The sequence below is a fragment of the Chiloscyllium punctatum genome, chromosome 33, assembly GCF_047496795.1.
Source record: "Chiloscyllium punctatum isolate Juve2018m chromosome 33, sChiPun1.3, whole genome shotgun sequence".
Classification (NCBI taxonomy): domain Eukaryota; kingdom Metazoa; phylum Chordata; class Chondrichthyes; order Orectolobiformes; family Hemiscylliidae; genus Chiloscyllium; species Chiloscyllium punctatum.
The window spans coordinates 24,594,164-24,666,252 of record NC_092771.1 but is presented as its reverse complement, the minus strand read 5'-3'; the positions used below and the strand labels follow the sequence as shown (position 1 = coordinate 24,666,252).

Genomic DNA, 72,089 nt, shown 5'->3' with positions numbered 1-72,089 from the left:
TAAGAGGTATAGTTAGTAAGTTTGCAGATGACACAAAATTGAAGGTGTAGTGGACAGCGAAGAGGGTTACCTCAGATTACAACAGGGTCTGGACCAGATGGACCAATGGGCTGAGAAGTGGCAGATGGAGTTTAATTCAGATAAGTGCAAGGTGCTGCATTTTGGGAAAGCAAATCTTAGCAGGACTTATACACTTAATGGTAAGGTCCTAGGGAGTGTTGCTGGGCGGCACGGTGGCGCAGTGGTTAGCACTGCTGCCTCACAGCGCCAGAGACCCGGGTTCAATTCCCGCCTCAGGCGACTGACTGTGTGGAGTTTGCACATTCTCCCCATGTCTGCGTGGGTTTCCTCCGGGTGCTCCGGTTTCCTCCCACATTCCAAAGATGTGCAGGGCAGGTGAATTGGCTATGCTAAATTGTCCGTAGTGTTAGGTAAGGGGCAGATGTAGGGGTATGGGTGGGTTGCGCTTCGGCGGGGCGGTGTGGACTTGTTGGGCCGAAGGGCCTGTTTTCCACACTGTAAGTAATCTAATCTAATCTAATCTAAAGAGACCTTGGAGTGCAGGGTCATAGCTCCTTGAAAGTGGAGTCGTAGGTAGATAGGATAGTGAAGAAGACGTTTGGTATGCCTTACTGCATTGGTCAGAGTATCGAGTACAGGAGTTGGGAGGTCATGTTGCCACTGTTCAGGACATTGGTTAGGCCACTGTTGTAATATTGCATGCAATTCTGGTCTCCTTCCTATCGGAAAGATATTGTGAAACTTGAAGGAGTTCAGAAAAGATTTACAAGGATGTTGCCAGGATTGGAGGATTTGAGCTGTAGGGAGAGGCTGAACAGGCTGGGGCTGTTTTCCCTGGAGCGTCGGAGGCTGAGGGGTGATCTTATAGACGTTTACAAAATTATGAGGGGCATGGATAGCATAAATAGGCAAAGTCTTTTCCCTGGGGCCGGAGAGTCCAGAACTAGAGGGCAGAGGTTTAGGGTGAGAGGGGAAAGATATAAAAGAGACCTAAGAGGTAACTTTTTCAAGCAGAGGGTGGTACGTGTATGGAATGAGCTGCCAGAGGAAGTGGTGGAGGCTGGTACAATTGCAAAATTTAAAAGGCATCTGGATGGGTATACGAATAGGAAGGGTTTGGAGGGATATGGGCCAGGTGCTGGCCGGTGGGACTAGATTGGGTTGGGATATCTGGTCGGCATGGACAGGTTGGACTGAAGGGTCTGTTTCCATGCTGTACATCTCTCTGACTCTATGACTCTATGAGAGCGTTCTGCCTTCCCTGCTGCAGTCTTGATTGTGGCCAACTACTAACGGTGGCGCTGCCGAGTTTGCTGGCTGTCTGGGAGGTCTGGGAGGTGGGATGTTATTTCAGTTGGATGGTGGTCTCTTTTGTTTATTTGCTGCTGCCTGTAAAATTCCGCTGCCAAGGTCTTGCCACCCATCAACATCTGAATGGTTCTAACTTTCAGTCCATGTGGTGCAACTTCACAACTTCTGAAGGTAGTTGGCTCATGGTCTATACTGAGTCTCCAGATTACATCATCCTGAAAAAAAAGTACCTTTCAAAGAAAACTACAGAAAATAGCGTCAGTTAGAAGGAAATAAAAGCTCTTCTTCAAATTCACACTAAAATTAACCATTCCTGTATCCTGGGCCCAATCACTGCCTGTCATTCTCTCATTTACCCCTCCTCCCAACCAGATCATGCCTTCCTTAATCCCTAAAATTTGTTCATAAAATTGTCATCTTCTAATATATTCCTTCGATCAACTCTGCTGTCAATGTTTTCTCAATGGCTTTTCTCTCTCTCTGTACTCTCATCATATCCTTGTCTTTGCATGATAACATTGTGATAAAATTCCAGGGGGAATGAATCTCCTCCATGTACGATTCCAAGAATTCATTCTTTGTAACTTCGGTTTCAAAGCTGGTTTCTTGTCAGTTAACTATTTTATTTCCCACTTACAAAATATGAAACAATTTTGCTTCTGTATATCTCTAATACTTGTAATAAATTTGAATTGCACACTTAATCTGAACCATTGGTGTGGATTAATTAACTCAGGCTTTGCACTACTTTGATGCTGAAGTTTGACACAAGATACTGGGGTAGTAACTAGGAGACAGTGGGGACTATAGATGCTGGCAAAATCCAAGCTGATAAAGCATGGCGCTGGAAAAGGCACAGCAGGCCAGGCAGCTTCCGAGGAGCAAGAGAGTCAACGTTTCGGACAGGACTCTTCTTCAGGACTGAGGTGGCACTGCCAGCCCATGATGAGATCTCCCACCACACTGACACTCCCCAAGATATTTCATAGAATCCCTACAGTGTGGAAGCAGGCCGGTTAACCCAATGAGTCCACACTGACTCTCCGAAGGTCAGACCAACAAGACCCACACCTAGCCCTCCATTTCCCACGGCTGATCTACATCGCCTATACATCCCTGGCCACTATGAGCTGTTTCGCACGGCCAATTTACCTATACTACACACTATTGGACAGTGGGAGGAAAACAGAGCACCTGGAGGAAACCCACACAGATACAGGGAGCATGCAACAACACCGTACAGACAGTTGCCCAAGGCAGGAATCGAACCTGGCTCTGTGAGGCACCATACCACTGTGGCCATTGGAGAGCTCTGGAAAATCTGCTGGCCATTTTGTTTGCCTTCCTGTACATCATGATGCCCATTTGATATACAATTTTGTCAGAGTGACTAGTAATCAAGAATATTGGGGAGACACCTGAGCCATAATATTACTCTAGTTTTTTTTTACCTGTCTCACATTGGCAAGTGCCATATTCTATTGGTCATATCTATTGTAAGGGCAGTGCTGCTGGTTTTACTGATGCTTCGTTAAAGTTGTGAGGTGGTAGCATAGAGAAGCAATGATCCGGAGACTCAGGGTAATACTTTGGCGACAGCAAATTCAATGAAAACAATCCAGACTCAGAAAGCTCGAAGCAGGAGAGGTGACCACCAATCCATTGTCAAGCGTCATTGCAAACATCATACTGTTCTCTGAGGTTATTGAGAGTGTTGCGAATATTTACTTCATGCTGAGTTTGTATTTGAGTTAAGATGTGACTTTTAACTTCAGGAGTTAGCGTTCAACTGGAGGATCAATGGAGCTGAGGCAAACCTAAGTCAATTACACTTCAAAGGTTGGGGTCATAGGGTCAAAGAATTGTACAGCACGGAACCAGACCATCTGTTCAACTCATCCATGCTGACGAGATATCCTAAATTAATCTGGCCCCATTTTCCATATCCCTCTAAACCCTTCCTCCTCATCCAGGTGTCAGTTCCTAATTTTTAGTATCTGAAAGCAAGGGAATGAGCTGTCAGAGGAAGTGGTGGAGGTGGCTACAATTACAACATTTAAAAACTAGAAACTGGAAGATCAGAAACTGGAAATGGCCTTGCTGAGCTGGAGATAAGGGACTGGATATTATGTGCACCCACCGGGTATGTTTTTGACAGGAACCAGGGCATTGTGGGTCTATACCGGCCCAATAATCAGGGCCCAGAGCTCTAGTTACACCTGAACTCAGCTCAGATGGGTGTGGGCTTCAGGGAGTCAGGGGTCGTGACCCTGGCTTGAAGCAGAACTCATCATTTCTGTCCTGGTCCCCGGCTTTTGGTGAAATAGGGGAGTGCCCTGGTCACTACCGTCCTACTGATTTCTGTGAGACCCAGGCAGAGCTAACCATGAGAAAGGGCAGCCCAGCCACCCTCTGTGAACAGGTAGTCATGGGTCAGCTGAGCTTGTTAACTGAGCCCACTTGTCACATCCTGCCAACTCTGGAACAAAAATATTGACAAATACTCTCTGTTTTCTGCTAGCTGGCCTATCTTTTATCTCTGCTAATACGGTACCTTCTATACCATGAACATCATGCAAGAACGTTTTACATAGCTCCTTGTCAAGTGCCTTCTGGAAATCCAAGTACAATACATCAACAAGCTCCTCTTTATCCACCATGAGTGTTACTCCCTCTCAGAGAAGGCTAATAAATTGATTAAACACAATTTCCCTTCAAGTTTTGCTTTGTACCTTGAATTGTTTCTGATTGCCGAGTTATAAAGCCCCTAACGACCAATTCTAACTCTGGCCAGTATCTTTCAGCCTCCCCCTCATCTTGAATTGGCATTTTTCAGTCTAATGGAACCATACAAGTATCTGATGAATTTTGGAAAATTAACATCAATGTATCTGCTACCTTATTTGTCACCTCTTTAAAGAGCATCAAACAAAGTCCATTAGAATGCAGAGAATTATGAATGCACATTCCATTCTCACTGTCCAGAGAATCAACAATCTTTTTTACCTAGTCTTTTCTTTGTAGAAATCCTTGCTATTTGTTTTCACTCTCCTGGACAACAAACTTGTAGCTTTTCTCCAGATTTATGTTTTAGCTATTTTCTATCATTCTTTATATTTTAACCAATCAACTAACCTGTTAGTCACCTTTGCATGACTAAATGCTTTTTTCCCCTAACCTCTTAGTTAACCACAGACATGGAGCTCAATGAACAACTCGCTTTTTCAAATCCTTAATCTGATTGATGGGAAATGGCAGTATTTGGGCACAGGAAGTTACAGTACTTTACAAAGAGGTCAAGAGCAGCAATTATATTGATCATTAATAGGGTCCCTAAATCTTCCATTTCAAAGCTTTCCAAATTCTATTGCTGCTTTCCATTCATTGTCTCTTCCAGATCCGTGTCCAGTCGATTTTGAGGGGCTATGGTAGAATTGACCCCTCCTTTAGAACATTACCAATTAGTGATAAGGAAATTAATCAGCTATTAATAATGATTGGAGAAATGGAGTCCATTAGTAATTTCACTGGAAATTATAAACATCAGGTATTGAAGATCTTGCCCCAACTGACCTTAGCTCAGAAGTTCAACAGCTCGAGAACATTTATGGGATTGGTAACTGACTTATCATCCATGGCAGTCAATTAACCTTTGCTCCTGATTGGTGTGGCTGTTTCTAGAGTGTTATCTCACCCAAAATAGATCATGCTGCGTTGACTTCAATCCATCTGAACAGTGTTATTGTCAAATATGTTCTGAAGGAATGACTGAACCCGAATGAGGGAATGGATGATGGACACATGAATTGGGTTTGGATTGGTTGTATAAATATGGGGAGCCAGTAATCAGCGGGGGGTGAATGTGATAGAGTTTGGCTAACTGAAATGATGCTCTCACATAAAAGAGTGGACTTGGACTCTGTGGAAATACTTTCTTGTGCATAACAGGCCCCCTCGCATCCTGAACTGCTTTTCTTGGGTTTGCCCAATTGGTGATACTGCTCTCTATCCCATGTTCCATATAAAATGCCAGTGTGTCCAACCTGGGTCAGGTTAAAGAAGGGTTGATGTTGTCCTTGAACCGAGTGAATATAGATCATAGAATCCCTACACTGTGCAAACAGGCCCTTCGGCCCAACAAGTCCACACTGACCCTCTGAAGAGTAACCCGCCCAAACCCATTCCCCGATATTTACCCCAGACTAATGCACCTAACCTACACATCCCTGAACACTATGAGCAATTTAGCACGGCCAGTTGACTTAACCTGCACATCCTTAGACTATAGGAGGGAACCAGAGCAAACCCACACAGACACGGGGAGAATGTACAAACCCCACATGGACAGTCACCCGAGGCTGGAATCAAACCCAGGTCCCTAGCAGGTTCCTAGCACTGTGAGTGTTAACCACTGAGCCACCGTACTGTATAACTGGAGCATGATACTAGATAGAATTACAACACTTAAAAACTAGAAACTGGAAGATCAGAAACTGGAAATGGCCTTGCTGAGCTGGAGATAAGGGACTGGATATTATGTGCACCCACCGGGTATGTTTTTGACAGGAACCAGGGCATTGTGGGTCTATACCGGCCCAATAATCAGGGCCCTGGGCTCTAGTTACACCTGAACTCAGCTCAGATGGGTGTGGGCTTCAGGGAGTCAGGGGTCGTGACCCTGGCTTGAAGCAGAACTCATCATTTCTGTCCTGGTCCCCGGCTTTTGGTGAAATAGGGGAGTGCCCTGGTCACTACCGTCCTACTGATTTCTGTGAGACCCAGGCAGAGCTAACCATGAGAAAGGGCAGCCCAGCCACCCTCTGTGAACAGGTAGTCATGGGTCAGCTGAGCTTGTTAACTGAGCCCACTTGTCACATCCTGCCAACTCTGGAACAAAAATATTGACAAATACTCTCTGTTTTCTGCTAGCTGGCCTATCTTCTATCTCTGCCTGAACTGCTGTGCTCTTCCAGCACCACTAATCCAGTATTGGATAATGTTAAACAGAGTTAGACAGTGTTAGGCAGAATTGGGCAGAATTAGGCAGTGATAGTGTTAGATAGAGTTAGGTAGAGCTAGATAGAGTTAGACAGAGTTAGATAGTGTGAGACAAGTTAGGGTTAGTGCCAATGTTTATGAAGGAGGAAGATGTATAAGGTCATCTGTATGATCAAGCTAACTCTACTCAACCTAAAGGTGAATGTCAATTTATACAGGTGTATATTACATATTCACTGACTTTGGATAATTCAATATCTTGCGTCTGCGAGGTCTCTTTGCTGCAACATTACGTTAGCTGCCAAGGCATCTTGGAGGGGGGGGGGCAGCATTGAAGTACAGAAGCTGGACTGTAAGTGGATCAGAGAAACATTGTGCGTTCTTTCGAGGTTTGCACATGCCAATCGACTATATCCGTGGATGTTGAGTGTTGGTGAGCATGGTGCATGCCCTGAGATGCCTATGAATGGCAACCAGCATTGAGGTCCTTCCTAGCTAGCAGTCAGCTGAAGATTCCAGCTACCCTTTCTGAGTTTCACGTCGATAATTCTCAGCATTTAGTTTGTCAGGGTTGAGTGGAGTGACAGAAAGCTGCATAATAATAAGATATACAATCAGTAAGGTTGTTAACAGGGAATAAACCCCCTTAATGGGCAATTCACTATTCCCTAGGAAGAATGTCGCTTTGATGCCTGATCTTAGTTAAAATATAGGGTAAGTTTTTCCTGATGTTGAGGTAAGCCTCTGTCACATTGCTCACCATAGCCCATGCTGTTCACATTGCTCTGAAATCCTGCCCATTGATGTTGATGCTCCAGGACCTTATAGTACGATGGAAAAGGCTTGAGGGGCTGAATTAGATTAGATTACATTGCAGCGTGGAAACAGGCCCTTCGGCCCAACAAGTCCACACCGACCCTCCGAAGCGCAACCCACCCATACCCCTACATTTACCCCTTACCTAACACTACGGGCAACTTAGCGTGGCCAATTCACCTGACCTGCACATCTGTGGGACTGTGGGAGGAAACCGGAGCACCCGGAGGAAGCCCACGCACGGGCCCACGAATGGACTCTCCCTGCTTCCATTTCTTATAACCGTTAGCCTGTCTCCATGTTATTGACACTGACTTTTGGGCTCTATATGACAGGAACAATGATCAATTATCAAAACATACAGTCTAAAAAGATCACTTCATTTTTCAAATTTTATCCTGACAGAGCAGACAGAGAAAGATTTTTCCCTTTTGGGGGAAGGATCGGGAACTGGAAAGCAGAGAGTGAAGGTGATCACTGAAAGAAGCATTGGCGAGGGAAGGGTGAGGGTGCAGAGTGTGTACTGAATGTAAGGTCGACCAAAGCTTTCAAAAGGCAATCAGATAGTTATCTGACAAGGAGGAATGTGTGTGGTTATAGGGAGAAACCAGTGGAATTTCGCAAGGTAAATCATTCCTTCAGAAATCCAGCACTAAGACAAGAGCTGAATTGTCTCCACAAATGCAATAACCATTGTCTGTAAAGATATTAAAACATCATTTGTTCTAGTTATTGAAAATCCGTGTAGTTATTCAAAGTCAAGTTACATTAACTGTGTTATCAGAATCTAAATGGTTACTTATTGCCCCATGTTTCACTGTTCGACAGCCATTAAATTAATAGAATCCCTACAGTGTGGAAATAGGCCATTTGGCTCAACAAATACACACTGACCCTCTGAAGAATCACCCACCCAGTCCCACTCCCCTATTACATGACATTTACCCCTGACTAATGCATCCAACCTCACACATCCCTGAACATTTTGGACAATTTAGCATGGCTAGTTCACCTGACCTGCACATCTTTGGACTGTGGGAGGAAACCAGCAGAGACCCACGCAGACACGGGGAGAATGTGCAAACTCCACACAGACAGTCGCCCGAGGAGGGAATTGAACCCTCCTGACGCTGTGAGGCAGCAGTGCTAACCACTGAGCCACCCGTGCTCTACTATATGTAAATATTCCCTCTGTTCCAGAAATAGTTTGATTTTAAGGGCTGTGAATGCCTCTAGGTGGTGCAGAAGGTACCAATGAGTAGAGCGGGGATCAGCAACGTTTGGAAGTGACGGACAAAAGCAGCCATATTGAAGGTGTATTGATTTTGTTTTTTTTAATTAAATTTGTGGGTCATAGGTCAGCATTTAATGCCAGTCCCTTGTTGCGTTTGGAGAAGGTGGTGGTGAACCGTCTTCCATGGACTGCTGCAATGTGGACTGTAGCCGGTGAGTGGCTTGAAGGGGAACTTCCCTAAGTATGAGCTGCCTCCTTTTTGCAGTTTGTGATCACAGTTATCTAATACAGGCAGTCGACCAATTGTAAGTAATTTTCAGATCATTTATTGAGTTTGTTAAGAAGCATCAGTTTAGATCCTAGAATCCCCACAGTGTGGAGGCAGGCCATTCGGCCCATCGGATCCACGCCGACTCTCTGAAGAACATCCCACTCAGAAATATAACCTACTCTTTTCCTGTAACGCTGCATTGACCAAGGTTAATCCACCAAGCCTGTACAAGCCTGGACACTGTGGGCAATCTAGCACAGTCGATCTACCCAGACTGCACATAGAGTCATCGAATCATAGAGATCTACAGCACGGAAACAGTCCCTTCGGTCCAGTTCCCTCTCTGATGAAGACAGTTCCCTCTCCGGTGAAGACAGTTCCCTCTCTGGTGAAGACAGTTCCCTCTCTGGTGAAGACAGCTCTCTCTCTGGCGAAGACAGTTCCCTCTTTGGTGAAGACAGTGCCCTCTCTGGTGAAGACAGTTCCCTCTCTGGTGAAGACAGCTCTCTCTCTGGCGAAGACAGCTCTCTCTCTGGCGAAGACAGCGCCCTCTCTGGCGAAGACAGCGCCCTCTCTGGCGAAGACAGCGCCCTCTTTGGTGAAGACAGTGCCCTCTCTGGCGAAGACAGCGCCCTCTCTGGCGAAGACAGCACCCTCTCTGGTGAAGACAGCTCTCTCTGGTGAAGACAGCTCTCTCTCTGGTGAAGACAGTTCCCTCTCTGGCGAAGACAGCTCTCTCTCTGGCGAAGACAGCGCCCTCTTTGGTGAAGACAGTGCCCTCTCTGGCGAAGACAGCGCCCTCTCTGGCGAAGACAGCGCCCTCTCTGGTGAAGACAGTTCCCTCTCTGGTGAAGACAGTTCCCTCTTTGGTGAAGTCAGCTGCCTGAAAGGACCAGCTGAAGAGAACTGCCCTATGCCCTGAGCTCATTGCTGCTTTTTCACCGATATTCACCCCGACTTACATCTCCACATACACACCCACACTTACACACCCTCACATACACACCCACACATACACACCCACACATACATACCCACTTACACACCCTCACATACACACCCACACATACGCACACGTACACACCCTCACATACACATACCCACATACACACCCTCACAAACACACCCACACATACTTCCCTCACATACCACCCATATACGCACCCACACATACACCCCCCACATACACACACATACACCCACACATACACCCCCCACATACACACACATACACCCACACATACACCCCCCCACATACACACCTACATACACACCCTCACATACACACCCACACGTACACACCCACACGTACACACCCACATGTACATAACCCCACATACATACCCACAAACACACCCACACATACACAACCCCACATACACCCCCACACATACATACCCACACATACATACCCACACATACATACCCACACATACACACCGCCCACCCACACCCTCACATACACACCCTCACATACACACCCACACATACACAACCCCACATACACACCCACACATACACACCCACACATACACACCCACACATACACACCCACAAACAAACCCACACATACGCACCCACACATACACACCCTCACATACACACCACCCACATACACACCCTCACATACACACCCTCACATACACACCCTCACACATTCACACCCACACCATACACACCACCCACATACGCACCCTCACATACACCCCCACACATACACACCCACACATACACACCCACAAACACATACCCACACACACACCCACACATACACACCCATAAGCACACATACGCACACCCCCACATACACACCCCACATACATACCTACACACCGTCACATACACACCCCCACATACAGATCTACACATACACACCCTCACATACACACCTACACGTTCACATCATCACATTCACGCCCTAACATACACACACCCACATTCACAACCCCGCATACACACCCTCACAAACACACCCCCACATACAGACCCACACATACTCACCCTCACATACACATCCACACATACACATTGTCACATTCACACCCTCACATACACACCCCCACATACACAACCCCACATACACACCACCCACATACACACCACCCACATACACACCCTCACATACACACCCTCACATACACACCCAAATATGCACCCTCACATACACACCCACACATACACGCCCACACATACACGCACCCACATACACGCACCCACATACACGCACCCACATACACATCCTGACTTACACCCCCCACATACACACCCTCACATACATACCCACACATACACACCCACACATGCACACCCTCACATACAGTCTCTCACATACACAACCTGACTTACACAACCTGACTTACACACCCCCACATACACAACCCCACATATACACTATCACATACACTCCCTCACAAACACATGCACACACACCCACCCACACATACACTCCCCCATATACACACCCACACATACACACCCTCACATACACAGCCACACATACACACCCACACATACACAACCCCACATACATACCCACAAACAAACACACCCACACATATGCACCCTCACATGCACACCCTCACATGCACACCCTCACATGCACACCCACACATACGCACCCACACATACGCACCCACACATGCACACCCTCACATGCACACCCTCACATGCACACCCTCACATACACACCCTCACATGCACACCCTCACATGCACACCCTCACATGCACACCCTCACATACACACCCTCACATACACACCCTGACTTCCCCCCCACATACACACCCACACATACACACCATCACATACACACCCACACATACACACCCTTACATACACACCCTCACTCACATGCACACACACATACCCACACACACAGACCCTCACATACACACTCCCACATACATACCCACATACACACCCACACATAAACACCCTCACATACATACCCACATGCACACCCGCACATACATACCCACAAACACATCCACACATATATACCCACATATACACCCACACATACACACCCACACATACACACCCACATACATGCCCACGTACACACCCACACATACACTCCCACACATAAATACCCACATACACACCCTCACATACACACCCCCACATACATACCCACATAAACGCCCACACATACACACCTACACATACATACCCACATATACACCCACACATGCATGCCCACTCATACATACCCACAGACTCACCCACACATACACACCTACAAATACAGACCCACACATACACACATCCAGACATACACACCCACACATACATACCCCCACATACATACCCACATACAAACACATACACACCCACCCATGCATACCCAAACATACACACCCACAAATACAGACCCACACATGCACACATCCAGACATACACACCCACACATACATACCCACAGATACACATCACCAACATATACATCCACCCATACATACCTCCACATACACATCACCCACATATACACCCACACATATACACCACCCATATACACCCACCATCACATACACACCATCCACATATACACACCCTCACATACACACCCTCACCTACATACCCACATGCACAGCCACACGTACACAGCCACACATACACACCCCACACTTACACTCCCACACTTACACTCCCACACTTACACTCCGTCACATACACTCCGTCACATACACACCCCCTCATACATACCCACATACACACCCACACATACACACCCACATACACACCCTCACATGCACACCCTCACATGCACACTCCCACATACATACCCACATAAACACCCACACATACACACCCTCACATACATACCCACATACAACCCCCCCACACGCACCCACACATACCCCCATCGACACGCCCATACAAACCCCCACAGACACACACACCCACATACACACCCATACACAACACACAAACACCCACACCCACATACACCTCACATTCAACCCTCCCACACACACCCCACACACACACCCACATATACCCCACATACAACCCCCCATACATCCTACACACACCCATACAGGCCCCCATAGACATACCCATACAAATCCCCACAGACACACGCACACATACACACCCACACACATCACACAAACACAAACACCCACATACAAATACCCACACATACCCCACATTCAACCCCCCCCACACACACCCCACACACAGACCCACACATACCCCCATAGACACACCCACACAAACCCCCACATAAACACCCACACAACCAACCACACACACACACCCATACACACCTTCACAGATACCACACCCCCCCACATAAACACCCACACATACCCCACATTCAACCCCCCACACACACACACCACACACAGACTCACACATACCCCCATAGACACACCCACACAAACCCCCACAGACACATACACACCCACATACACATCGCCACATACATACCCACATGCACCACCACATACACACACCCACATACAACCCCCACACTCCCCCAGACATGCCCACACACTGCACCACACATACACACCCACACACCTTCACATACATACTCATACATACCGCCCACATCAGCCCATACCCCCCCACACACCCACATGCTCCCACACACATACCCCTCAACACCCCTCACACATCCACGCACACCGCATACACAACCACACAACCCCCTCATACAACCCCACATACACACCCACACACCTCACACACACCCACACACAGACTCACAACCACCACACATGCACACCAATATACACACTCCCCTCACACACACACATTCACACACACACACAACCCCCATACAGACCCCACACACATCCGCACACCCCCCACACACACCCAAACACAACCAACACACCACTGTCACGTACCCCACATACACACCCATACAGACCCCACACACCCCACAGACACCCCCACATAAACACCCACGTACACACTCCCACGCCTCCCACATACACACCCACACCCACACTCTACACAGACCCACACACATACCCCATGCACATTCCCCCCCCACACACATGCATACCCCACAGACACACCCACAAAGACACTGACACACACCACCACATATACACTCCCACACATATCAGCGCATACACACATTCTCACACACCCAGACATACACACCCACAAACACCCCACACACACCATCACTTACACACCTGACACACACCCCATACACCCACATAATCATAAACATGCTACCACATACACACCCCCACATACACACCCACACAACCAGCCACACACACACACTGATACATACCACTCCCCCCACACACCCCTACATAAACACCCACACAACCAACCACACACACACACACACCACTCCCCCCACATACCCCCACATAAACACCCACACAACAAACCACACACACACCCATACACACCACTCCCCCCACACACCCCTACATAAACACCCACACAACCAACCACACACACACACACACCCATACGCACCACTCCCCCCACATACCCCCACATAAACACCCACACAACAAACCACACACACACACCCATACACACCACTCCCCCCACACACCCCTACATAAACACCCATACAACAAACCACACACACACACACCCATACACACCACTCCCCCCACACACCCCTACATAAACACCCACACAACCAACCACACACACACACACCCATACACACCACTCCCCCACATACCCCCACATAAACACCCATACAACAAACCACACACACACACACACCCATACACACCACTCCCCCCACATACCCCCACTTACATACTCACAGACACCCTACACATGCCACCACACACCTATCGGGTGGCTATAGCAATGAAGCTAGGCAACAAAGTCCCAGTTTTGTCCATGATCCTGGATGGGGAGGTACTTTGAGACCAATAGCGAGGGGGGTAGCAGCTGATGGAGTAAGTGGAGCAGGACGCACTCCCTCCACTTTCATTAACCCTTCGCTGTGGACAGGGTCGCACCCTGAGCTGTGTGGGGCTTGAGGCAACTGGATCCACATACTTTCGGAGGGGGTAAGTTCCTCTTCTGCAGCCCATAGCCCCCTGCCCATTAGTGTCACATACACACACATCCTAGGGCCTGTTCGGGAAATGGGCCACATTTGAGCAGGTGCGGAATTCATTCCAAAATGTAAATCGCAGGGCGATGGGCAGTTTACTTAAACATCTGTTTTTGTTGCTGCTTTTAGTAAGATGGACTAGTCTTGCTGTGGATGGAGAATCACTGTGATCAGGGGCAGTACACTTATGTCAAACCCAAAGATGAGTGAAATCTGAGTTAATTGAAATTTGTTTGTGGTGCTTGTGATACTGACTACAACCAGCAGAGAGCAGGATGGCTGTAAAACAGCAGCAACGTCTCCTGTCTCCATCGGATCCAGCTCCAATATTTGTTACCAGCAGAGGGCACAGCTGCACCATTGTGAAATGGATTTGCATTTACGTAGCACCTTTCTCTGCTTCAGCACACCCTGAAGCACCTTTATAGCCAACAAAATACTTTTTTGAGTGTTGTATTTTGGGACACATGACAGCATAATGGTGGGCCCTTCTTCAGGAATGAATCCTGAAGAAGGGCTCACGCCCGAAACGTCGATTCTCCTGTTCCTTGGATGCTGCCTTGACCTGCTGCGCTTTTCCAGCAACACATTTTTCAGCTCTGATCTCCAGTATCTGCAGTCCTCACTTTCTCCTCGCATAATGGTCGGGTGGAGTGGGTGGAGAAGATGTTCCTGATGGCAGAGAATGCAACCAGTGAAACTGAAGGGAGTGGATACACAACTTGAAGGCGCTGAACTCAATATGCAGTCCAGAAGGTTGTAAGCTACTTAATCTGACGATGAGGTGTTGTTCTTCCAGTTTGCTCTGTGACCCACTGCAGCACGCCAAGGACAGACAAGTGGGCATGTGACCAGGATGCTGTGTTAAAATGACCAGATGTGGGAAGGTCAGGGTCCATAGACCAGAGGTGTTGTGCAAAGCAGTCAACCAATCTGCATTTGGTTTCTCCAATGTAGAGTAGACCACATTGGGTGCAGTGAATGCAATGGATCATATTGGAGGAGATACAGGGGGAATGCCGCTTCACCTGGAAAGACAGTTCAGGGCCCTTGGATGGTGAGCAGGGAGGAGGGGAAGGGACAGGTGTTGCATTTTCTGTGGTGCAATGGGAAGGTGCAATGGGAAGGTGGGTGGGGAGGTGGGTGGGGAGGGGGGCGTGGAGTTGGTGGTTGTGGAATGGTCTATGGTGCCCCAGATAGAACAATCCCTATGATAGGGGAGTGAGGCGAAGGTGTGTTTGGTGATGGTATTCCACTGGAGTTGTCTGAAATGGTGGAGAATGATCCCTTGAATGCGGAGGCTGGTGGGAGGGAAAACTGAGGACACAAGGGGACCTGATCACACTGTTGTGAGCAATGGGAAGGGGCAAGGGTCAAAGCGTGGACCAAATGATGCTGGGGGGCCTATCATCCACAGTGGGCAGGAGGCCAGCATGTGCTCCTGGTCTCTGAATCTGCTGCTGATTGCAAGTTGAGTCCAACTTGTCCATATTGACCAGATATCCCAACCCAATCTAGTCCCACCTGCCAGCACCCAGCCCATATCCCTCCAAACCCTTCCTATTCATATACCCATCCAAATGCCTCTTAAATGTTGCAATTGTACCAGCCTCCACCACATCCTCTGGCAGCTCATTCCATACACGTACCACCCTCTGCATGAAAAAGTTGCCCCTTAGGTTTCTTTTATATCTTTCCCCTCTCACCCTAAACCTATGCCCTCTAGTTTTGGACTCCCCCACCCTTGGGAAAAGACCTTGTGTATTTACCTTATCCATGCCCCTCATAATTTTATAAACCTCTATAAGGTCACCCCTCAGCCTCCTACGCTCCAGGGAAAACAGCCCCAGCCTGTTCACCCTCTCCCTATAGCTCAAATCCTCCAACCCTGGCAACATTCTTGTAAATCATTTCTGAACCCTTTCAAGTTTCACAATATCTTTCCGATAGGAAGGAGACCAGAATTGCACGCAATATTCCAACAGTGGGCTAACCAATGTCCTGTACAGCCGCAACATGACCTCCCAACTCCTGTACTCAATACTCTGACCAATAAAGGAAAGCATACCAAACGCCTTCTTCACTATCCTATCTACCTACAACTCCACTTTCAAGGAACTAAAAGCCTGTACTCCAAGGTCTCTTTGTTCAGCAACACTCCCTTGGACCTTACCATTAAGTGTATGAGTCCTGCTAAGGTTTGCTTTCCCAAAATGCAGCACCTCGCATTTACCTGAATAACTCCATCTGTCACTTCTCAGCCCATTGGCCCAGATCCTGTGGTAATCTGAGGTAACCCTCTTCGCTGTCCACCACACCTCTAATTTTGGTGTCATCTGCAAACTTACTAACTGTACCTCTTATGATCACATCCGAATCATTTATGTATGTGACAAAATGTAGAGGACCCAGCACCGATCCTTGTGGCACTCCACTGGTCACAGGCCTCCAGTCTGAAAAACAACCCTCCATCACCACCCTCTGTCTTCTACCTTTGAGCCAGTTCTGTATCCAAATGGTTAGTTCTCCCTGTATTCCATGAGATCTAACCTTGCTAATCAGTCTCCCATGGGGAACCTTGTCGAACGCCTTGCTGAAGTCCATATAGATCACATTAACTGCTCTGCCCTCATCAATCCTCTTTGTTACTTCTTCAAAAAACTCAATCAAGTTTGTGAGACATGATTTCCCACGCACAAAGCCATGTTGACGATCCCTAATCAGTCCTTGCCTTTCAAATACATGTACATCCTGTCCCTCAGGATTCCCTCCAACAACTTGCCCACCACTGACCTCAGGCTCACTGGTCTATAGTTCCCTGGCTTTTCCTTACCACCTTTTTTTTAAACAGTGGCACCACGTTTGCTAACCTCCAGTCTTCTGGCACCTCACCTGTAACTGTAGAAGATACAAATATCTCAGCAAGAGGCCCAGCAATCACTTCCCTAGCTTCCCACAGAGTTCTAGTGTACACCTGATCAGGTCCTGGGGAATTATCCACCTTTATGCATTTTAAGACACCCAGCACTTCCTCATCTATAATATAGACATCTTTCAAGATGTCACCATATATTTCCCCACATGAGGTCATCATTTTTGTTTTGAGGTCATCGTTTTGATTTTCATTTTATTTCAAAAGTATACTTTATTCATAAAATAATTTGATGGTCTGTACAGTTGGTCATGCCATACATTTACATACAGAGATCAGAATTTATCATTTTTATATACAGGTCTATACGTTTATCAATCATATGTCCATATATTTAGCTGAGGCATCAGCAGAGCCCAAATGACTGCGTGGGCCCCTTGTTCTTCTTAGGCAGGCAGATGTTACACGGTGGTCTTTCCCCAACGCACCTTGGCGGCAGCTGCCCCAAGCTTCAGTGCGTCCCTCAACACATAGTCCTGGACCTTGGAATGTGCCAGACTGCAACACTCAGTTGGGGTCAACGCCTTCAGCCGGAAGATCAACAGGTTTCAGACTGCCCAGAGAGCGTCCTTCACAGAGTTGATGATCCTCCAGGCACAGTTGATGTTTGTCTGGTGTGCGTCCTGGGGAACAGACCATAGAGCACGGAGTCCCGCGTCACGGCGCTGCTCGGGACGAACCTCGATAAACACCACTGCATTCCTCTCCAGACTTCTTCTGCATAGGCACATTCCAGATGGAGGTGTGTGACAGTCTCGTTTTCCATTCCCCCCCCCTCCCCGCCACCTCCCCGCAGCCACTTCGAGGGCAATGTGTGGTGCAGCTGAGAGTCCGGGCGTGCATAAAGGATCTCACGGGCAGAGCCCTTCTCACCACCAGCCAAGCCACGTCTTGGTGCTTGTTGGAAAGTTCTGGCGATGAGGCATTCTGCCAAATGGCTCTGACAGTCTGCTCAGGGAACCGCTCGACAGGATCCGCCCTCTCCTTTTCCCGAAGGGTCTCAAGGACGCTACGTGCTGACCACTTCCTGATGGACTTGTGGTCAAAGGTGTTTTTCCTCATAAATTTCTCCACGAAGGACAGGTGATACGGAACGTTCCAACTACTCGGAGCGTTCCGCGGCAGCGAGGCCAGGCCCATCCTTCGCAACACCGGGGACAGGTAGAACCTCAGTACGTAGTGACACTTGGTGTTTGCGTACCGGGGATCCACGCACAGCTTGATGCAGCCACACACAAAGGTGGCCGTCAGGGTGAGGGTGGCATTGGGTGTGTTTTCTCCCCCGTTGCCCAGATCTTTATACATTGAGTCCCTTCGGACCCGGTCCATCCTAGATCTCCATATAATTTGAAAGATGGCCCAGGTGACTGCAGCGGCACAGGTTCTGGGAATAGGCCAGAGCCTCGCATAATAGCAATGACAGTGCCTCACACCTGATGATCAGGTTTTTCCCCGCGATGGAGAGCGACCGTAGCTTCCATCTGCCCAGTTTCTGCCTCACTTTGCTGATATGCTCTTCCCAAGACTTGGCGCATGCTCCAGCCACACCCCCCCCCACCCCCGAACCAAATACCCAGCACCTTCAGGTGGTCGGTCCTGATGGTGAAGGGGATGGAGGATTGGTCGGCCCAGTTCCCGAAGAGCATGGCTTCGCTCTTGCCTCGGTTTACCTTGGCCCCCGAGGCCCGTTCAAGCTGGTCACATATGCACATGAGTCTGTTCGTTTTCAAGGCCTGAGCATTGTTGTCGGGGGGAGCGGGTGCACCATCGGTGGCGTGGATTGGGATTCCTGGTGACAGCGGCAGACCCCAGAGTGGTAGGCCCGGAGCCTGGACACTTGGCTGAGGCGATATCCAGATGGTGACTCCAGGCTGTGGCAGTGCCTGGAGTGGGGACTCTTGACTGGGTTGGAGAGGCAGCAGCAGCTGCAGAGCCAGGGTCTCCTGGGTCTCCTGTCATTGCTGGTCTAGAGCAGGGAATCTTTGAGTCCTGGAACACCTTGCAGAGACCATGCAGAAACCCTGTAGCTGTGCTTGAGATGCAATTTGAACAGATGGTGAACTCTTATTTAAGTAATATCTTTTTATCCCTTTTGTAACTCAAAATGGCGTTGGATATATGTGACAATAAAATCATTCATTCATTCAAAATATGATCTTGGGTGATCATCCAATTCAGTAACCTGTTCCCACTTTCTCCTCATACCCTTTGACCCCTTTAGCCCGAACATCTCAACTCCCCCTCCCACTCTGCCGAGGACATGGAGGTCCTGGGCCTCCTTCACCGCCGCTCCCTCACCACCAGACGCCTGGAGGAAGAACGCCTCATCTTCCGCCTCGGAACACTTCAACCCCAGGGCATCAATGTGGACTTCAACAGTTTCCTCATTTCCCCTTCCCCCACCTCACCCTAGTTCCAAACTTCCAGCTCAGCACTGTCCCCATGACTTGTCCTACCTGCCTATCTCCTTTTCCACCTATCCACTCCACCCTCTCCTCCCTGACCTATCACCTTCATCCCCTCCCCCACTCACCCATTGTACTCTATGCTACTTTCTCCCCACCCCCACCCTCCTCTAGCTTATCTCTCCACATTTCAGGCTCACTGCCTTTATTCCTGATGATAGCCTTTTGCCCGAAACGGCGATTTCGAAGCTCCTTGGATGCTGCCTGAACTGCTGTGCTCTTCCAGCACCACTAATCCAGAATCTGGGTTCCAGCATCTGCAGTCATTGTTTTTACCTTTTTAACACAGTAATGGGTGTACAGGGAGTACAGTAGGGGCTGATAATGCATCCTTGTGGGTGGGGGGAGGCTGCAGTGTTTAGTGCTATTGTGGAGGAGGTACAGTTTCTGTGGGTCAGAAAGCTAAGCAGGACAGATAAAGGGAAACCAGTTGTTGTAATATATTTGAATTTTCAGACAGTAAAGAGGTACCAGACACGAAGCTACTTAAAATAAGAGCCGGGGGGTGTTGATCGTAGTATAGTAGCATGGATAGTAGTATATTAGCTGGCTAACTGATAGAAGGTTGGGGTAAGGGAGGCAGTTTGAGAATGACAACCTACAGCTAAAGGAATGTCACAGGGATCAGTGCTGGAGCCACCGTCTTTTACAATATATATTCAAATAACTCCTCAGAGGCCAGGGCATCCTTTATTTACACCTGGAGAATCCTTGACCCTGATCCAGCTCCCTCAAAACCGACTCTCAGAGTGAACTGTGCGTCAGCCAAGGCTCCCTGATTGGACCAGATGAACAGCTCCAATCAGGGAATGCCTGTACTGCTCGTTAATACAAAGTTTTTCACTGTACACGTGACAATAAATCAATCTATCAGTTGCTTCCTCAAAAAATTCTCGTATATGTGTCAGGCCTCATTTTCCTTTATGGCCTGTTCCGACTCTAATAACGTTATGTATTTCTATTTTGCAATTTCATCCTTTATAATCGTCCCTCATATTTTTACAGTAACAAACATTAAACTTTGCTGATCTATAGTTACCTGTTGTCTTCTTTCATTTCATTTTGAAATAAAGGTGTTACATTGTAGACAGGCAGGAGGCTGGAAGAACACACCAAGCCAGGCAGCATCAGGAGGTGGAGAGGTCAACGTTTCGGGTGTAACTGTTCTTCAAGACTGGGGGTGGGTGTGGGGGAAGCTGCAGATAAAGGGGTGGGGGTGGGGGGATGGGGGAGGTATTTGAGTGGGGAGAGGAGCGAAGGGGTGAGGCAGTGATAGGTGAACACGGGTGGAGGGTACGACCTGATTGGTCGATGGGATAGACGAATCCGGTTGGTGGGTGATAGACAGGAGGAAGTGAGGGCTGCAGATGCTGGAGAGTCAGAGTTGAAAGGTGTGGCGCTGGAAAAGCACAGCCAGTCAGGCAGCATCCGAGGAGCAGGAAAGTCGACGTTTCAGGGAATTCCTGATGAAGGGCGTATGCTCGAAATGTTGACTCTCCTGCTCCTATCTACCTGCGACTCCACTTTCAAGGAGCTATGAACCTGCACTCCAAGGTCTCTTTGTTCAGCAACACTCCCTAGGACCTTAACATTAAGTGTATAAGTCCTGCTAAGATTTGCTTTCCCAAAATGCAGCACCTCGCATTTATCTAAATTAAACTCCATCTGCCACTTCTCAGCCCATTGGCCCATCTGTGTTTCTCTTCCATTCCGTCTTGCTGCTCCCCACTCAGTGTCTCTCTCGGTGACTTCCCACACTCCCATCCTGCTGTCCATTTGTATTTAAAAAGAGAAGCCCCTGCCTGTTAATGCCCCAAGTTAGTCAGAAACCCCCTTACCACAGTGAGGGCATCAGAAGGAAACCAAGTGATGCTGATCCTGCAAATACTTGTGCCGTGATATCACATTTCGCACTAATTAATGGCAATTGTAACGACTTAGAATTCCAGTTAATAGTTCTTCAATACCAACTGACAGCTGTTAGCTTGCACGGATCTGACAGATTCTGCCAGAAGTGTAAAGGAACCAAGTGTCTAGTGAGACAGTGGACAGGAAGGAAATAGTATTAACAGGGTCACAGACTAAGGGTACGGGATAAGCCATTTTAGACTGAGGTGAAGAGAAATTTCTTCAATGGTGAGCCTGTGGGATTTTCTGCCACTGAAAGGGGTCGAGGTAAAAGCATTGAATGTTTTCAAGAAAGAGTTAGCGGTCAAAAGGTACGGGGAGAAAGCTGGAACAGGGTACACGAATGGTCATATTGCTGGATAGGATCCTCCTGCACCTATATTGCATGATTCTATGTTTTATAAGAAAATAGTGCTGTTTGAATGAATAGGATTAAATGCTGACAAATCACAAGGGCCTGGTAATCTACATCCCCAAAGTATTAAAGGAAATGGCTCTGGAAATATTGGATGCATTGGTGGTCACCTACCAAAAATTCTATAGACTCCAGAGCAGTTGCAACAGATTGAGGATGGCAAACGTAACCCCGTTATTTAAAAAGTGAGGAGAGAAAAACAGATAATTTCAGAATTAGCATGTCAAGCCCAGTGAGTCTTCTTCAGAACTATTCAGAAGGAGGGTGACTAGAGTCAATGTACACCCTGTTGTCTCTCCACAGATGCTGCTTATCCTGCTGACGTTCTCCGGCAATTTATGCTTTGGTTTGTATGGACGAGCCCCTGTTCATGACCTTGGTTACCTCTTCAAAAAAGGTTCATAATGCATCAGCTGTGATATCCTTGGACAGCAGGGAGGTTTCAGGGTCTGAATAGCCAACTCCTGCTCTTACTTCTGAAGCATGATGGATCCTTTACGAATCCACGCTGGCACTCTGTGATCCACTGAAAAACATGGTGGCACAGTGGTGAGCACTGCTGCCTCACAGCACCAGAGACCTGGGTTCAATTCCCGCCTCAGGCGACTGACTGTGTGGAGTTTGCACATTCTCCCCGTGTCTGCGGGGGTTTCCTCCGGGTGCTCCGGTTTCCTCCCACAGTCCAAAGATGTGCAGGTTAGGTGAATTGGCCGTGCTAAATTGCCCGTAGTGTTAGGTAAGGGGTAAATGTAGGGGTATGGGTGGGTTGCACTTCGGCGGGTTGGTGTGGACTTGTTGGGCCGAAGGGCCTGTTTCCACACTGTAATCTAATCTAATTTACGGAATTTGCCAAACATAGACGACAGGCTAACTGGGATCGGCCATTCCCTGGTTTGCCTCTTTAGTACAACAGTGTATGAAATTCTCTCACCAAGTGAAACAGCTCTCTGTCGGCCAAGGTCACTTGGTGCGACAGAATTCTTAAAAAAAATTTTTTAAAGCTTTTCATCTTGTATTTAACAGAACCAAGACAAGAATGGCAAATTTCACAATCACGATCGTTGTGCTACATAAATTTCTGTAACTGTACAAAATAGAAATGCTGTTGCTCTTCATTTTGCAACTCTTGCAAATTGTCCTGATCAGAGCCAGACACATTGCAGCAACAGACTATGACTTGTCTTCAGCAATACTCTGTTAGAAATGTAAAACCCTGTCTTTAAATGCACATTTAAGGGAAACTGCATAGATTATTACTTAACATTTTTAAAAATCCATTGTGTTAAGGAAAAGTAACTTTGAATTTTCCCAAACGTTTTATCAAAGTTATACAGAAAGAGACATAAGGACGAAGGTCCTCAGTGTTTGGTGAGACAATACAGTTTATGGAGTCATACAGCCAGGAAACAGACCCTTTGGTCCAACTAATCCAACCTGACCGTATTCCTCAACCAAAATAGTCTTATCCGTGTCTGCTGAAGTTTTGCTATCTTGAAGGGGGCTGGGCAAATGCAAGTTGTTGTTGTAAAATAACTCTAGTTGTGAGTTTAAAAAGTGGCTTCCCTCACTGCAGTTGTATGCACTCAAAGTGAAAGAAGATCTAGGACTTTCAGTATTGCTACTAGGTCAGTGAAGTAGAGTTGATGCACTTAACTAGTTCAGTGACAATGGATGCCTTTGTTAACCAGGACACTGGTTAAAATGACTGCACTTGCATTCAGCTCTGTACTTGCAGCCTGGATATGAATGGCTTGTTTCTGCAAAAAGCACATCGGTTACAATACCAAGCAATCTCTGTTGTTTCTCATAAGGTGAGCAAAGAACTAAATCACACAAAGTTTCAAGCGTAAAGTTGAAATGGACGTTCACAAGAATGAGGCTTCTTATCCAATTGCGGTGGTTGAGTCCCGTCGCTGTCGTCATGGGCAGTGGGTGGCTAACACTTACCACTCAGCTCGAGAAGGTTCGGTGTCACCTCAAAATCACAATCCATCTTTGTAAGCACTTGGGAGCCTCTGCCATGATTAATGCTGGGAACTGCACAAAGACAGACTGCCCCGTAGCTTTGTGATCTGTTTACTCGGTCACAACCCAGACACAAAGCCAGAAACAGTTCACATTGCACAAGTCTAATCAGGCTCCACCGAGTCACTTGAAGTTTCACTTCCAGCTTATGCACCAAACCTAACAATCACACTGACACAGTATTTCTCCGAGTGATAGCAGAATGGGACGTGGGCTCATGTGGCTGAGAATCTTTGTTCCCATGTCAAGCTTCTTCAACGAGTGGTTCTCAGAGCCAACTTTTAATGGGGGGGGGGGGGATTTAAACTGGACTGTTTCAGGATGTCATAGGAACATCACAGCAACTCCTGTGCTGCTGCACTGGGTTATCAACAGTCACTCCAATGTGGATACCACCACATTTCAGCATTGTTACACAGTCTCTGTTGTCTTGCAGTGAGTTCTCCCAAATTTTCTCTCCTTTTCCGAAAGCAGCCAGCTCAAAAACAAAAGAGACAGATATGACGCTCACACAATCCTTTAGCTGCAGTAACTATTAAACTGTGGGTGCATCACAGTAGAGCCTGACCTCTCCTCTCCATTTTATGGACTGCGTGTGTCTCCAGCTGGGTCAGCGTTTATTATCCAACCATAATTGCCCCCGAGAAGGGGACAGTGAGCTGCCGTCTCAAACTGCTGCAGTCTGTGTGACTGGGGGGTGTGTGCATCCACTGGGAGTGATGGCTCTCCAGCATTGCAGGTTTCCTCCTATGCTTCAGCATCTGACCTATCAGCATTACCTTTCTTACTTTTCTCCCTCTGTTGTTGGTTCAGTGTCCATGCTCAACATTCCAATGGAGTTCCAACCACGCCACAGAAATGAAGAAGTTCTGTAAAGCCCTGTAAAGGTTTGAGCTGTAAAATCTGCAAATGTTTGTAAATCTATGGATGAACGTAATGTTTGTTGCGGTGATGAATGCAACGGTTAAATTGCAATTCTCAAATAGGTAACAATACAGTTAATTTGACCTTCGACCTTCCTTTGACATGTCGCTTGGCCATTGAGGTAGGGCTATTCAGAATATTTCAGTGAGTTTACCCTCAATATATCCCAGCAACAATCCAGACTAAAAGCACAAACAAGTTGTTTCCAATCTCTGCGACAAGAGGACAAGAGACAGAGACATTGCTCAAACTCAGTGCAAAAGCAGAGCCACAGTGGTCATGAAAAAACAGTAGACAGCAATACTGTATCTGGTCAAGTACATCAAAGACCCACTGCCCTTAATCAAATACAACGTGTGAAACTGTTCATGTCCCCTTTCATTTGAAACACATTGGTATGAGCTACCTCTATGTTCTGCAAGGTTGCTTATGAAGAAAAGGCATTCATCTTCATTTGAAGAACAGTCCATTGTGTGGTTCTGCGTCTTCCAGGAGTAATCTGCATGTTGGGATTGCTTAGGGCATGAAAGGTAAACTGAGCCACGTCCCTCCAGGACGAAAATGTGATTCGGATCTTGACTCGTGCCCTGTGAGGAATGGTAAAACGCAACTAGGAATAAAAGAAACCAAAACCATTAGCACTTCATCGTATGAAAGCTGCCTTCAGAGTCTCTGGTATGAGAATACTTGAGATCTGACAATTCAGACACCTCAAAAGAGCCATAAACATTCAGATCACCAAAGGATCTGAGCCTTTATCCTTGATAGCATTAATCTCTTTGACAGAACAATCCAAACTGATCCCACTGCACCACACTGTCCCCGGGCGCAGAATGCTCCTCAGCTTCAAACTGTTCTGCAATGACCTTTGAAGGGGAACTTGCAAAGTGGTCTTCCCATGTGTCTGTTCCCTCGCCCTTGCGGGTGGTACAGTTCACGGGTTTGGAAGGTGCTGTCTAAGAGTCTTGTTGAGTTGCTGCAGTGCATCTTGTCGCTGGTACACCCTGCTGCCCCTATAGGTCAGTGATCTACCCATTACTGATCAAACCATCGTGCTGGCTGCATTGTCCTGATGCTGCACTGAATATTCCATTCCCAACACTGTGACATTCCCATTCCCACTGGGGAACAATCCCGATCAGCCTAGCTCCAGTTTGTTGCTGCTAATTCACACAGGTTTAACCAGCCAGATGCTGTTCCCTCCATCCCCAACACCAACATATCCCCCTCTCCCCCTCCACCACGTTGGTCTGTGGGAAACAGTGTAAATAAATCATGCAGCTCCAGCCCTTCACAGAAGCCCACCCCCCCCCCCAGTTACAATCCCCTCCGAAGTAGGGGTCAATTTCACATTTCTATCTGGTGGGGGACCTACGTGACTGGGTGGAAGTTCAATTTGTCACCTTTCCCGAATTTACTGTCCACTGAAGGAGCAGATTTCTATCGGTGACCTCAAGGACTCCGTCAGTGACAGGTTAAGTCAAATTAGTTTCCCTCACCCCCCCAGCAGCATGTGCAGCTCAGTTTGCACAGAGACTTGACGGTGTATGGGATGTTTTACAAACGGGTGACTGAAGCAAAGGTCATCGCAGAACAGAAAATAAAAAAAAGGTTTGGAGACCTCTGCAGGTCAGGCAGCATCCATGGAGAGAGAGAGCAAGCTAATGTTTCGAGTTGAGGTGACTCTTCATCATCGCAGAACAGTTTGAAGCTGAGGAGCTTTCTGAGCCCAGGGGACAGTGCAGGGCAGTGGGAGAACCCAAGCATTTCAAAAGCGTTGGATGCCACTTCAAAACTTCAAACAAATGTAACAGTTTGGAATGTTAAAATGCAAAGTGATTACAATATCTTTTGGAAGCGGTTGCAGTTTTAGTCAGAAACGTTTCTGATTATTTTGTGTCTCTTGTGATTGAGCTGCTCAGTGAAATCATCCACTCATTGTAACAAGTGACCTTCATCACTGCTGTGCTGTTGTGAGCGATAACTTTGAAATGAACTGAGGCACTGATTCTGTGGCCAGATCAATAAGAGCGAGAATCGCTGTACTCTCTCTCAGCGGAATCTCACCTCTTTCTGAAGGGCATTTCTTGAGATCACCATTTTCAGGGTCTTGGATAAGGTAGCTGTGAAAATAAATACAATGCTGAGGTAAGTCTGCGTGCTACAGTTCTCCCCTCTGTGAGGTTAGTCACAGGACATTAATGCTTTCACAGCCTTCACATTCCAAAGGGAGATTATCAGCAGGGCACCGTTCGCCTTCATTTCAAAAGAAAATCAGTGCTTTTCCAGTTGCCTCTTACATGTCTTGGTTTACAAAATATTTTCGGGACGAGGGAGATTCTGCTGCCCATGTCCTGACTCGGAGTACTCTTCACCGATCGTTCCAGTGCCCAGTGATCTCCACTGGCTTCCAGTGCACTCTCAAACCCAGATTGGTGCCGTTTAATGGGAATTGTACTGGGTAATGGGGATTCAACTAAACAATGGACACTACACTGGGTAACATGGGTGCTACTGGGTAACTAGCATTCTCCTGCACATTCTAAAGGATGTTTAATGGGTATTGCACTGGGGGCTGCGGAACGATTGTACTGGGCACTGTAACAGCCATTTATGGATAACTGTAGAACATCTTAAAACATTTTGTAGCCAGTGAAGTACTTTTGAAAGTGTTGTCATCTTCCTAATGTAGGAAGTGTGGCAGCTGGCCTGTGCACAGCAAGCTCCCACCAGCAGCAGTGAAATGTCGAGCTGGTAAGCTGACTTCAGTGACTTTGTCTGAGGGGCAAGTATTGGTGATGGGAGAGACCCACATCCCATGTGTCATCAAAACAATGTCACAGGATCTTCTACATCCCCCTGAGGAGACAGCAAGGAGTTCAGTTTAAGGTCACACCATAATGGAGGTAACCCCGAGGGCTTGAGGGCTACACTGAATTGTCAGCCTCGATTAGTTTCCCATGGGAGAGCAGAAGATGGGCTTTGGAAAAAATAATGAAAAGGGGTTTGAAATATGGAAAATGGTTCCCCATACGTACCTGAAGTGAGATGTGACAGGGACACAATTCTTCTCTCTGGCATCCCAAGCACAGTAAGGGTCCCTGGCCATAACGCAGCTTTCACAGCTTTCATTATATTTTTCACACTGCCTCAGTGAGAACCGAAAGACCTCTTTAGCAGTGGTAATGTACAGAAGTTTCTAGAAAATCAAGTTAAAAAAAAAATGTTTGACTGCCGTTTTTCCTTAAAGCAGAGAGAAAAAAAAAATCCTTGTCCAGGTTTTCATTTTCAGGTCAGGTGGATGACCCCTTGACCTTTGTACTTACAGCTTCAGAGTCCAGGGACATTGATGAGATTGGTCCTGGCTCCTTTAGAATCGCAAGTTCTGAAATGATGAAGACTGACTGTCCGATTTCCAGAACCTTCTGGATTTTACCATCTCCTGCGGGGAGAAAAGCGAGACTCAGCGTTTCAATAATGTCAAAAACCGGCGAATTCACATTCCTCATGATTGGACATCTGTCAGCGGAAGTCTCTAGAATGATCAAAAGCCCCCGTGTGAGAAAACAAGTTTAATATGAAAAGCTAAGTCACATGATCTCAATGGAGCCAATAGTAATCGTGGGGTCTTTAACTCATCCTGGGCCACTTGGGGCCTTGGTTTAACATCGAAACAAATGCCACCATGCCCAATTTTACATTCAACACACAACAGAAATTTAATCAATCTTTCATTGACTGACAAAACTAGAAATAAAATGTAAGGCCATTCATCCCATGAAGTTCATTCTGTCATTTTACTGGGTTTTGAGTTCACTTATACCAGAAAAAAAAAAGCTTTCTTTTCGTCAAATTTACATTCACTCGAGGTCAGATAGCAAATTCCTGTCAAATCCTGATGCATTCTGGGCATTAGATTAGATTACTTACAGTGTGGAAACAGGCCCTTCGGCCCAACAAGTCCACACCGCCCCGCCGAAGCGTAACCCACCCATACCCCTACATCTACATTTACCCCTTACCTAACACTATGGGCAATTTAGCATGGCCAATTCACCTGACCTGCACATCTTTGGAGTGTGGGAGGAAACCGGAGCACCCGGAGGAAACCCACGCAGACACGGGGAGAACGTGCAAACTCCACACAGTCAGTCGCCTGAGGCGGGAATTGAACCCGGGTCTCAGGCGCTGTGAGGCAGCAGTGCTAACCACTGTGCCACCGTGCCGCCCACATTATTCTTTGGATCATTATTCTACTGGAGAGATATCAAGTTCTGCTTATTTGTATTTTCCTCCAGTGTTCGATCACAATTTGTAAGGCAATGTGCCATTGAGACACAGAAGTATTACCGTGTCACTTCTAGATCAATAATATCCTTCACAAAACAGCAATCTGCCAGAGAGTTGAACAGAGAACAGAATTCAGGTCTAATGTTGGGGTGGACTTAACATCCCTGAAGCAAGGGTGAATTCACAGTGATATTCTATACACTGGCAGACTGACATCACTGGCATAGGAAAACTGAGTAAAAACGATATCTGACAGCCAATACTGCCAGATGTTGAGAAAGGGATTCTCCCAATGGTCCTGGACAACATTTTTCTCTCTCTTGATCAACAACTAAATATGAAAATGTGGTCATTCATCTCATTGATGCCAATTGGAACTCTGTTTACGAACTGGCTGCAGTCGCTGCGTAATTAACCACAGCTTCACTTCAAAACCAATCACTTGGCTGGGAAAAGGTTTAGGACGTTGTGATGCGGGTAAAGGTGCTATATAAATGCAAGTCCGTTCCTTGCTCATCCTAGCACAGTGCTACACAATGAACAGTCTTTGACTGGTTGACTCCTACATTGGGGTAACATGGATGTTCGATTTTGGTTTCTCAACGCAGAGCCCCTTTCAAAGTTACTCAGTTCCAAACTTTCCAAAAGAGCCATCGAACGTCACATCAGAAGTAGCCCATTCAGCCCATCAGCCCTGCTCTGTACGAGGTTTACTTGTATTCTTTGATGGGATGTGACATCACGGACAAGTCAGCATTTGTTGCTCAATTTGAACTGACCTTGCTTAACCCTTGCAGAGGTTAGCCATTGGATGCAAAAGTAGGCCAGATAAGGTCAGGATGATAGATTTCCTTCCGAAAGGTATAACTGATGGTAACTTCGTGGGCACCATCACTGAGACTAGTTCTATATTCCAGATCTATCAAGTGTGGGATTTGATTCCCTGTCTCCAGGGCATTACCACAAGGCCACCACTTCCTCTTTGTATATTATATGGAGTAGGGAGCAAGAGGAAATGATAAGGAAAACTATGAACACAGCGGCACAAACAGAGAGTATTTCCACCCATACCACCTTCAGGAAACAAAATAGAATGGGAAGATCCTACAGCCATAAAGATTCACTCATGGAAAGACCTGAAATTTTATCCCACTGTCGAAAGCCTCCATTTGAAGAGATGATGGAAGTGGATTCAAAGTCACGTATTCAAATGAGAATTGGATAAATACATGAAGTTAACGGTTCCCCGGCAACACCAAGTGAGTGGGATAAATTGGATAGAGGAGAGGGACTGAGCTGTGTAATTCTGTGGGGTGTCCCATTATGCTTTATTTTGGCACAGATGAGAATCAATGTGTCGGGTATCAAGTTATTTACAAGGGGCGTTTGGTATGCTTTCCTTTATTGGTCAGAATATTGAGTACAGGAGTTGGGAGGTCATGTTGCGGCTGTACAGGATATTGGTTAGGTCACTGTTGGAATATTGCGTGCAATTCTGGTCTCCTTCCAATCGGAAAGATGTTGTGAAACCTGAAAGGATTCAGAAAAGATTTACAAGGATGTTGTCAGAGTTGGAGGATTTGAGCTGTAGGGAGAGGCTGAACAGGCTAGGGCTGTTTTCCCTGGAGTGTTGGAGGCTGAGGGGTGACCTTATAGAGGTTTACAAAATTATGAGGGGCATGGATAGGATAAATAGACAAAGTCTCTTCCCTGGGATTGGGGAGTCCAGAACTAGAGGGCATAGGTTTAGGGTGAGAGGGGAAAGATATAGAAAAGACCTAAGGGGCAACTTTTTCACGCAGAGGGTGGGTACGTGTATGGAATGAGCTGCCAGAGGATGTGGTGGAGGCTGGTACAATTGCAACGTTTAAGAGGCATTTGGCTGGGTATATGAATAGGAAGGGTTTGGAGGGATATGGGCTGGGTGCTGGCAGGTGGGACTAGATTGGGTTTGGATATCTGGTCGGCATGGACTGGTTGGACCGAAGGCCAGATAAGGCATGTTTCCATGCTGTACATCTCTATGACGCTTCGGTAAAATCAGGTATTTTCTCATCTAAACAAACTGTTTGGTGGGAAGACCTACCCATGGCCAGGAAAAGGACGTAGAACACTGCTCCACTGAAGCCAACAACGGAATCCACGACGATTTTCTTGAAATGATCCTTATTCTTGAAGATGAGGGGGCTTTTTCCGATGGGATGGATTGGACTCTCCATTTCAGGATGGTGTTCCACCATTCTCAGTACTTTACTTTCCAGACTTTGAGTGTTACTCCCACACTGCAACAATGTGAGAAGAATTGAAGGCTGTAAGTTATCTAGTAACAAGATGCATTTTGGATTCCCTCAACACCATATGGTCTCCTCCCCAGTGTGAGGGACCTGAGAGAGACACACAGGCAAGACAATAAGCTATGACTTTCAAAGCCAAAGTTTCTAACAAAATCATCTCCCATTGTTGGAGGCGGGATTGCAGTCAGAGGTGAATCCAGGACTATCCCATCTCAGTCTCTACCCCACAGCCACCATTGTACCTTGGAGCTTGTCACCCCCATTACTCAGCGCATGATCACAGTGGGGGTCATGACCCACAGCTTGAGCCACTTGTTTGAAGGTATCTGTTTTTTTTTGGCGACAACTCATTTGGATCGATTTGTCCCGGGAGAAAATGAAATGTCGAAATGGTAGGGAAAAGGAATTAAAATCAAGGATCAATCTGAAAAAGGATGAATGAAAATGAGATATAGATAGTAACCATATATACATACAGCATGGAAACAGATCTCTGGTCCAACTCGTCTGTGCCGACCAGATATCCTAATCCTATCCCATTTGCCCGCACTTGGCGCATATCCCTCTAAACCCTTCCTATTCATATACCATTCCAGACGCCTTTTAAATGCTGTAATGGTACCAGCCTCCGCCACTTCCTCTGGCAGCTCATTCCATACACGTACCACCCTCTGTGTAAAAAAGCTGCCTCTTAGATCCTTTTTATATCTTTCCCCTCTCACCCTAAACCTATGCCCTCTAGTCCTGGACTCCCCCACCCCAGGGAAAAGGCGCTGTCAATTTATCCTATTCATGCCCGTCATGATTTTATAAAGTTAAAAGTCACACAACACCAGGTTATAGTCCAACAGGTTTAATTGGAAGCACACTAGCTTCCGGAGCGACGCTCCTTCATCAGGTGATTGTCCTGTGATTTTTAACTTTGTACACCCCAGTCCAACACCGGCATCTCCAAATCATGATTTTATAAACCTTTATAATGAAAGCCATGTCTTTACTGATTTATGACTGAGAACTGAACTGAGTGTTTGAGCCTATGCGGATGGATTGAAAGTTCCATGCGATTTTGTCCAGATGATGACGAGTGCGGGGAAACCTGATGGAGATCTAGACAATTATGAAGGAGTTTGACAAAGTAGACACAGTGAAGATATTTCCAAGTGCAGGGCAGTGCAGAATTAGGGGCATAAATATAAGCTGGCCACTAATATGTCAAAGAGAACAATATTGTATATTTATGAACCAATCACAAGTAAACCCAAACCAGAATTCAGAATAAGTTTCTCTAGCCAGAGAGTAGGATAAAGAATAGCGGAGATGAATAGCCTCGATGCATTTCAACGGAAGCCAGATAAACACATGGGGCAAAGAATTCAACCAATCAGAAAAGAGATAAGAAACTCGGTACCTAAATACCGTGTCAAACTAAATTTAGAAGAAAAGTAATCAGGAAAGGATTGTATTTGATCAGTTCAGGAACGTGGAGATTGGATGGAGCAGTAATTCACACTGAACATCACCCTCTGGAGTCTGTGATGGAACAGAAGAATCAAACATCTGACCTGCGGTATTGAACACACCGTCTTGGTCAGTATCCAGGACCTGTTACATCAGTAAATTCTGGGATATCAGATTTAACTGAGAGTTATTTCTCAAAGTGAGGTATTTGTACTGTGTGTGCTGCAACAGACCAGTCTTTGATGTAGACATTGTCAGCAATGTATTGTAGTCAGTTTAATTGGGGGATAAATTCCATTTAACTCTGCCTTCAATCCAATTTGAGATACTGCCCAGTTAATGAGAACCAGTAAGTGCCACTAAACCGTGTATGCTCATCTCACACTTGAATGCCAATTGTCCCATTATGAATTCTTCTGTGAACATTTATCATGGGAAGGTAAACAAAGTCAACTCTCCCACCAGGAGTGCCACTGTGGTGCCTCAGTTCAATCTCCCAGTTCCTCAGCTGGTAATGTTCCTCATCTACAAAACAAAGTCGATAGTAGGCACTGGGGAGTGTTGCCAAATAAAGGGACAGAGACGTGAAGGTTCATTGGTCCTTGAAAGTGGAGTCACAGGTGGTGAGGGCAGCGTTTGGCATGCTTGTCTTCATTGGTCAGTGAATGGATTATAGGGTCCTATGCAGGACATGGGTGGGGCCGCCTTCACAATTCCGTGTTCAATTCTCATCCGGCTGCTATTGGAAAGATGTTCAACTTGAAAGGATTCAGCACAGATTTCACTGGGATTGGAGGGTTTGAACAATAGGCAGAGGCTGAATAGGCTAGGGCTGTTTTCCCTGGAGCGGGGGAGGCTGAGGGGTGACCTTATAGAGGTTTATGAAAACATGAGAGGCGTGAGTAGGGTAAATAGCCAAGTATTTTTACCCAGAGTAGGGGAGTCCAAAACTAGACGGCATAAGTTTAAGGTGAAAGGAGAATATTTAAAAGAGGTCCTGAGGGGTAACCTTTTCATGCAGAGGGTGGTGCATGTATAGAACGAGCTGCCAGAGGAAGTGGTGGAGGCTGGTACAATTACAAAATTTACAGCATTTAAAAGGCATTTGGATGGGTACATGAATAGGTTTAGAGGGATATGCTGGCAAATGGGACTAGATTAAGTTGAGATATCTGGTGAGTGCAGTTGGATTCACTCAACTCAACTCTGCTGTTCAAATTGCTATTCTTCACTATAAATTTTAAAATTAAATGACGACTTCAAATTGACACAGAACTCCGCCACACTCCGAGACTGCTTTATCTGAAAGATTCCACACTGTGTTCACTGTCCCTGTGTAAATCCCATGCCTGAATACCTCATTTAATAATGCCATAGAAAATCCAACTCTTCTATCCTCACATAATAATTAAATCATTAATTAGACGGAAGTGTTTCAGTCGTTTTCTGGATCTGGTCAAACCAGTGCCCAAGTGAACAAGAATCAGCAGCTTCTTACCGTCCCAGGTCTTGGGTCAGGAATAGATTCAGTGAATCCTTTAAACGTGGAAGTACTGAACACATTATTAATGTCCTCCATGGAGTATGTGCAGATTGCTGACCCGTTCCTAAACACAGACAGATTATTGAGTGAAAGGTTCAATGAAAAAGGGAAATAAAACAGTTTGTACTGACTTTTCATGCAAGACCAGAAAAGTGGAAATCCAGACCTTGGTTTTCCTGAAATAGAAACAGGAAGTGCTGGAGAAACTCAGCAGGTCTGGCAGCTGTTGTGCAGAGAGAAACAGAGTTAACATTTTGAGTCCAAAGTGACACTTCTTTGGAAAAGTCTTCAATGTTTGGAAGAATCATCTATTGGACTCGAAACGTTAACTCGTTTTCTCTCTCCACAAATGCTGCCTGACCTGCTGAGTTTCTCCAGCAATTTCTGGTGTTACTCAGATTTCTAACATCTGCAATATTTTGTTTTTAATGCCGATTTCCTGCTTACTTTTAGATAAAATGTTCCCCATCCAAATGGAAGATTTTCAAAACTGCTTCCGAAGGTTTGAACTTCTCATCACTGAAGCTGCATTGGATTTGAGAGCAGGATTGGAATCTGATGGAAATTAAAGACCGCTCCTTGGACAGTGGGAGCCTGACTGATACTTCACTCTGACAGACTCTCCCAGTGCTGGCTCCATGCACTGGCCACCACAAACAACTGTAACCCCCACCCTCTCTCTCTGCCCACACGACAGCATCAATCCCGAGGTGGCTATACAGGAAGAATTAAGATTTATCAACCCTCTTTCCCCATTCCCGAATGTTTCTGACACAGCTATCTCAAAGAAACCCTGTCTACTTAACTGTGTGTTGAGGCCCACACTGTGTGACCTGGAATGAGCCCATGAATGGACTAATCTCCCTGGTGTCAATTGGGTAAACCACACCTCACTGACACACATTCCACCCTGAGTGGCCTCTTGCTCAACTGGATTCTCAAGACATCTTGTCCCACAAGGGGGTCGCGTTATTTGTATTCACTGATCATTGTCCTGGCTGTTTGAGCTGGTACAAAATCCATTGTGACTTTTTTCATATCTTGCCGACTCACCAGTTACTCTGAAAAATTCCGTAAACGCGGTCTCCACTCTGAGCAACAAAGACATCTTGAATCCTGTTGAAATGCAAGTTTTCGGACGGAACGTTACACAGCAGGCGAGCTTTCAGAAAGGTTGCCCATTTATTCTGCAGTTGGAATCGGGAGCCACCTCGGTCATTCTGTGGAGGAGAGAGATCACAGCCTGAAGTATTCCCTCAAACACACAGCAAACCCACGACAGCTGGAGTGGATCCATAATCTCCCACAGAGAGACCAGAACCAGGGACTGAGCTCCTAAGGGAAATGGCATGATAGGGGCTGTTTCGAATATCTCGCCACCTGTGGGTTAAAGGAGGGAACATTGACTAGACTTCCCGCTCGGAATCAAATTGTGACTCGGCTTGGAATGGAAGGAGGTCAGCTCAAAATTATCGTTTTGTCGCTCCAAGTTCTGGTTTTTAAAGCTGACAGAATTCTAGAGGGCAGAGGAATCTGGGTGCCCTGGTCCATGAATCACAAAGTGTTAGTGTACAGACGCAGCAAGTGATTAGGGCAGCAAATAGATTGTTGGCATTTATTGTAAAGGGAATGGAGTAAAATAGGAGGGACAATTTCCTGCAGCCTTCCAGACCTTGGTAAGACCATATCTAGAGTACTGTGTACAATTTTGGTCTCTTAGGTTCCCAACAGTATGGCAACAGGCCCAACAAGTCCATACTGATCCTCCGAAGAGTATCCCACCCAGACCCATTCCCCTACACTATTACTCTACAGTTATCCCTGACTAATACACCTTACCCACACATCCCTGAACACTATGGACAATTGAACAAGTTTTTTATTTTCTGTTTTGTCTGTGTTCTCCCCATAGTACTGGTAAAAGGTGCTGACAAATTTCAAAAATTCAGACACTCTGACTGTTCCTGTTATTGCTGCTTACAATATCAATGTCAGATGGGGCTGAACTACATAACGATGTCTTCGCTCACATTATCATTTGATAAGTGTAATTGAAACAGACCTTACTTGACCAGCTTTGAAAACCCGCGGCTGCGTTCAATCGTAGGTCAAATCTAAACCTCCTGGCCTGTCACAGGCTGGTCAGAAATGAAAAGGACATGTCTGTCAGACTCACCCACCTTACACACACGGGCAACCCGTGATATCCAGGGGTCAATGTCCAGGTTTTCTGCCAAATTCCTTTCCCAGAAGAACATCAAAATGTGGTCACCCATTGGTGACATTCCCACAAAACTGGGATCTAAACAGGAGGGAGAAGGGAAGGAAGAGGAACATGGATCAATAATATCACAACATGAAGACTCGAGGTACAGCTCAGGGGAATGCGTCTTAAATTGGGAACACGAGACACAGGAAACTAAAGCTGATTAGACTCTACCTCGAGTTGTTCTGAAAGAAAGGTTTGCATTTCTGTCGCAATATTTGTTTCCTTGGTCTATCCCAAAGCGCTTTCTGGCAAACGTCAGAAGTCTAGTTACTGTTGTAGTATTGGAGACACCACAGACAATTTACTCAATGTCAGCTCCCACAAATACCAAAGGCATAAATGATCAAATTGTGTTTTGTAACGTTGATGAAGAGATAAATATTCACCAAGACACAGGGGAAAAAATAAGTATCATTGGATCGTTTATATCAATTATGATCCCAAAGAAGACCACCACATTTTGTTGTAATCTGGTTGCAGCCCACGAACTTCAATTTCGTTTTAAGTGGATGAAGTTCGAGGCCTACAACATATAAAACTACAGGTTTCCCCCACTTTGCAAATGTTCGCTTTACGCAGTTTTGCTTTTACAAAAGACCTACATTAGTACCTGCTTTCACGAAGCCAAAGAGGATTTTTGCTTTTATGTGAAACGGTGATACTTTTTCCATGTAAATCACGCACCTTTGCTTTACGCCATTTCTGGCAAAGGAAAGGTTTCCTAGGAATGCTCTACTTTCGGATGGTGGGGGCTACCTGTATACAATTTATATTCTAGCATCCAATTTTAACACAGGATAACAAAGGACTGATAGACAAACTGTGGTCAAACGCCCCACAGAGCACACCAAGTAGCAAATGCAGTCAAGATGGTTCCCATGGATATCTAAGCAATACCCTCCCTAAGATTGCGAGTAACCAAATCTCATTGAAACTTTGCCTCCTTTACAAGGGATTCTAAATCTTCATGTCTGAGGACCTATCCTTGGAATTCCCATAAGAACCAGTCACTGAGCCACTGATTGCTCATGTTCTGCCTGTTGAATCTCTACTCCTGAGGCTGTGTTCTACTGGATTCCCAAGGTTGCACTTCAGCACGCATTCCTGGGCACAACTCCAGCTCTTTCACACTGAGACAGATAATCCAAACTGGCACTGCCCCTGGCTTCTCTGGGCTCCCATATTTACTGCACCAAGCAAACATTGCCTGCGGGCTTCCCTCACCCTGAACTCTCAGCTGCTCTGAAATATCAAAGGTTCCCATGGCTTATTCTGAGCTCAAACCCCCAGCCACCTTCTGTTGCTTCTCAGTTCCTCACAATTTCCACCAAGTCTGAACTGCACGGAGACTGCTGGCAATGGAGCCCTTGCTGAATGGAACCTTTATTCTGATGTTGTGTGCCCAGCAGTTGCAAGAAGGTTCGATCATTTCTGACCAACACCAGTTCAACTTCTCTAACTCTCGCTCCCTGACTAAAACTGTCTCTGACCTACGATCTGCTCTTCGGTAAATCTTGTACCGATTAGGGTGACTTATCAAAACTCTCCAGGAAAATTCCATCATTTTTAATAATCATAGAGTCAGAGAGCTGTACAGCACAGAAACAGACCCTTCAGTCCAACTTGTCCATGCCAGATATCCCAACCCAATCTAATCCCACCTGCCAGCACCCGGCCCATATCCCTCCAAACCCTTCCTATTCATATACCTAACCAGATGCCTTTTAAATACTGTAATTGTAACCAGCCTCCACCACTTCCTCTGGCAGCTCATTCCATACACGTACCACCCTCTGTGTGTGAAAAAAGTTGCCCCTTAGGTCTCTTTTATATCTTTCCCCTCTCACCCTAAACCTATGCCCCTCTAGTTCTGGACTCCCCCAGCCCAGGGAAGAGACTTTGTCTATTTATCTTATCCATGCCCCTCATGGTTTTATAAACCTCTATATTTTATGTTCAAGGATGAGTTACTTTTATTCAATTATCAGCAAAAATCAGCATTCTTAATATGGAGTGTTAATGTTTTTTTTAAGATTAGATTACTTACAGTGTGGAAACAGGCCATTCAGCCCAACAAGTCCACACCGACCCGCCAAAGCGCAACCCACCCAGACCCATTCCCCTACATTTTCCCCTTCACCTAACACCACTGGCAATTTAGCATGGCCAATTCACCTGACCTGCGCATTTTGGGACTGTGGGAGGAAACCGGAGCACCCGGAGGAAACCCACACAGACACGGGGAGAATGTGCAAACTCCACACAGGCAGTTGCCGGAGGCGGGAATTGAACCTGGGTCTCTGGCGCTGTGTGTTCTTAGAGTGTAGCCTTGTCCCTGTTTCTGTCTCTTGCTCCAACTTACGCTGATGTTGGAACCACTTTCCTGGGTGATTTATTGGAAACCTGCAATAAGCCCAGTTTCTGCCACAGGGAAGATGTGTATGTTGCCATCTCCCTATACTGGAACATGGTGTGCTCTGAAGGTAACACGTCACAGTGAAGCAACAGTCAGACCTTTGGGAAATGGGTTTCATCACATGAGGCAGGAACAAATGCTTCAAGCACTGGAACATCTTATGGTGAAATATAGCAATCCTACAAAGCGCAAACAGATACAAGCAAACCTGATTCGATCTAAAAGGCCAGCCAAAAGATGGCACTTCTGACAGTACAGCAGTCTCTCAGTGATGCTGCGTCAACCCAGATTGTAAGGTCAAATCTCTAGGAGGTGACTTGAACCCACACAGTGAAAATTAGGGGAGCCCTGTTTTCATTCCATACAATTTCTGGGTTTGGCACTCCATCTTTTTCTCCATCCTCATTGTCTCACACTTCCCATAGGATTGTGAAAGCCTTCAACACTCTTTCCCTGATGACTTTGTGCTTATCCACCCTGCCACAGTTGGTGCAATGTTCACTGCAAGTTTCTACCATGTCCAAAATTAAAACTATTGGGCAAGATGACAGAACTTGTAGTTCCTCGTGTGGGAAACTGTCTTGTGTCATATCTCCCTAGGCCAGGGTATTACCAGCATCCTATCACTTGAGGTTTTAGCTGTAGACTTTTGCATAATAAAATAAAGTTGGGTCACAACTGCCAACACAGGAAAACCAAACAACTATTTCTCAGTACAAATGACTCACTGCGTACTCATTTTACAAACCAAGCTCAGTTGTTCTCACTGTAGACTGTGATCTCTATGTTATTCTAATTTCCTCAAATTAACTACGTCACATTTGTCACTGTATAGTGCACAAACCTGACACACATAATCATAGCTCAATAGGAGGTCGAAAGTGTTAAAATCGATAAGCCCCCTGGGATGGATGGGATTTATCCTAGGACTCACTGAGAAGCCAGGGAGGAGATTGCAGAGCCTTTGGCTTTGATCTTTATCGCGTCATGGTCTACAGGAAGACTGGAGGGTAGCAAATGTTGTCAGAGCTGAAAATGTGTTGCTGGAAAAGCTCAGCAGGTCAGGCAGCATCCAAGGAGCAGGAGAATCGACGTTTCGGGCATCAGCCATTCCATTCCTGAAGAAGGGCTTATGCCCGAAACGTCGATTCTCCTGCTCCTTGGATGCTGCCTGACCTGCTGCGCTTTTCCAGCAACACATTTTCAGCTCTGATCTCCAGCATCTGCAGTCCTCACTTTCCCCTAGCAAATGTTGTCCCCTTGTTCAAGAAGGGGAGTAGAGACAACTCTAGAAATTATAGACCAGTGAGCCTTACTTTGGTTGCAGGTAAAGTGTTGGAAAAGTTTATAAGAGATAGGATTTATAATCATCTAGAGAGGAATAAGTTGACTAGGGATAGTCAGCACGGTTTTGTGAAGGGTATGTCATGCCTCACAAATCTTATTGAGTTCTTTGAGATGGTGAATAAACAGGAGAATGAGGGTAAAGTGGTTGATGTGGTGTATATGGATTTCAGTAAGGCGTTTGAGAAGGTCGGCTTTTGCACAAAATATAGAGGCATGGGTGATTTAGCGGTTTGGATCAGACATTGGCTAGCTGAAAGAAGACAGAGGGTGGTGGTTGATGGGAAATGTTCATCCTGGAGTTCCGTTACCATGGTCTGTTCTGGGGCCACTGCTGTTTGTCATTTTTATAAATGACCTGACTGAGGGCGTAGAAGGATGGATTAGTAAATTTGCAGATGACAATAATCCATCACAACAATTTGTGGAGTTGTGGATAGTGCTGAAGGATATTGCAGGTTACAGAGGGATATAGATAAGCTGCAGATCTGGGCTGAGAGGTGGCAAATGGAGTTTAATGCAGAAAAATGTGAGGTCATTCACTTTGGAAGGAACAACAGGAATAAAAAGTATTGGGCTCATGGTAAGATTCTTGGCCATGTCGATGAGCAGAGAGATCTCTGTGTCCATGTGCATAAATCCCTGAAAGTTGCCACTCAGTTTTATCGAGTTGTTAAGAAGGCATATTTTGTGTTAGCTTTTTTTGGTGGAGGGATCGAATTTCGGAGCCACGAGGTCATGCTGCAGCTGTACAAAACTCTGCTTGGGAGTATAGTATTGTGTACGGTTCTGGTCACCGCATTATAGGAAGGGTGTGGAAGCTTTGGAAAGGGTTCAGAGCAGATTTACTAGGATGTTGCCCTGGTATGGAGGGAAGGAGTTATGAGGAAAGGTTGAGGGACTTGAGGCTGTTTTCATTAGAGAGAAGAAGATTGAGAGGTGACTTAATTGAGACATACAAGATAATTTAGAGGGTTAGATAGGGTAGCCTTTTTCCTTGGATGGTGATGGCTAGAATGAGGGGACATAGCTTTAAAGGGAGGAATGACAGATATAGGACAAATGACAGAAGTTGTTTCTTTACTCAGAGTAGTAGGGGTGTGGAACGCACTGCCTGCAACATGTAGTGGACTCGCCAACTTTAAAGGCATTTAATTGGTCTTTGGATAAACAGATGGATGAAAATGGACTAGTGTAGGACAGATAGGCTTCGGATTGATTCCAAAACTTTGGTGCAATATCAAGGACTGAAGGGCCTGTACTGCGCTGTAATGTTCTATGTTCTATTAACATTTATCCACTGAAACACCCCATCAGTTATTAATAACTAGTCGACCAGAGAGCATTGATCCTTGTCCTTGTGGTTCCAAATGTAGGACGTTAGTACTAAGAATTCCCTCAGTATCACAAGCTAAACCATCTCAGGCAGCTCCTAGAATAGCTGTACAAATTTGGCAAATCCAATTTGTAGCTATTAAAACTGACCATTAACACATATTCCTTTTCTGTTTCACTACCTCTATTGCCATTAGAATTCAATTTGCCTTCTGTTCTAGGCACCTTTCTTACCTCATAGAGTCATAGAGATGTACAGCGTGGAAACAGACCCTTCGGTCCAACCCGTCCATGCTGACCAGATATCCCGACCCAAACTAGTCCCACCTGCCAGCACCCGGCCCATATCCCTCCAAACCCTTCCTATTCATATACCCATCCAAATGCCTCTTAAAATGTCTGTTCCACTTTCCCCTCCCCCTTACTTTTCCTACATCATAAAACCCGTCAGCTTTCCAGATCCCTTCAATCCCAAAGAAGGGTCATACCAAACTATGTTTCTCATGCTACAAATGCTGCCAGACCTGCTGAGTTTCACCAACCCTTCCTGTTGCTGTTATAGCCAATAATTCAGTCACATGTAGGGCAGGGAAGTGTCTGATTAGTTGCTCTGATCAGTGCCCTGGTTAAAGTTCATCATTTCAAGGGGGCTATTACCGGTGGAGGGAGGTATGGTCATGGGACGTGCAGAGTCAGGAAAGCCCTCCTACCACTCTTGGCCTTCCCAGGTCTTCTGAAGCTTTCTGAGGTAATGTCCAATCCAGTACAAAGACCAGAACTCAGCTTTCAGCCCCTCCCTCCATGTGTTATGTCCCTGCCATCTGTCTTATAGACATCCAGAGAGGCCAGAGAAGTGGTCTCATCCACTTTCCATTTGGACACTGGGACCTGGGTTTTACCAAGCACATGTTTATGCGGTCAAAGGGGAATAATGACCTCAACGTTCCATCTGTCTCAAAGCAGACTGTGGCCTTCAGTTAACAACAAAAAAAAAAGGAAGTAAGCAAACATTGAGGGAACAAAAACAGACAATTCCTTGTTTAATATACAGGCATTAGCTCACCATGACAACATCACCAGCATGGTCTCGCCATACTTCAGTGCTTAAATAAAGTATCAGAGTGACACTGAATCCCCAGAGGGACATGATCTGAAATAACATGGGTGATGGGGTGGGCAGGTGGTGGGGGAAACGTGGGGGTTCAGTTGCATCAGTACCACTGCACAGGAAATGCCAGACAATTCCCAGGCCTTTATTTCCTCAGACGCCTGGTGCTTGGTTAGTGAACCGCTGACATAGAAACATAGAAAATAGGTGAAGGTGTAGGCCATTCGGCCCATCGAGCCTATACTACCATTCAATATGATCATGGCCAATCATGTAATCTCAGTATCCCACCCCCTCTTTCTCCCTCCATCCCTTTAGCCACAAGGGCCATGCCCAGCCCCCTCTTGAATACGTCTAATAAACTGGCCCCAACAGCTTCCTGTGGGAGGGAATTCCACAGGTTCACAACTCCGAGTGAAGACAATCTTCCTCATCTCAGCCCTGAATGGCTTACCCTTTATTCTTAGACTGTGACCCATAGTTCTGGACTTCCCTCGCATCAGGAACATTCTTTCTGCACCTAGTCTGTCCAGGAGAGGAAAATCACCAAAACAGTGTATTCAAAAAGAATGGGTACCCAATGAACACAGTCCGCCAATTTCTCAGCATCAAACAAGCAGACAAAATATGTCCAGGAACCCTAGCCACTCTCCCCCACAGCAAAGATATCTTGGAAATGACTGTTAGACTACTCAGGTAAAACGAAGGGCTTTTGCCCGAAACGTTGATTTCGCTGCTCGTTGGATGCTGCCTGAACTGCTGTGCTCTTCCAGCACCACTAATCCAGATGTTAGACTACTCAGTCCTTTTGGCATCATGGTAGCCCACAGACCCACCAACACACTAAAACAACAGCTAATGAACTTGAAAGACCCTGTACAGACAACGAGCAAAACTAATGTCATTTACAAAATACAATGCAAGGACTGTATCAAACGTTACATTCGACAAACAGGCAGAAAACTAGCCACCAGGATACATGAACATCAACTACCAACAAAAAGACATGACCCTCTCTCACTCGTATCCTCACATACAGATAAGGAAGAATACCACTTTGACTGGGACAACACATCCATCCTAGGACAAGCCAAACAGAGACATGCACAGGAATTCTTAGGAGTATGGCATTCCAACACATCAAGTTGGATCCCATTTACCACCCCCTGAGAAAAAGAACAGGAAATGACATCACCAACCCAAGGAAACCTAAACACATAAATAGAAAGCAGGCCATACCACCAGTGCTTCACTCGGAGGCTCACTGATGATGTTACCCAGTATGGTGATGAAATGTCTGAAAATGAACCTTCCAGCTCAGTGAGCAAACCTACATCCATTACATGTCTCTTCTTTGGCTTTAACACGATCCCTGATTTCCCTCGTTTGACATAGTTGAGCCTTTTCCCTGTTTTACTCTTATGCCAGACAGGGGTGGACAATTGTTGAAATTCATCCATGCGTTCTTCAAATTTCTGCCATTGCCTATCCACCCCTTAAGTATTCTTGGCCAGCTTATCCTTGCCAATGCATGCCTCATACCATCAAAGCTATCTTTCTTTAAGTTTAGAATCTTGGTCTCAGATTTAATGCTGTCATTCTCCACCTTCATGATGAATTCTACCATATTATGGTCACTCTTCCCCGTAGGATCTCTGATCACAAGGTTGCTAATTAGTCCTCTCTCATCACACAATACCCAGTCTAGGTTGGCCTGTTTTCTAGTTGGTTCTTTGACATCTAGTTGAGGGAACCATCCCTCATACATTTCAGGAAATCCTCCTCCATCGCATTGCTACCAGTTTAGTTAGTCCAATCAATATGCAGACTGAAGTCACCCATAATAAGTGCTGTAACTTTACTGCACAAATCTCTAAGTTCCTGTTTGATGCCATCCCTAACCTCTCAACTACTGTTTGGTGATGTGTAGACAACTCTTATTAACATTTTTGGTGTTCAACAGCTTCACCCATATAGATTTCACACTGTCCAGGCTAATGTCCTTCCTTCCTACTGTGTTAATCTCCTCCTTAACCCGCATTGCTACCCCAACTCCATTTCCTTTCCATCATTCTTTCCTGAACATTGAAAACCTCTGGATGTTGAAATTCCCAACCTTAGTCACCCTGGAGCCAGGTCTCTGTGATCCCAAGTTCGTCATATCCATTAATAATTGCTTGCGCAGTTAATTCATCCACCTTATTACAAATGCCCCTCATATTGACGATGCTCCTGAATCTAATTTCACTGTTTCCATGAGAGACTGGGTCAGAAGGTGGGGAAACAGTCACAACCTTGTAGCAGTGACCCTGGGCAAGAGATAAAGGGCGATATATGCAGGTTGAGGCATTTACCAAGGTTGACGAAAATTGATTGTGTTGACACTTACCTCTCAGCCACTTGTCAACAGAGAGTAACCATGATGGACTCCGTTTCTTAAACCTTCGAAGGTTCACATTTCCATTCTCAAATAAAGGGGCAGCTGAGTAGAGTTTTTCGCCTGTCATTGGAAGCCAAACACACACACACTCAGTGAGTGGGTCCCTGATCTCTGAACGACATGAGGGTCAATTGCAAGGGGACCCACCTTCAACCAGTGAGGTGAAGCCGTGTTTCGGACTAAAAGGACACAATCCTCGTCCAATTGGATGTCCTCCTCCATTAATGATTTCACTCAATGTGCCGTTAATCTGTAAAACCGTTGCAGTTCATCAGCATTATTATTTTCTAAAATTAACAGGTTGATCACACATCATGTCATGGCAAACAGTCATGCAGGAAGTAACTTTTACAGTAGAACCTCAATTATCTGAATGAGGTAGGCAAGGAGCATTTTGTCCAGATAGGTGATCATTCAGATAATCGATCTGATCGTAAACAACTGGTAATTTATGAGCGCCAGCTACCGAACATTTCCTGGTTATCTGGCAATGCACACCATAACGCCATTTAACCGATAGCCGAATGCCGAGTTGCCTAATGTCGTTTTTACGGGACCTTGAGATCATGTTTGGATAATCCGAAATTCAGATAATTGATGTTCGGATAATCAAGGTTGTACCATGCATCAATAGAAAGAGTTGACAAGATGGTAAAAAAAAAAAGCAATAAATATTTACCTTGTTTCCTCGAGCAATTCCTTAGAATCTGGTTTCTTGCCTCACAAAATATTTAATTGAAGTAAGTGTGCTCAGAAACAGTGCACCTGCCAAAGTAGTTGAGCGATGGGCTTATCATGATTTGATTGCGGTCTTTGAGATAATGTTTTAAACGCACAGCGATATAAAAGGGAGCGTGGGAAATTAGTTTTCTTTAAAAGGAGGAATATCATGTTCCTCAGATTGATGTCAGAGCCCAGGGACATATTTCAATGGAGTTGATGTTATTAAAGTGCTGGTTTGTAAATGAATAAGATGGTAGCAAGGAAATTATTTGGAATATTTTCTTCATTACCGGTTGCTGGATCTCCCTGAAAGTGCACAAATCCGAAATCCTGGAACTCCCTCCTTAGCAGCTCTGTGGGTGTCCGTACACCACTGCAGTGGTTCAATCAGGCAGCAGCTCACCACCAGCGTCTCCAGGGCAACTAGGGACGGACAAATAAACGCTGGCCCAACCTTCGATGCCCACATCCCATGGATGAAAAGCCCCCAGAGTACCTGCCCTGTCCCAGTTCTCTGTCCACACTGCCCTGGATCTTGATATTGGGAGATACACCAACAGAGGATGGAGCTGGGGTCGTTTCCCAGCTCTGGCTGGTTCGGAACCACTTGGCATCTGGCAGTAATGACACCATAGACGGGAAAAATGGCAAAGTGAGTAGTCACTGGCTCAAAAACTGAAGAAGCTCATTCCCCCATCAAGCACTCAGGGGGTGTGGGAGGAGGCTGGGCGAGTGGGTTAACTTTGATTTGCGGGGAATCTCAGAATAGCCATTCAATAGTTAGCCTGACCAACAGGAGGGCTGTATGACAGGCAAGAGGTCAAATCTCACCCATAAACGCTATCACCCAGGCCAGTAGATTCCTGTTCCCCTCCATCTTGTCTCTCTTTGGCCAAAGCATTAAGGTGGAAGGCTGAGTTTGGACGAATAGACATTCAACGTCAGCCAAACTATACTTACGAGTGACCAGCATTTTGGATTCCAGGCATTGGTCCCACACAGAAGAAGATGGGTTCTGTTGAATCTTTGCAGGACCATGATAACATTCTGACAGTACCCCTGAAGTTAAATGCAGACCATGAACATCGTCAAGGAAACAGCAAACTGAAGAAACCCATTAAACATGAATTTGTTTGGAATGTGTTCTGGCAGGCTACTATATAATGATGTGAAAAGTCTCAATGCCAACTCACCACAACACGCCCAACAAACTAACTGCACAATTCCAAGCTGGCTATGGCCTTGGAATAGGCCGAGGCCTGAAGGAGGCCGTTATTAAGGGGGGGGGGGGCCTCCTTCCAACAAGGTGAATGACCAAACCCCCGACCAACTCCTGGAAAAGGTTCCAGACTGACCTGATGGGAAGGGCATCCATGCCTCCAGGCCTGGCCCATGTGGGGTTGAAGTAGACATTTTTGAAAAGGAGTTGAAAAACAGAAGTCACAAAACAACCATCCCCACCCCTTGAATTACTGTTTCCCAAGATAAATTCCCAGTGACATCGCTTCTCACTAGCACAAGCTCCATTGGCTGGCCAGAGATCCAATGAGGGTTGACTTGGAAGCTGATTGGCTATCAAAAAGTAGGATATGGACAGCTGGCCTATTGTTTAATTATTCCATTTCAACAAAGTGAAACAGATATGAATGTTTTTTTCAGAGCGTAACTCACCACATTCTTCTTTTGGCATTCGGTCATGGATTTATTATCCACAGGCACTGCAATCTGGAAAGTGAAGAGAAACGCTTGTAAGAGATTGACGCTGCGTAATGTTCTTTCATATGGAAAAGTAACAGAGATGATCGAATATGGGTCGAGAGTGTGTTGCTGGGAGAGCTGATTGAATGCCATTGTTTCACTATGGACAGTCCAGCCCCAACAAATATCATCAACTCAGTGTTTTAATGAGAAAGTAGCACCTTACAGTGGGTCGTATTGTCGGATTATTGTAGTGCATTTATATAGTGCCATTCAGGCTGTTCTAAAGTCACCTTATGGCCAATAACATTCATGAAATGTCACTGCATTAATTTTAGAAACACAACTGCCAATTTACACACAGCAAGCTCCCATGCGTAGATTGGTCAAGGGGGCAGTAGGAGGAGGTGGCCGCGAGCTGGCGTTTAGCCTCAGCGGTGTAAAAGTCGGTGCGCCAAACTACACTCCGGGAAGAAGGGCTCATGCCCGAAACGTCGATTCTCCTGTTCCTTGGATGCTGCCTGACCTGCTGCGCTTTTCCAGCAACACATTTTCAGCTCTGATCTCCAGCATCTGCAGTCCTCACTTTCTCCCCTGAGTAGATTGTCTGTTTTATTGGCAAAGGGATAAATATTAACCATCACATTAAACGATGTCATGCCATTTTTCACATTCACCTGAGAGGGCGAATGGGGTACCAGGACATGGCAGAGACACTGTGCCCTGCTGAACACCACACCCGCCTCCCCACAATATACTACATCACTAGCTTTACCCAACAGCACAGCCCCAGAAGGTCAGAGTGAGGCAGAATGCTCAGGGTTAAATCTCAATGAAGCATCATTGTTCTCACCCACTGGCCGGATAACAAAGTGAAAACATTACCTCATTTGTCCTGTTTTCAAATAATAAACATGAGATTGGCACATGCTGTGATGCAACTTCTCCAATTAAGCAATCTTTTTGAATTCAGATCATCACCATTTATCAATGTGGTTTTTTTATTCATTCGCGGGACATGAGTGTGGCTAGCTGGTCCCTCGTTGTCCCTTAAAGTGGTGCTGAGCTGCCTTCTTGAACTATTGCAGTCCATATGCTGTAGGTTGACCCATAATACGGTTGACCCATGGGCGGCACGGTGGCACAGTAGTTAGCACTGCTGCCTCACAGCGCCAGAGATCCAGGTTCAATTCCCGCCTCAGGTGACTAACTGTGTGGAGTTTGCACATTCTCCCCGTGTCTGTGTGGGTTTGCTCCGGTTTCCTCCCACAGTCCAAAGATGTGCAGGTCAGGTGAATTGGCCACGCTAAATTGCCCGTAGTGTTAGGTAAGGGGTAAATGTAGGGGTATGGGTGGATTGTGCTTCGGCGGGACGGTGTGGACTTGTTGGGCCGAAGGGCCTGTTTCCACACTGTAAGTAATCTAATCTAATCTAATACCCTTAGGGAGGGAATTCCAGGATTTTGACTCAGCGACAGTGAAGGAACAATGATATTTTCCCAAGACAGAATGGTGTGTGACTCGGAAAATTGACAAATAAAACAACTTACAATGCTTTCCAATAATATCATTTTTCCTTTGAAGGTCAAACATAGTTTTGAAGCATTGCAAACTCTTAATGTTTCTCATTTTGATCATAGCCTTAAATTACCTTCTTTTATCTGATTTCCTGATTAAACACTACTAGGAACTACTGTCTGAAATATTATTTCGAACAAGCCCAAATTGACTTTAATAGGAACACAGAAACTGCAGTCAGCCGTCCAGCTCACCAAATCTGTTTCAACATTCAACGAGATCTTGGCTGATCTGCCTAACTCCATATCTTCACCCATATCCCTCATCGCCTTTGCTTAACAAAAATGATCTATCTCAGTTTTAAAACTAACAACTGATCTCGCACCAATTGCCATTTGTGGAAGAGATTTCCAAACCTCTCCCACCCTCAGTGTGTGGAAGTGCTTCCTAACAATTCTCCTGAACAGTCTGGCCCTAATTCCCAGACTACGCCCCTAGTTCTAGCATCCCCAACTAGTGGAAATAATTTATCTTTATCTACCATATCTTTTCCTGTTAATATCTTGAAGACTTTGATCAGATCACCCCTTGACCTTCTAAATTCTAGAGAAATTTGAACTAATTTGTAAATCTCTCCTTGGTCCAACTCACGATGCACCAACAGTTATCTAGAGTATGTTGGAATTGTATCACTTGGGCAAACACCTTGTTTTTCCCCATCCCTCTCCTTACTCCTACCCCATCTCTCTCTCCCCACCAAGCCCCTCTTCCTTCCCTCCTTGAAATCACCTCCTTCCTCCCCTCCTCTTTCTTCCTTCTCTCCCAATCCTCCTCCCTTCCCTCATCCTCTCCCCTTCCTACCCCCTTCTTCCCTTACCCACCCCCTTCTTATTTTCTACTTCTCGCTCCACATCCATTCATGATCCCTTCCGCATGTCCCTTCTCTTCTACCCCTTTTTCCTTCCCCACTCCCCTTCACTCACCCTCTCTCACTAAAACCCAATTCAAATCTGTATGCTTCCCTATGCAATAATGCACAGGAGAGGAAACGCATCTGGGAAGGTTGGTTATTCTATACTTGCTGTTAGGTAACACATTTGCTGCATGACCGCATTGGAAAATGTTTTCAGCTTAGATTTAATCAAGCATTAAGTTTCAAGGATTTTTTAAATTAAACGTCTGCTATCACATTCAGTCTGGAGAGTGTGGTGCTGGAAAAGCACAGCAGATCAGGCAGCATCTGAGGAGAATGAGAATCGACGTTTCGGGCATAAGCTCTTCATCGGGTCTTATGCCTGAAACGTCGACTCTCCTGCTCCTCGGATGCTGCCTGACCTGCCGTGCTTTTCCAGCACCACACTCTCGACTCTAATCTCCAGCATCTGCGGACATCACTTTCTCCTGCTATTACATTCAGTAAATTCAATTGTTTGAACTTTTTTGATTCCCAACAGATGCTGAGTTTGGGGAATGATCTACCAGACAGAGATGGAGGGGGCTCAATACTTCCTTAAGAAGCTCGTCTGTCTGTCAAACCTCCAGGTTAATCCTATAGTCCCTTCGCTTCCCTTTTCTACTGTGACCTTTCCCTCTGCTTTTTATCTAACTCCCAAAAATTGGAGAGACGTTGTTTCTTTCCTGTGAGGTACAACATCGAAAATGGCAAATGTGTGCGGGCTCCCTGAAAGTTACATCACGAGGTTGATTGCAATCACCCATGATGTTTGCAAATCTGCATTTGACAAGCAAAACCATTTCCTGACCAAAGGAAGCATTGCAAATAGCAGAACTCAGAAATTTTTTTTAAAAATGGCTGAGTTCTGAAATTTAAGGAAATGTCAATTTTAAAGGTTGATGTTTAACCATTTCCACAGGTACTGCCCAAGTTTCTCCAGTATTTTTTAAATATAACTCAGTGTTCAGTTTCCCCATGAGCTGAGTGATTTCAGTATTGGTTCTTCATCCAAATTCCATGTGATAGACTGGTTAGTAAAGTTAGATCACATGGAATCCAGGGAGAGCTAGCCAATTGGATACAAAATTGGCTTGATGGTATGATTAGATTAGATTAGATTAGATTACTTACAGTGTGGAAACAGGCCCTTCGGCCCAACAAGTCCACACCGACCCGCCGAAGCACAACCCACCCAGACCCATTCCCCTACATTTACCCCTTCACCTAACACTACGGGCAATTTAGCGTGGCCAATTCACCTAACCCGCACATCTTTGGACTGTGGGAGGAAACCGGAGCACCCGGAGGAAACCCACGCAGACACGGGGAGAATGTGCAAACTCCACATAGACAGTCGCCTGAGGATGTGACAGAAGATGGTGGTAGAGGATTGTTGTTCAGACTGGAGGCCTGTGACCAGGGGTGTGCTGCAAGGATCAGTGCTGGGTCCACTGCCATTTGCCATTATAGAAATGATTTGGATGACAATGTAGGAGACATGGTTAGCAAGTTTTCAAATTGGTGGCATACTAGACAGTGAAGACGGTTATCCAAGAGTACAATGAGATCTTGATCAACGAGACCAATGGACTGAAGAATGGCATATGGAGTTTAATTTAGATAAATGCAAGGTGTGCATTTTGGGAAGATGAGTCATGACAGGACTTACCCAATTAATTGTAAGGCCCTGAGGAGTGTTGCTGACTAAAGAAATTCACCATCCCTCCAGACCTCCCCATCTCTGAGGATGAAAGATCAGTCCTTGGCAGAGGCTTCACCTTCATTCCCCTACGCTCTCGGATTAACGAGTTCAACATGCGGCGAGACAGAGAACAATTCTTCCGCTGCCTTCGCCTCCGCGCCTACTTCTTCAACCAGGATTCTCGCCCACCCTCTGACGACCCCTTCTCCCGCCTCCAACACACCCCATCCACCTGGACACCCCATGCTGGCCTCTTACCCACCCTCGATCTCTTCATAGCCAACTGCCGCCGCGACATTAACCGCCTCAACCTCTCCACCCCTCTCACCCACTCCAACCTCTCACCCTCGGAACGTGCAGCCCTCCACTCCCTCCATTCCAACCACAACCTCACTATCAAACCGGCAGACAAGGGAGGCGCGGTAATAGTTTGGCGCACCGACCTTTACACCGCTGAGGCTAAACGCCAGCTTGCGGTCACCTCCTCCTACTGCCCCCTTGATCATGACCCCACCTCCCACCACCAAACCATCATCTCCCAAACCATCCATAACCTCATTACCTCAGGGGATCTCCCATCCACCGCCTCCAACCTCATAGTCCCACAACCCCGCACCGCCCGTTTCTACCTCCTGCCCAAAATCCACAAGCCTGACTGCCCCGGCCGACCCATTGTCTCAGCCTGCTCCTGCCCCACCGAACTCATCTCTGCATACCTCGACACGGTCCTGTCCCCCTTAGTCCAAGAACTCCCCACCTACTTTCGGGACACTACCCACGCCCTCCACCTCCACCATATTTTCGCATCCCCAGTCCCCAATGCCTTATCTTCACCATGGACATCCAGTCCCTATACACCTCCATCCCCCATCACGAAGGACTCAAAGCCCTCTGCTTCTTCCTTTCCTACCGAACCAACCAGTACCCCTCCACTGACACCCTCCTTCGACTGACTGAACTGGTCCTCACCCTGGACAACTTCTCTTTCCGATCCTCCCACTTCCTCCAAACCAAAGGAGTAGCCATGGGCACCCGCATGGGCCCTAGGTATGCCTGCCTCTTCGTAGGATATGTGGAACAGTCTATCTTCCGCAGCTACACTGGCACCACCCCCCACCTTTTCCTCCGCTACATCGATGACTGTATCGGCGCTGCCTCGTGCTCCCACGAGGAGGTTGAATAGTTCATCCACTTTACCAACACCTTCCACCCCGACCTCAAATTCACCTGGACCATCTCAGACTCCTCCCTCCCCTTCCTAGACCTTTCCATTTCTATCTCGGATAACTGAATCAACACGGACATTTACTATAAACCGACCAACTCCCACAGCTACCTAGACTACACCTCCTCCCACCCTGCCCCCTGTAAAAACGCCATCCCATATTCCCAATTCCTTCGTCTCCGCCGCATCTGCTCCCAGGAGGACCAGTTCCAATACCGAACAATCCAGATGGCCTCCTTCTTCAAAGACCGCAATTTCCCCCCAGATGTGATCAACGATGCTCTCCACCTCATCTCCTCCACTTCCCGCTCCTCTGCCCTAGAGCCCCGCCCCTCCAATCGCCACCAGGACAGAACCCCACTGGTCCTCACCTACCATCCCACCAACCTCCATATACACCATATCATCCGTCGTCATTTCCACCACCTCCAAACGGACCCCACCACCAAGGAAATATTTCCCTCCCCTCCCCTATCATCATTCCGAAAAGACCACTCTCTCCGTGACTCCTTCGTCAGGTCCACACCCCCCATCAACCCAACCTCCACTCCCGGCACCTTCCCCTGCAACTGCAAGAAATGCAAAACTTGCACCCACACCTCTCCCCTTACTTCCCTCCAAGGCCCTAAGGGATCCTTCCATATCCGCCACAAATTCACCTGCACCTCCACACACATCATTTACTGCATCTGCTGCACCCGATGTGGCCTCCTCTATATTAGGGAGACAGGCCACCTACTAGCGGAACATTTCAGAGAACACCTCTGGGACACCCGGACCAACCAACCCAACCACCCCGTGGCTCAACACTTCAACTCCCCCTCCCACTCCACCAAGGACATGCAGGTCCTTGGACTCCTCCATCGCCAGACCATAGCAACACGACGACTGGAGGAAGAGCGCCTCATCTTCCACCTAGGAACCCTCCAACCACAAGGGATGAACTCAGATTTCTCCAGTTTCCTCATTTCCCCTCCCCCCAACTTGTCTCAGTCCCAACCCTCGAACTCAGCACCATCTTCCTAACCTGCAATCTTCTTCCTGACCTCTCCGCCCCCAGCCCCACTCCAGCCTATCACCCTCACCTTGACCTCCCTCCACCTATTGCATTTCCAACGCCCCTCCCCCAAGTCCCTCCTCCCTACCTTTTACCTTAGCCTGCTTGGCACACTCTCCTCATTCCTGAAGAAGGGCTCATGCCCGAAATGTCGATTCTCCTGCTCCTTGGATGCTGCCTGACCTGCTGCGCTTTTCCAACAACACATTTTCAGCTAAAGAAATTCAGGGTTTGGTTAAGAAAAAGAAGGAAGCATATGTAAGGTATCGACAGAATAGATCGAGTGAATCCTTAGAAGAGTATAAAGGCAGTAGGAGTATACTTAAGAGGGAAATCAGGAGGGCATAAAGGGGACATGAGATAGCTTTGGCAAATAGAATTAAGGAGAATCCAAAGGGTTTTTACAAATACATTAAGGACAAAAGGGTAACTAGGGAGAGAATAGGGCCCCTCAAAGATCAGCAAGGCGGCCTTTGTGTGGAGCCACTGAAAGTGGGGGAGATATTAAATGAGTATTTTGCATCAGTATTTACTGTGGAAAAGGATATGGAAGATATAGACTGTAGGGAAATAGATGGTGACACCTTGCAAAATGTCCATATTACAGAGGAGGAAGTGCTGGATGTCTTGAAACAGGTAAAAATGGATAAATCCCCAGGACCTGATCAGGTGTACCTGAGAACTCTGTGGGAAGCTAGAGAAGTGATTGCTGGGCCTCTTGCTGAGATATTTGTATCATCGATTGTCACAGGGGAGGTACTGGAAGACTGGAGGTTGGCAAACGTGGTGCCACTCTTTAAGAAGGGTGGTAAGAACAAGCCAGGGAACTATAGACCGGTGAGCCTGACCTCAGTGGTGGGCAAGTTGTTGGAGGGAATCCTGAGGGACAGGATGTACATGTATTTGGAAAGGCAAGGACTGATTAGGGATAGTCAACATGGCTTTGTGCGTGGGAAATCATGTCTCACAAACTCGATTGAGATTTTTGAAGAAGTAACAAAGAGGATTGATGATGGCAGAGCAGTTAATGTGATCTATATAGACTTCAGTAAGGTATTCGACAAGGTTCCCTATGGGAGACTGATTGGCAAGGTTAGATCTCACGGAACACAGGGAGAACTAGCCATTTGGATATAGAACTGGCTCAAAGGTAGAAGACAGAGGGTGGTGGTGGAGGGTTGTTTTTCAGACTGGGGGCCTGTGACCAGTGGAGTGCCACAAGGATTGGTGCTGGGCCCTCTTCGTTTTGTCATTTACATAAATGATTTGGATGTGAGCATAAGAGGTACAGTTAGTAAGTTTGCAGATGACACCAAAATTGGAGGTGTAGTGGACAGCGAAGAGGGTTACCTCAGATTACAACAGGAACCTTACCAGATGGGCCAATGGGCTGAGAAGTAGCAGATGGAGTTTAATTCAGACAAATGCGAGCTGCTGCATTTTGGAAAAGCAAACCTTAGCAGGACTTATACACTTAATGGTAAGGTCCTAGGGAGTGTTGCTGAACAAAGAGACCTTGAAGTGCAGGTTCATAACTCCTTGAAAGTGGAGTCGCAGGTAGATAGGATAGTGAAGAAGGCATTTGGTATGCTTTCCTTTATTGGTCAGAGTATTGAGTACAGGAGTTGGGAGGTCATGTTGCGGCTGTACAGGACATTGGTTAGGCTGCTGTTGGAATATTGCGTGCAGTTCTGGGCTCCTTCCTATCAGAAAGATGTTGTGAGACTTGAAAGGGTTCAGAAAAGATTTACAAGAATGTTGCCAGGGTTGGAGGATTTGAGCTACAGGGAGAGGCTGAACAGGCTGGGGCTGTTTTCCCTGGAGCGTCGGAGGCTGAGGGGTGACCTTATAGAGGTTTACAAAACTTTGAGGGGCATGGATAGGGTAAATAGGTAAAGTCATTTCCCTGGGGTCGGGGAGTCCAGAACTAGAGGGCATAGGTTTAGGGTGAGAGGGGAAAGATATAAAAGAGACCTTAGGGGCAACGTTTTCACGCAGAGGGTGGTACGTGTATGGAATGAGCTGCCAGAAGATGTGGTGGAGGCTGGTGCAATTGCAACATTTAAGAGGCATTTGGACGGATATATGAATTGGAGGGATATGGGTTGGGTTTTGACAGGTGGGACTATATTGGGTTGGGATATCTGGTCGGCAAGGACGGGTTGGACCGAAGGGTCTGTTTCCACTCTGTACATCTCAATGACAATATGATAACAAAAAGACTTGGACTGCAGGTACATACTTTGTTTAGGGTAGCGATAGGGTCATGATATGGAGATGAAGGAGCAGCGCACTGAAAACTAGTGCTTTTTCGTAAACCTCTTGGACTATAACTTGGTGCTGTGTGATTTTCAACCGCGTCACAGGTAGACAGGATCATGAAGAAGGCACTTGATATGTTTGCCTTCATTGGTTAGTGCACAGAGTTGGGAGATCATGTTGTAGCTTTACAAGACACTGCTGAGGCCACTTTTTGGGGTGCTGTGTACAACACTGGTCTCTCTGCTTAAAAAAAAAAGACGGTATTAAACTGAGAAAGATGCAGAAAAGATTTGTGAGGGTATTGCTGGAACTGAAGGGTTTGAGTTATACAGAAAGGTTGGGACGTCTTTCCCCTGGAGAATAGAATGCTGAGGGGCAACCCTACAGAAGTTTATTAAATCATGAGAGGCATAGGAATGGTGACTAGCTAAGGACTTTTCCCCCAGAGGAGGCAAGTCCAAACTAGAGGTTTAAGATGAGAGGGGAAAGATTAAAAAGGGGACCTGAGGGGCAATCTTTTCATACAGTAGGTGGTGTGTCTATAGAATGAATTGCCAGAGGAACTGGTGGAGTACAATTAGAACACTTAGAAGACGTTAGAGCAGGGACATAGACAAGAAAGGTTTAGAGGGATATGGGCCAAATGCAGGCAAACAAGACCGGCTCAGTATAGGATATGTGGTTAACGTGGACAGGTTGGGCTGAAGAGTCTGTTTCCATGCTATTTGACTCGATGACTTACACTGATCCTAACAGGGATCTCTAATACTGAAGTCCCTCTTCCTAATTACAGAAACACCAAGACCTCAAAACAAATCACATGGAGATGTGAAACAACAAAGGCATTAGGGCACAGGAGTAGGCCATTCGGCCCCTCTGGACTCTGCTGTTCATAGCATCATGGCTGATCTGATTGTGGTCTGAACTTCATTGTTCTGGGTGACCCCACAGTCCTGAACCCCCTCGTCGATCAAAGACCTGACAAACTCAGCCTCAAACATCTTCAACCACCCCCTCCCTAAACAGCTCGCTGGGGAAGAGAATGACAAATTCTGACAACCCTCTGAGAGAGGGAATTCCTCCTCATCCACGTCTTAAAAGGGAAATCCCTTATTTAGAAACAGTGACCCCTGGTTCTGGAGCCCCCACACAAGAACAAACATTCTCTGAACAGCGAGACTGTCAAACCCCACTTGGGATCCTACGTTTCAGTGAAATCTCCTCTCATTCTTCTGAAGCCCAGCGAGACTCGGTTGAACCTGCACAAACATTCCCCATCAGACATTCCCAGGATCCAGCCTGATGACTCTTCTCTCAACTAGTTCTGAGGCGAGTACATCATACTTTAAGTATCGTAACAGAAGCCATTCAGCCCATCTAGTTTATTCTCTCACATGATCTCTCATCGGATCATTAACCTGTCTCAGAAATGTTTCCTGAACTTTACTCTGTCTTGTACTTGATTCAGTGACAGCCCTCACCTTGTATCTTCCCACTGAGCCGCTGGGAAACAAACATTTTTCATAGAACAGAAGGATACCATTCAGCCCATCAGACTCATGCTAGCTGTCTTTTCAGGATGGCACGGTGGCTCAGTGGTTAGCACCAGGGTCCCAGATTTGATTCCACTCTTGGGTGACTGTCTGAGTGGAGTTTGCACATTCTCCCCTTGTCTGCGTGAGTTTCCCAGGGTGCTCTGGTTTCCTCCCACAGTCCAAAGATGTGCAGGTTAAGTGGATTGGACATGGGAAATACAGGGGTGGATCTGGGTGGGATGCTTTTCGGAGGGTTGGTGTGGTCTTGATGGGCTGAATGGCCTGCTTCCACACTGTCGGGATTCTAAACATTTTTTGTCAGTTTTGGAAATGAATCTGGTAAAGTTAATATCCATCTTGTGAACTCCTTGCAGTGCTGCCTGAGATCCTTTGGAACACAGTATAATGCTATAAATGATCAATGCTGTGCAGAATGGATGAGTTGGCAATGATCTTGTGAAATAATACAAAGAACGGCAGATGCAGAAGATCTGAAACAAGAGCAAACATTGCTGAAGAAACTTAGCAGGTCTGCTTGCATCTATGGACAGAGAAAGCAGGGTAAACAGTTCAAGTCCAGTGACCCTCCTAAACTCAACATGACACTACAGGGCTGTGAGATACACAGAGCTCAGTGAATTGTCTACAGTTTGTCATTTTACCAACCATGGCAACTGGTCAAGACATTAGCATTACCGGATCAGGCTGATCCCACTGTACTGGTTTTATCAAGCCGGGAGCTTCTTCCAAATCTATCTGGTAAAGAACGTCTTTCCCTCCAACATAAACAGTGCTTCCCTCACGGAGCGTGGTTGTATATTCCTCAGTCGAGCGAAATGGGGACCGATCGTGAATTTCAGCTGTAAAGATAGAAAAGGGCACGGATTGACTGATTATTGATCAACGCAAAAGGCAGGGAAGAGAACAAATTGTCATTGGAATGAAATGGTAACCATGGCGATGGGATCTCGAGGAGTGACTGGAACGGCCCAATTTCCCATAACGAGGATGATGCCGAGCAAACACGACATGTAAACCCAGGTTAACACAACTATTCTCTCTCTGAACGTGCCCATTATCGTTTCTCCACTGGGATAATGAGTGATGGGGGAGCGGTTATCTCAACATGGGGCCAAATGCAGACCAGGTCAGTAATCCACTGAGGGGTTTATAAAATCATGAGGGGCATGGATAGGATAAATAGACAAGGCATTTTCCCCAGGATGTGAGAGTCCAGAACTAGAGGACATAGGTATCTCATTGAGGGGTGACCTTATAGAGGTTTATAAAATCATGAGAGGCATGGATAAGGTAAATAGGCAAGGTCGTTTCCCTGGGGTGGGGGAATCCAGAACTAGAGGGCATAGGTTTAGGATGAGAGGGGAAAGATTTAAAAGGCACCTAAGGGGCAACTTTTTCACGCAGAGGGTGGTACGTGTATGGAATGAGCTGCCAGAGGAAGTAGTGGAGGCTGGTATAATTGCAACATTTAAGAGGCATTTGGATGGGTATATGAATAGGAAGGGTTTAGAGAGGTATGGGCCAAGTGCTGGTTGGCATGGATGAGTTGGACCGAAGGGTCTGTTTCCGTGCTGTACATCTCTCTGACTCTCAAATGCACGGGGATAGATAGCATTAGTTTGTTGGGAGAATTGCACACAGTTACGTTACTTATTGGACAGCTCTCAGTGCGAGCTTTATGAGATTAGATTAGATTCCCTACAGTGTGGAAACGAGCCCTTTGGTCCAACCAGTCCACACCGACCCTCCGAACAGCAACCCATCCAGACCCACTTCCCCCTGAATGATGCACCTAACACTACGGGCAATTTAGCACGGCCAATCCACGTGACCGGCACATCTTTGGACTGTGGGAGGAAACCCACACAGACACGGGGAGAATGTGCAAACTCCACACAGACAGTCGCCAGAGGGTGGAATCGAACCTGGGACCCTGGTGCTGTGAGGCAGCAGTGCCAACCACTGAGCCACCGTGTCTTCCTTCAAAAAAAATATGATCAATGTCCATGTTCATTTTGACATGGAGACTGACTGTGGAGATAGCTCAGGCAGCCATGTGATTCACTGAGTTGGGGATCTCTCAGTAGCCTCGGAGCCAGAAGACCCAGGTGCAAATACCAACTCAAACATTCAGTGTCCAAGGTGGGTGAGTTTAGAATCGGACCAAACTCTTTTCAGACATGTCAATGGCAGTTGCTAAAAGACGGAGAGAATCCTGAACGGCAGTGGGATGGAAGGAAATTGGAGCTGAGGAATGATAAACATCTCTCTGTGAGGATTTGCTGTGTGTTATCAGGTCTGGGTCTTCATAGAATCCCTGCAGTATGGAAGGAGGCCATTCAGCCCATACAGTCCACACTAACCCTCTGAAGAGTTATCTACCTAGACCTCCAACCCCACATCGACTATGACTAATCTGCCGAACCTACTCTATCCCTGGGCACTATGGACAATTTCAGCATGACCAATCGACCAGACCTGCACACAGAGTCATAGAGATGTACAGCATGGAAACAGACCCTTCGGTTCAACTTGTTCATACCCACCAGATATCCCAACCTAATCTAGTCCCACCAGCCAGCATCCAGCCCGTATCACTCCAAACCCTTCATATTCATATACCCATCCAGATGCCTTTTAGATATTACAATTGTACCAGCCTCCACCACTTCCTCCAACAGCTCATTCCATATACACCCTCTGTGTGAAAAAGTTGCCCCTTCGGTCTCTTTTATACCTTTCCCCTCTCACCCTAAACCTATACTCTCTAGTTCTGGACTCCCCCACCCCAGGGAAAAGAACTTATCTATTTATCCTATCCATGCCCCTCATGATTTTATAAGCCTCGATAAGGTCACCCCTCAGCCTCCAACACTCCAAGGAAAACAGCCCCAGCCTGTTCAGCCTCTCCCTTTAGGTCAAACCCTCCAACCCTGGCAACATCCTTGTGGATCTTTTCTGAACCCTTTCAAGTTTCACAACATCTTTCTGACAGGAAGGAGACCAGAATTGCACGCATGACTGTGGGAGATAACCCTTGCTGACATGGGTAGAACGTGCAAACTCAACAGGCAGTCACCCGAGGGTAAAATCAAACCCAGATCCCCAACGCTGTGAGGTAGCAGTGCTAACCACTGAGCCACTACACATTCGCGTCAGGAGTGCACTGTGAGAGTGTGGTGGAGCTACAGTCAATCAAGGCATTCACTAGGAAATTAGATTGAGCTGAAAGCGAGCTGTGCAGAGTTCCAATCGTTGAATTGTTTGTCTGAAATGATTTCAAAAACCTCAAGACACAAGTTAACAATAACTTTCTGTGGCTGTGACTTTAAAAATGTTTCTGTTAGTGCGGCACATCAAAGTGCAAAACTGATTCAGGTTACAGACATAACCACCAGCCTCCCAACACACTGCCCTCCCCATGAAGAGGGGGTCAGGAGCCCCCACTTACCCGTCAGATTCAGCTTGAGTCGGGGTAAGGTACTGGATGAGGCGCTGCTGAGGAGGAGCGAGAGGAAGAGACCGAGCAGAGACATGGCTGGCTCTGGATTCTGTGTTAAGTCCCTGACAGACTGAGCACTCTTCAGCTCCCCCCTTCCCTTTCAGACTGAGCTGCACCCCCTGCAGTGGGAGGGACTATAGTGGGTGTGCAGCAGTTACGCTGTAATCATGTAGAGATCCGATTACAGAGTACGACAGACACAGTCACTGGTTAAATTTTAAGCCACATCATGTCGGAAGACCAATCAGTGTGGTTGTGATTACTCAAGTGTTAAATAGGAAGCATTTTTAAAACTCAGTGCTGGGAAACCTCTGGTTTCCTCCCACAGCCCAAAGATGTGCAGGTTAGGTTTGATTGGCCACGCTAAATTGCCTACAGTGTTCAGGGATTCCTAAGTTAGGTGCATTAGTCGGGGTAAAAGTAGGGGAATGGGTCTGGGTGGGCTACACTTTGGAGGGTCAGTGTGGACTTGTTGGGATGAATGGCCTGTTTCCACATTGTAGGGATTCTATTAATCGAGTGTTACACAGAAATAAAGCTAAAAGTTCAAACATTACGCAGCCTTTCTTAACCGATCAGCCATGCTGGGACCATTCTTCCTACGAGCGCACAATCTCCACCATTTTGGCATGTTTTCCCCAGGCAGGTTCAATCTGGCTCTCCATGTCTCAGGCTGCCTGCTCTCTACCCCGCTGCAGGCGTCAGGGAATCTCCAGCCCTGCATGGGGACCACTCCTAGGATCTCAGACTGCCAAAGCCCCCATCCAGGGCAGGGCTTGGCCTTTAGTCCGTGATGGAGTGGCACTGGGAACCCACCAGCGGGATTTCCGGGTAGGCCCCTAAACATTGCCTCACACTGGACCTCCAGCCTGACCGCCAACGCCTCCAACAAGCCCCAATACTACCACTGAGTACACTGCCCCACCGTGGTGAGTGGGGAGGCAGTCCCAGGGTTTGGACACAAAGGGAACATGCCATCCAAGGATGGTGAATGGCTTGGAGAGGACTTTGAAGGGAGTGGTGTTCCCATCTAACTGCTGCCCTTGTCCTTCTGGATGGTCGAGCTCATGGGTTTAGCGGATTGCAAGTGTGAGAAACAAAGCTCACACACTTCAATAATTTCAGTCCGAGACAAGATCTGAATCAGTAGTGCCATTTATTTTACACTTGCAAGTGGGTGTGATGTCCCGTGTCTAAGAGGCAGAAGACATACACACACTAAATTCAATTCATACATAACATTTATATGATTTGATGTCTATTGTTTTACACTGCTCCCTCCCCTGCTTACATCGTCCACTTCCCTAAGACCGGCCCCCATTACCCCTGTTTGCCTCTTGTCTTATCCGGCCTTGTCTGTGATAAAATGCTTATTTCTGGTCTCACAAGGCTGTTTGACCTCATCCTGCTGTAGGTCATTGTTAGGCCTATCCTTTCTTCATCATTATCTACCCCCTTCATCTGTGCCTTTCCCGAGGCCGTTCTGATCCCTATGACCCTTTTAATTGGGGTTTGTTCCTGTGTTTTTGTAAAAGTGGGAAGCACATGTTTATACCTACTGTTTGTACAGGCGTATCTAGCTTAACTTCATCCCCTCACAACATCTTATCTATTTGCCCATAATGTCTACCTTCTGACATACAGTTTTAGCTAATACAAAAACAATTATATATTTCCTCCACATTGTTTCCATTCTTGTTGACTCAGCTCGTGGCTAAAACAATTACACACTGGTGTGAGTTCATTTTACTTTGTAAAATGGAATTGCAGAATTGCAGAAGTAACATTAATTCACCTATATCCCACAATTTCCCCCTTTTCTTTAATTACCATTTGTTATCTTCTGCATTTTTCTTTTAGGGGCACCTGTTTCATCAAGGCTGTTTCAATCAGTCTTTGGGTGAGCCCTCATATACAGGGTATGATCATTTTTATTAATTGTTACCCACCAAAAGAGAGCTGGCACAAAGCCTGCTGCAATCTGGTTACGAGCCTTAAATTCATCCGGTACTCCCCTAGGGACTCCTACCGAATCGAGATAAATCCTGTCATCGAAAGAAGTGTCTAACAGTAATCTCTTACCCCTTCCCTTTTTCCCTCCTATCTTTTCCTTCTCAAATGCCAGGGTAAATGGAATTGCCAATTGTACAATTGCACATATCCCTCTCCAATCTGGAGGTAGCGTGGGTCTCAATATTTTGCCTCCACAGTCCCACCACAGATCCGCTCGGGGAACCTTTAGTGCTGAGTAGTTCCCTCCCTTCTCCATTTCGGTTACATTCTTAATCTCTGTACATAATTTCAGCTCCCCCAAATCTTTCGACCGACTTGTACCTCGTCTACGCACACACGACGTGTGATTTCCAACTGCGGCAGAAAACAGGGGGGGAACTTTTACATCTTTCTTCTCCAAGGGAGGGAACATCAGAGATAGGGAGGTACAGTTCCTATCATTCCACGCAGTCTCATCCTGATACAGGGCTATCATACATTTCATGCCCTTCCTGTCTCGCTTCCACCCGAGCGGAAAGGGAACCACCTGGGCCACTGGCCGACCGGAGGCACATGCAGAGCAATTGCTCTTGTTCAGACTTTTCACAGTATACTTTACCCATTCAACCCAGGCATTTGCATCCCCGTGCCCAGTTTCTATTTCAATGGTCTGTTTCAAGTCCTTTACCTCTATAAATTTTACTACTTTAGGATCAGCGGGAGGGGTGAAAGATTGTATCTTATTACCCAGTAGTTCTACTCGTTTTCCCTGTCCTACACTAATTCAAAAACAATAGCCCAAGAAATCCTTCCCATTTGCTTTCATTTCTATCCCAAATGTTTCATTTCATTGTATCTCATAGGTGCCCCCCAACCCCCCCCCCACCAGGATTGTTTCGTGCCATGTGGTTTTCCTTATCATTAGGTATATTGGGTTACACTTTTTATCGGGACAATCACGAGGGGGTCGGAAGGGGGCCTGGTGTACTGTGATGAGACCATTATACTAAGTACCATCCCCAAGGCTATCCCCATAGGACTTAAGATGTATCTCAGAGCTGCGGTACTGTCTCTGATTATCTACATCCCCACAATTTACTAAGCTGCATACATCAGCGTCTATTACTTGTGGATTATCAGACTTGGGGACCGTTAATAATACATATGAAAATGATATTTGACGAAATCCCAATACTAAAAGGGCTAGCATCATATCTCTAGGAGCATCCCCAGTATTCTAAACATCATGCTGAATATACAATCTTACAGAAATAATCCCGCGCTCGCGTCGCCACTGTATAATCAGTTACTCAAAGTCTCTTTAGTCTGAGTTTCAGCGAATCTTGCGTTGATTCGGCTGTCCAGACTTCTTCCTCAACTGGAGGGTCCACTGGCCCTTTGATCCGAGTGTAGTGAGTCCAGCCTTTCTCTGCTGTCCTTATCGCTGTTTCAGGGGTCAAAAGAGCCTGGTAAGGCCCTTCCTAGTCCGGCTGCAATTTAGTCTCTGTCCATGATTTTACTAAGATTCAATCTCCCGGCCGGATGGAATGAACGGTGAATTCAAGGGGTGGAGTCTGTGCCAATAAACCCTGTTTCCTGAGGAAAGACAAAGAGGAGGACAAACCCAGTATATACTTCTTTAAAAACAAATCTTTAGTTTCGGGACTTGGCAATTCTCCATTCGTTCCCAAGTAAGGTAATCCAAATAAGATTTCATAGAGGGATAGTCCCAAATCTTTCCTTGGGGCTGTTCGTACTCGCAAGAGAGCTATAGGTAAACATTTGGTCCAAGGGAGTCTAGTTTCTATTATCAATTTAGAGAGCTGTCGTTTGAGTGTTTGGTTCATTCTCTCAACCTTTCCTGATGATGGCGGGTGCCACGGAGTATGGAACTCCCAGGAAATTCCCAACCCTTTCATTACCCCCCCGTAACACTTTAGAAGTAAAGTGAGTTCGTTGATCGGAATCAATATGGTTCACGAGCCCATATCGGGGAATTATGTGCTCCAATATTGTTTTAGACACTCCACTCGCAGTGGCGGTAGCTAGGGGGTATGCCTCAACCCAACCAGATAAATGATCTACTATGACCAACATATATTTTAGTCTCCCTACCCTGGGGAGTTCAGTATAATCTACTTGTATACTCTGGAAAGGTCTCAGTCCTGGGTCTCTTCCTCCTGGGGTCTGTTTTCTCAAGACTTTCTTATTTACCTTTCTGCATATTATACATCTCTCACATATTTGTTTAGCAATTCTATATATTCCTTTACATCCATATTCCCTGAGAACCAAATCACACATTGCTTGTACTCCCCAATGGCTGCCTTGGTGTAGGACGGCCATAATCTCTCGCATCATCATTTTGTTTAACATTTCCCTTCCATCAGGTAACCTCCAATGCCCGTCTGCTGTTTTTACAGCCCCTAAATCTCTCAATTCATTTTCTCCGCTTTCAGTAAATATAGGAGCTTCCCTAGGACCTGGGACAGTAGGTATTAGGGAATGAATCACCACTTCTTGTGGGTTCAGGGCTGCTTCCTTAGCCACCTCATCGGCTAATCTATTTCCCCTAACCTCTAGTTCATTTCCTTTCTGATGACCATTTACATGCACTACTGCTATTTCTCGGGGAAGTAATAGGGACTCCAAGACCCGTTTAATCAATTCTTCATGTACTAATCTCTTCCCCCACCTCTGGGTTAATACTCCCAAAACCACTCCCTTATCCACGGTAGCAAAGAGGTGGAAAGGTTTATCTAGGGAAGGTAGGGCTAACACAGGGGCATGGGTCAGATCTCTTTTGCCTCATCATCCCAACTTAGACATTTTGGTTCCCCCTCTAATAGTTTGAGATATAATTTCTTAGTCTTCTGTACATAGGAATCAATCCACAATCTGCAATAACCCGTGAGACCCAAACATTTGTGTAACTCCCGTTTAGTGCTGGGCAGCGGCATTCCCACTATTCCCTCTATCCGTTCCGGGCTTATCTTTCGCTTTCCCTCACTAACTAAATGTCCCAAGTATTTCACTTCTTGCTCCACATATTGTGGTTTGTTTTTAGATACCCTCAGTCCCTGCTGACCCAGGAAATTCAATAATTTGTTAGTGGCTTCTACTACTCTTTCTCTTCTTTTTCCTGTTACGAAGAGGTCGTCTACATACTGCAACAGGGTAGTCCCCTTGGGGCTGCTAAATTTCTCCAATACTTGTTCTAACATCTGTCCAAATAAATCCGGAGATTCCGTAAACCCCTGGGGAAGCACAGTACACCGGTATTGCTGTTTCTGTCCTGTCTTAGGGTCTTCCCACTCAAAGGCAAACAAATTCCTACCTTCCTCTGCCAAGGGACAGGCCCAAAAGGCATCCTTTAAATCTATCACACTAAACCATTTGTGGTCATGAGGGATCTTACTTAATAACGTAGAGGGGTTTGGCACCACTGGGTGCCTGATCTGTACTATTCAATTTAATGTTCTCAAATCCTGCACCAATCGATAAGTTCCATCGGATTCCTGCACTGGTAGAATTGGGGTATTATAAGGAGACATACATGGCTCCAACAGTCCATCTCTAATCAATCCTTCAATTACTGGCTGCAGTCCTCGTTTACCTTCGATGGAAATGGGATATTGTCGCTCACAGACAATGTCCCCTTTCCTTTTTAAATTTATTTCAAGGCGGGGGGGATCTGTAGTTTTCCACAATTCCCTTCCCTAGCCCATACAATAGGGTCTATCTCTCTCTCCACATCCTCTGCCAACATTGCCTTTTGTACAACTAATTCTTTTTCCTGAATTCCAATCCCCAGTCCTAAGAGGATAATTAAATCTCTCCTTAATAAGTTACTTCCTATATCAGGGATATACAACAGTTCCCCTTTGACCCTATCCTTAGGACCTTCTATCATCATAGGTTCAAATACTGGAACAGTAAATCCTTCCCCTTTTACCCCCGAAACAGTAATTGACCGTGTTGACATTCCTACTTTCTTTGGTTTAAAATGCAGCGATGACCGTGCTGCCCCCGTATCTACTAGGAAGACTACCTCTTCCCTACAGGGTCCCACCTTCAGGTTTATCAAGGGTTCCTGGTGGGTCCCCGGGGGCAGGAACCCCTGACACCCCTATACTTCATCAAAATTCATAAGCGGAATTGCCCTTTCTTCCCTTTGTACATCAGGACACTCCCGCTTAAAATGCTCTATCTTTCCGCAATAATAGCATCCTGCCTGTGGAGACCTCCAGCTCTGCCCCTGTCGCTCGAACCCTCTATCAAACGCTCCCCCTTGTCCTCTCTGTCCTACATGCTGCCACCCGCCCCTCCGGTTGGTCACTATTGGTTCTACTCTTTTCTTAACTACCTCATCAACCGCAGCTACCATCATTTTCACCTTCTGTTTTTGTCTCTCATCCTCTCTCTTTACAAACACTTTCTGTGCCTCTCTTAACAATTCATCTAATGGCTTTTCACTCCACCCTTCTATTTGCTGTATCTTTCTCTGTATGTCTGGCCATTCCTTTGTCACAAAAATATACTTTCAAAAGACCCTGTGCCACTGGGTTCTCAGGGTTCATTCCAGAATATTTCCACATTGAGTCTCTTAATCTTCGCAAGAAAGCTGAGGGAGTCTCATCTTTCTCCTGTCTAACTTCAAAGACTTTAGTCAAATTCTGTGACTTGGAACTGCCTCTCTTATTCCTTTTAGAATCAGGTCTTTCAATTCCCTCACTTCTTCTCTATGCTCCGGATTTTGATTTTCCCACTGGGGGTCTCTGAGGAGAAACTTCGTCTCTCCCTGTCCAGCATCCCCATCTCCAATCGGATGTTCCCTGTCCCATATTTTAATGGCTGCTCCCCATATAAGTCCCCTTTCCTCCCCAGTAAATAGTATATTCAAAATAGACATTAACTCAGCCCAGGTATACAGACTGGGCCCCAAAGATTGATCAATTTGTTCAGACAACCCTACCGGATCCTCAACCAGGACCTTCATTTCTTTTTTAAATGTTCTGACCTCCCCACTGCTGAGGGGGATACTTACAAACCCAATCTCTTTGTCCCCTATTGGTACCTCCCGAAGGGGATAAGTCATTACGTTCTTCCCCTTTTTCTTTTTTTTTAAAGAAATATTGCAATATTTCTAGCTCCCCATAACTTCAAACACCAATTCATCAATTCATGCTTGACTAACTTTAAAGCCTGTTCCAAACTTGTAAATATATTTATATATTTACGTTCATTTATTCAGTATTTAATATTCAAAATGTAAAATGCATACAGTTCTCAATTTTGAAATCACCCAGTTTTAGTCCCTTAATTTAAATCCAAAATTAGTTTTCTTAAGTAGTCCTGACCAATCATTGCTCAATTACAATACTATAGGTTGTGAAATAATCAGAGCTGCCTTAAAATTATTTGTCTATTCAAGTTTAAAGAAAAAAAAAACTTCTAATGCATGAACAATGGCCGAATCCAAGGTCACAGATATTAACCATAGGATCTTGTTTTTACTACAATCTAATGTTGAACTGAAACTTCAACTGTCCTCCATAAATCGCTTTCATGTAAAGATAAAAGAGATTAGTTAGAAACTGATAGTAAGGCAGTCGTGACCTGTAAGAAGAACAGGAGTTATCATTCTTTTTTTTTCATAATCTCTATAGAATCCTTAACCTTTAAATAAATCATGTTAAGTTTCCATAATAAGAATCAGATTCAAAACAGTCCCGGAACTCAAGCTCCAGGGAATAAAACGCAAACTTTCAATCACCAACAAACAAATGTGCATTCAAACCAAATCACAAAGGGTTAAACTTTCGACCAGCTGTACAGCTCTCTTCATTCTCTCTCTCTCTCTCTCACTCATTGACAAATAAATTCAGATATTTACAAACCCAGTCTTTGTCCGACCTGAATTTTGGCCAAAAGAGGCGGGACGAAGAATGGATTCCTTAGTCCATATGAAGCAACAATATTTAATCATCTTTTTCCCCTGTACAAGTATTATTTTGCCAATTCCACAACGTCCTCCCCAAAGAACTTTCTGGAGGTATGTTGTAAGGGACCCCGCCTCCAATTCCATTGCTTTTTCCTTCTTTTGTTTTCCCGGAGGCTTTTTCCTTACCCACAGCACAACCCATATTGAGTTCCTTCGTTAGTCCCTTATTAACTACTAAAACTCAATCCCAGCCACCAAGGCAATACTTAAAAGTCAGGTTTCTTACCTTGGTCTGTGCACAGAGTTGCCTGGCCCCTTTGTGTCGTATTGTCTATCGAGCTCCTATCACTGTCTGATTCAGATGTCTCTCTTGTGGGATTCGTACCAGTCACCCAAGGGAGCAGACCAAACCAGGACACGAGACCGCTCCTCAATGGGGAACGGGACGCGTCTTCCCAGTGTCCAAGGCCAGCCACTCCCCCCGGTGATGGAAGAAAATCCCGGACAGCCCCCAATTGTGAGAAACAAAGCTCACACACTTCAATAATTTCAGTCCGAGACAAGATCTGAATCAGTAGTGCCATTTATTTTACACTTGCAAGTGGGTGTGATGTCCCGTGTCTAAGAGGCAGAAGACACACACCAAATTCAATTCATACATAACATTTATATGATTTGATGTCTATTGTTTTACACTGCTCCCTCCCCTGCTTACATCGTCCACTTCCCTAAGACCGGCCCCCATTACCCCTGTTTGCCTCTTGCCTTATCCGGCCTTGTCTGTGATAAAATGCTTATTTCTGGTCTCACAAGGCTGTTTGACCTCATCCTGCTGTAGGTCATTGTTAGGCCTATCCTTTCTTCATCATTATCTACCCCCTTCATCTGTGCCTTTCCCGAGGCCGTTCTGATCCCTATGACCCTTTTAATTGGGGTTTGTTCCTGTGTTTTTGTAAAAGTGGGAAGCACATGTTTATACCTACTGTTTGTACAGGCGTATCTAGCTTAACTTCATCTCCTCACAACATCTTATCTACTTGCCCATAATGTCTACCTTCTGACATACAGTTTTAGCTAATACAAAAACAATTATATATTTCCTCCACATTGTTTCCATTCTTGTTGACTCAGCTCGTGGCTAAAACAATTACACACTGGTGTGAGTTCATTTTACTTTGTAAAATGGAATTGCATAATTGCAGAAGTAACATTAATTCACCTATATCCCACACAAGTTTGGAGAAGATTTGTAGCTCAGGTTGAGATTCTGGATGTAAGTTTGCTCGCTGAGCTGGAAGGTTCATTTTCAGATGTCTCATCACCAGACAGGGTAACATCGTGAGTGAGCCTCCAGTGAAGCACTGATGTTACAGCCTGCATTCTATTTATGTGTTTAGGTTTCCTTGGGTTGGTGGCGTCATTTCCTGTGGTGGTGTCATTTCTCGTGCTGACGTCATTTCCTGTTCTTTTACTCAGAGGGTGATTGATGGGATCCAAATCGATGTGTTTGTTGATAGAGTTCTGATTGGAATACCATGCTTCTAGGAGGTTTTAAGCTCACGTTGTTAAATGAGTTTCTCCAGTACCTCTTCCAAATGGTTATAACCCAATGCACAAACTAATCTGGGCTGGTGTTCAGATTCTCCCCAGCATGATCCTCAAATCTCCCACAAAAGAAAACACCTTAAAGTAGGTATCTTGCAAATGGTACACATCTCTGCTTTTATTTAATGCAAAATATACTTTATGCATTAAAAAAAACTTTACATTCAGATGCATATCAAGAAAAACAAACATTGAAATTTGACATTGCCTGCAGTTGCAAAGTCCGAAGACATTTTTTACTCACGCAGTACAAGATTTACATACACTGAGGCAACAACTGAGTCAGGTAAGGGAGCTAACACTTTGGCAGAAAGACATCAGACAGTAGGTCTTTCCCCACTGCACCCTGGCACCAGCTGCGTCAAACTTTAGTGTGTTCCTCCAAATATGGTCCTGGACCTTGGAATGTGCCAGTCTGCAACGTTTGAGGTCAAGATTTTCCACTCGTTGACCAAAACATTTTGGGCAGACCAAAG

General features: G+C 46.0%; 1 protein-coding gene and 1 long non-coding RNA gene across 2 annotated transcripts; both read right to left on the bottom strand.

Moving 5' to 3' along the window:
* Window positions 1-23,406: 23,406 nt before the first annotated feature.
* LOC140458486 (semaphorin-7A-like) lies at window positions 23,407-62,216 on the bottom strand. Its single transcript, XM_072553151.1, has 14 exons — window positions 62,022-62,216; window positions 59,246-59,409; window positions 48,269-48,322; window positions 47,558-47,656; window positions 46,022-46,124; window positions 45,824-45,934; window positions 37,143-37,264; window positions 36,016-36,182; window positions 34,918-35,026; window positions 31,754-31,949; window positions 28,704-28,819; window positions 28,416-28,576; window positions 27,445-27,500; window positions 23,407-25,987 (listed from the first exon to the last, which is right to left on the bottom strand). Exons 1-14 carry the CDS (start codon window positions 62,104-62,106, stop codon window positions 25,629-25,631), a joined length of 1,902 nt encoding a protein of 633 aa, XP_072409252.1. The 5' UTR covers window positions 62,107-62,216; the 3' UTR covers window positions 23,407-25,628.
* A 995-nt stretch (window positions 62,217-63,211) lies between these two features.
* LOC140458488 (uncharacterized) lies at window positions 63,212-71,476 on the bottom strand. Its single transcript, XR_011953500.1, has 2 exons — window positions 70,295-71,476; window positions 63,212-65,660 (listed from the first exon to the last, which is right to left on the bottom strand). It is a non-coding gene; the product is annotated as an uncharacterized lncRNA (long non-coding RNA).
* Between the last annotated feature and the right edge of the window lie 613 nt (window positions 71,477-72,089).

Coding starts and splice junctions, on each gene's coding strand:
- LOC140458486 (XM_072553151.1), bottom strand. CDS start 62,106: ATGTCTCTGCTCGGTCTCTTCCTCTCGCTCCTCCTCAGCAGCGCCTCA. Junction 36,183..37,142: donor GGGTTGCCCGTGTGTGTAAG/GTGGGTGAGTCT, acceptor TCTCCTCCACAG/AATGACCGAGGTGGCTCCCG. Junction 31,950..34,917: donor CTGACCCAAGACCTGGGACG/GTAAGAAGCTGC, acceptor ACATTGTTGCAG/TGTGGGAGTAACACTCAAAG.